The 57499-nt window shown below is 39.1% G+C and overlaps 1 protein-coding gene across 2 annotated transcripts; it reads right to left on the minus strand.

Moving 5' to 3' along the window:
- Positions 1–18965: 18965 nt before the first annotated feature.
- On the minus strand, positions 18966–44203 carry LOC109914517. 2 transcript variants are annotated; one of them, XM_048605478.1, is made up of 2 exons: positions 43909–44203; positions 18966–26066 (listed from the first exon to the last, which is right to left on the minus strand). In XM_048605478.1, the coding sequence occupies exon 2, from the start codon at positions 25784–25786 to the stop codon at positions 20315–20317; it is 5472 nt and encodes a 1823-aa protein (XP_048461435.1). In that variant the 5' UTR covers positions 25787–26066; positions 43909–44203; the 3' UTR covers positions 18966–20314. The 2 variants fall into 2 exon arrangements, with proteins under 2 accessions (XP_048461435.1, XP_020369700.2); XM_020514111.2 differs by lacking the exon at positions 43909–44203 and adding an exon at positions 30847–30919.
- Positions 44204–57499: the final 13296 nt, after the last annotated feature.

Below are 57499 nucleotides of genomic sequence, written 5' to 3' on the forward strand. Positions count from 1 at the left end.
CCTTTGCTTACTACAAGCTGTCTGTACCACTCGTAAATCAAGCTTTTCACTGTGTTTCGGTACACATGATAATAAATAAATCAATCAACTAATCAAAGACCTACCTGCTCCAGAGGTGTGTAATAACATCTCTGAGCAGGTTGATTAGAACAATCTACACAGCAATATCCCAGCATTAAAAAAAAATCACTTTACTAAACATGTTGGACAAGGATTAACCTGTGCATCAAGAAGGTCAGAACAAACGAGGACCATCAGGATTTATTCTTACCACACTAGATTGGAATAAATCTATCAGGGTAGTCAGTGGCATTGTGATGATGTCACAAGATTAATAATCCACAAACCTAAGTTATTGCCAAGGGGACAAAAGTTCAAATCCCAACACAGCAGCTGGTGGTATTTAAATTTAATGAATGAAATCTGGAATTAAAACCTATGACAGAAATTTACAAAGAGGGAAGTGGCTGCTGGCTTCAGCCTTCCATATTATTGAGGTGAGCAAAAAGGCGATGCTGTTGCCAGCTACACTCTCTCACAGGTTCCCCACTGCTGAAAACACCATCACCCTCACCCTCACCCGCATGTAACATCTAGCCCTTAATCTTAGCAATGGTGACTATGAGGTTATCATTAATTGGTTTAAAATATCATCTGATTCACTCCCGTCCTTTAGAGAAAGAAATTTGCCATCCTTATCAAGTCTGACCTACATTTGCTCCAGATGTAAAGAAATGTTGCTGACTCTTAATTCTTCTCTGAAATAGTATAACAAGCTACTTAATTCAAAGGGCATTAAGGTTGGGCAATAAATGCTGGCCTTCCCAGGAACATCGACATCACATGTTGGAATAAAATAGAAGCTGGAGTGGAACTTTTAACCCTTTGATCTTGGTCCAACATTCAACAAGATCATGGCTGTCCTTCTACCTCAACTCTACTCCTCTGTGTTATCTCCATTCTCTGAATTTCCTCAATTCTTGAAAGCCTATCAGATCTGTTTTTAATTGTTATGATTGGAACCATGGCCAGCTGGATCTCCTTGACTACAAAATTCTTGATTGGGTTGCTAACCTGGCCCAATCAGGGAGCCCTGGCTGACAGACATAAACAGGAGATTCAGAAGGGCTCCTCAGTCGATGGACTGGCTTTGAGCTGGCTGGTCAAGCCCATGTACAGTGCACATGCAAATACAGGGTGATTTGGTGATGGGATATTGGTCTCTGTGCCACTATTTCACTAACATACTCAATAAGAAGAGCAGTCATAGCTCTCTGGTGTGGGCAATTCCTCAGCTTGATTAATGTTACAAGATATCTATCTCTTGTGTGAATTGATTTCTGCCTCAGTCAGATGCAAGACAGTCACTCATCTACCTTTTACATGATGTGTGAGTGCTTTCTTTTCACTTTTAGCTTGCTCTATCAATTCCTGAAAACTTTTGAAAAGTTCAGTTTCAGTTAAGGATGCTAAGTTAGTTTGGAAAGTACAACAAATACATCTGTTACTGGAGGCTGGGAAGTGTCAGGAGAAGGCTGCAGGATGGATCATGAAAGAGGAAAAAATCGTCAAGAGAAAATTTCATTAGAGCCCCCCGCCCCCAAGAATATACATTTACAAATAAATAATATATGAATAAATGTCGTTTACTGATCCAGATGAGGTAAGAATACGGGAAAAGTAAGTGTCCAAATGCAACATGAAATATAGAAAGAAACGAAACAAGAATGAACTAGATAGCAAAAATACACATAAAACAAGATGAAGGCAGAGGTATGATGCAAAATTGTTCAACTCAATGTTGAAGGCTACAGCATGTTGAGCTGAAAGCTGAAGTGCTGCTCACTGTAGCAGACCAAAGACAGAAATATCAAAGTGGAAAATTGAAATGACTAGTAACAGGAGCTACAAGGCCATAGTTGCATAATAGATGGAGATGTTCTGTAATGTAATGATCTAGCCTGCATTTGGATGCCCCAATGCACAGAAAACCATATTGTGAGCAGTAAGTACAATATGCTAAGGAGTTTAAGCTAAACAGTCAGGTACAGGGTTCATAGATAGTCTAAAAGAAAGGATGAGGCTACTGTGCAGTGTAGCAATATTACTAACAACACCACATTTGTGACAAGAAGGCATAGAGCATACAACCATATAAATGTACGACAAATAAGGTCAAAGTAGAACTCAACGAGTTAAAGAAGACAGTGTAAAAAGCACTTGAAACTCATAGCATTTGTGATAAGATGAAGGATTGATAATGCAAATGAAAATAAATGTACGCAATATGATCACCATTCAGAGATGTAATTGTAAGGTGACCAAGGCTAGATCTGACTATTCAAAGGTTTTAATATTTCAAAGGATAGGAAGAAAGGAATGGAGGTCAAGTATGCTGTGCTAGTAAAAGATGAGATCAGTACATTAATGATAAATGATCTTGATCAGAAGATCAAAATGTACAATCCGTTTAGGTGAGATAAAAAATAATCAAATGAAGAAACCCACTGATGGTATACTATATACACCACCCAACAGTTGCTACATTGTAGGTTGCCTAACCATAGTTACATGGTTGGACATTGCATACATCAAGACATAATGGAGACTTGTAAGAAAAGCACTGCAACAATCATTGGCATTTTTAATCTTTGTATGCATTGGATGAATCGAATTAGGGAAGTGTCAGGAAGATGGCTTCATAGTGTGCAACTAAATTATTTCTTAGAACAATGTTTTATGAAATCAACAATGGAGCTTTCAGACACAGTAATGTGCAATGGAAAAGGATGCTGTAGGCAAGAATGATCACAGTAAAAATTCACATTCAGTTTGAGGATAAAAAGTGTAGGTGTGAAACAAGTGACTTAAAGAAAAACATTGACAAGGATCTGAAGGCAGAGATTGTTAAGACAAACTGGAAAAGTAGCTGAAAAAGTAAAACAATAAATAAGCAGTGGCAGAAATTTAAGGAGATATTTCAGAACTATCAACATATAATTCATTGAGATGGAAAGACAATGTGAGAAGGATGTACCATCAGTCATTAATGAGGAAGTTAAATTGGTATTAAATTAAAGGTAAAGGCATACAATACTACAAAGATTGATGGACATATAGACTGGAAAATTTTAGAAACCAACAAGGGACTAAAAAGAAATAGGGAAATGAAGAATATGAGAGAGAACTAGCAAGAATTATAAAAGTGGGGAGTCAAGGTCTCAACACGTGTATATGAAGGAAGAGAGTGACTAAGTGTTGAACCAGTGCTCCTAAATTATTTTTCAACGTGAACTAATTTTAAGACTTTGGAATTTAAGTGATCACATACACCAGAAAAAAACAAAGCAACAATAAAGCAGTATAGTAACATTTGGCATTAAATTTGTAAAATTTGTTTATTATAAATCAAGATATAATATATCATATAAACATGAAATATGGATCTGGTTTTTGAAGAATTTTGTAAAAATATTATTGTATATACTTAAGTAGGTTGGAGCTAAGATCTTCCTATTCCCTGGTGACAGAAAACATAATGAAACCACTTAAAACTCGATTCCCAGACACACACTACCTCTCCTATCATCGTGTATACAGTAATCAGCACCTTTTTGTGCACACAGTAATCGGTTTCTCTCCTTCTCAACACAGTTATCAGCTCCTATGCTCTCTACCTTCCCCTACACATGTGCTATAATGAGCCCCTCTCTTCCCCAGTCAAAAATTCCTCTTCTAATATCATCACCAGCCCACCAACACCTCATCATCACAGAATTGCCAACCTGGAGTACTTGACCTAGAGTCAGAAGAATAAAAGCAAAAGCGTGTATTAATTGTGAAATGTATTTTAATACATCCCATTGTAGGATAGTCCAGTATGCAATTTATTCACACAATAATGTACTTTTAATCTCAGTTCTTATCCTCAATATTTCTCTTTAAACTCAACTTTATTCTTTGTTTCTGACAAATGGAGTCATCGAATTAGGTTGGCTAACTCATACAATTGATCGCAACTTAAATTGAAATTAATGATCAATGAATCACCTCATGTTTATCAATGCAACTCCCCTCATTATGCTGGCCTTTGTTTACTGATTGCATGTGACTTACCAATAAAATTTAAGCTTCACAAGTTGTAAAGAAAAGGTAAGTTGAATATCATAATTACAATTGTTAAGGCAATTCAGTATATCCTTCCTGTATTGGAATTATATTAGATCTAATTACTCTAATCCAATTGTCCAAAACCTCCACATCTCCACCCCTCCAACCCCAACCTATTCTTTTCACATTCCTTTCAACATTTGAAGTGATCAACTAAATTCTGCTAAACCTTGTTACAATATAAAATGCATTACCGAAAGAAGCTAATCAGGCTTTTCTATACAAAAAAGAAGAAAAGTAAAATTTGAAACTGCCACTTACTTTCCCAGGTTAACCGCACATCCTCCCAGTTTTTTTCCACACTTAGTCGCTGCACGTTTGCCCACTTCTGCTTGCACCAATTGAGAAATAAATTTTAGGAAATATCACCATTGTCCCGGTGGACCATAAGACTACTGTCTCAGTAGATAAAGAGATGACTGGTGATGAGTTTAACTACAACAAAAAGTCCAAAGTTTACTCAGCACTCTCTGATTAAATGGTGCTTTGGACTCCATCAAGCAGTCAGTAGTTCCAAGGCTAATCACCTCTCCACAATCACCATTGCAATAATGGAGAGGAAGGAGTCACTGACCATAAAGCTACATTTGTGTTCACATAAGGGCGTGGAATGCCCTGCCTGCAAAAGTAGTGGACTCGCCAACTTTAAGGGCATTTAAATGGTCATTGGATAAACATATGGATGATAATGGAATAGTTTAGGTTAGATGGGCTTCAGATTGGTTTCACAGGTCGGCGCAACATCGAGGGCCGAAGGGCCTCTACTGCGCTGTAATGTTCTATGTTCTATGTTCTATGAGGAATAGTGGGCAATAGTTGGAGAACCTGTATCATGAAGGAATGGCTCATGGTCAATGTGTAAAGTATGCCTTTAAGAGGAATGCTCATGATATCATCACTGTATTGTATCATGGCATGTGACCTGAGAATATAAAGTTCTCATATTCCATCTTACATTAGGTCACTTGAATATCCTCTGGTGTAACATGTAGCTGAAATTAGCTCTCACACTTAGGTGCCTAACGACTGTAGAGTTAATGTAATGAATATCTGTTGAGTTTTTCAGTGTCACAATATCCACTCCTAGTTTCCTAAGTTACCAGAGATAATATAAAAGCATTGGAAATCTGAGAAAAAACATGCAGTTGGAGGCAAACTCAAAACAGGGTAACAACAATAATCATCTATAGAAGATTCCACTATTAAGGTTGCAGGTAGTTCATTTAAAGGTCATTAAAGACCACTCAGACACAGCTTTGGACAACAGTAAATTCAGACAAAGGAAGGGTTTCTCAGTGTTAGGCAGCATCAGTTTATGTGAGTAATGACAACTGTACAGCTAAGTAAACAGGGTATTAACCGCCAAGGAAACTGAGCTCATTTCCTTTTGATTAGAATGTAAGTTATTTCGATATCAAAGAAATTTCTAAGATTGCCTTAATTAATAAAAAATAAAAGGCTGAAGTACCTTAAATGGAACAGATGGCTCGTATAATGCAATATAGAAAGCTGGAAGGCTAGAATGCTCAGCGTCTGATAATTGATACACTAGTAACAGTTTTGCAAAGTTTTCGTTCTTAAGGAATGAGCAGTTTTAATTTGCATTGACAAAGTCAGGGACACGCAACAAAGTGTTACTGTGGACTTTTTTTAAGGCAGAATCATGGATAACACAAACCTCATGATGAAATGGTCATCCAGTAACACCTTTAGTAAATTACAAACGCTCAAACAATGTGTGCAGTTCTACTTTACAGATCAGGCAATGATGCTAAGAAAAAAAATCATGCTTAACATTTTCAAGGAGGGACTTCCCAGACCTAGCACTACCTGTTATTCTATGATTAGAAAGGTTCAAAAAAGATCTGCAAGTTTTGTCAAATAACAAGGTTAAGAAATAAGCTCAGGATTAACAGACATCCAAATCATGTTACACCGTAATAAGAGTCTGTTGGCCAGCTGATTGGAAGAAGCCACAAAAAGGACATGAGCATGACTTTTCCAAAGAGAGGCTCATTGACTTAATCATTATGTTTCACCTGCTAAATTCTTTTAAAATGATCTTTTTGTGCAATTAAAAGTGCCGTACCATTAATGCATAACTTGAGGATAGGTTCAAGAATGAAGTCTAAGCAGCACGACAACAACGATTACATGCTCGAGGTGCAGTCAATATATTGCTACGTTTGGCAAAGTGCACCAAACAAACAAAATCTGTAACAGATGCAGATTGTTGCATCTCTTCAAAGCCTACCAGATTTTCTAGACATCTGTAGACCCCAAGAGACTTTGGAAGCAGATTTTCCTGCATATACATATCCAAAGGCCAAGCTAGACTCTAAAACAAAATACAAGTGACCAACAAAATAACATACCATCACAATGCTTGAGGTGGTAAGTGAAGTGGTAAGTAGGTGCACAAACTCAAATACAATGACATTCAGAATCAGTCAAGTGAAAGGCAATTTCAGAAGATTGTCAGACTTTACATTTTGTTCACTGCATGCACTATGTCAATGGTATTTTTATGAAAACAGATTATAACTCCAAATTACTGACAGATATATTCAAACATAAGTACAACATTTTCTTTATAAAGAAAAACAAATACTAAAGATGGCATGGAATGTAAATTCAGTGACTGTCTGAAATCCTTCTGTGAATCACACTGAGTCCCAAAAAGAAATATGGAATGTCACACTGGAGGAGCATCAAAGGAATTTCAGAAAGAAACACATCAAAGGGAGAGATGTCATTCAAAAAACTGAGCAGTGATCTCCTATGGCTTGTATCCTGGATTGTCAACATGATGAGTTGAAAGAAAGACAGTTCTGAGTGAAACTACAAGAAAGGTGCTTAAACATCAAGTTCAACCCTGGTCTCTGTGCTAGTCAGCTGGAATGCTTGCTTGGAGTTCAAGACTTTCACTTTACTGCACTTCCTATGCAGTAAATAGAAACAAAGTATTTCTCTGTCTCCAATTGCTGAAAACAAGCTGTTAGCAAAGCCACTGTTGAAGGAAACTAGAAAACCTCCTGCCAGCTAACCACAAAATCAAGAATCTCCAAACAAACAATCAACTACCAAACCAGCTAAAAAGTTGGAATATTTCACAAACTATTTGTTACAGCAAAAGCTAAGATTGAATTTTATGTTTTTTTGTAACTTTTACTTTTTAAATTTACCTCTCATTTCTAATTTATGAGAAAGTATGTCATGCGTTATTATCCTTTATAATCACCCTTTTCATAACTCAAGAAAGCATGGTTAAACCCAGGACAGATACAATTTTTGAAGTGAACGCATAGCAACTCATAACTCGAAATCTCGCTCAAAATCCTGTCATCTGTGCAAGCCAGAGCAGAGCACGATACTATAAGATAATAAGAAATAAGAACAGGAGTAGGACATTCATTTTCTTGATGCTTGGTACTCTGCTTGGTGTTTAACCACCTTTCTTGTAGATTCCTGGAAGGGTAAAAACAACCATGCTTTTCAGCCTTTCTTTCAACTCATCCTGTCAACAATCTAGGATACAAACCATGAGAGATCACAGTTCAGTTTTTTGTATGGCATCTCTCCCTTTGACTCTTTTCTGTCTGAAGTTGTTTTGACACTCTTCAGGTACAACATTTCACAATTCCTCTTGGGATTCTGTAATCCACACAAGGATTTCAGACAGTCATTGAATTTATATTCTCTGCTCTCTTTAGACTAGTATATACTTTCTTCTTTTAAAAAGCATATGCTGTGCTTACATTTGAATATATCTGCCTGTAATTTGGGGCTACAATCTGTTTCCATGAGAATACCATTGACATGGTGCGTGGAGCTAACAAGACAGAAAGCCTGACAATCCTCTGAAATTGCCTTTCACTTGACTGATTCTGAATGTCATTGTGTTTAAGTTTGTGCATCTACTTATCACTTCCCGTTGCTGCAAGCGTTGTGGTGCTATTTCATTCTCTTGGTCACTTGTACTTTGTTTTAGGGTCGAGCTTGACTTTTGGGCAAGTATATGCAGGAAAATGGCCGATCCAACATTCCTCATGTCCACCTTCCCACCCTTTCCCTGTAATCCTTGATTTCCCTACTGAGGAAGAATAAATTGATCTCAACCTTAAATAGTCACAAGCCATTGGCTCTGATATTCATTCTTCTCACACCTTTTGGCAAGAAATTTGCCATTGAAACAGATCACAAGGTATTAGAAATGATATGCATAAACTGATATGTGAATCAGAGGGCAGATGAGAGTCATCACAGTGGAATTATGGGACGCATTGCCACAGTCATCATGACTTCAACAGGTCAGAGAGAGTCAATACAGTGTGGAGCTGGAGGAACACAGCAGGTCAGGTGGCATAGAGGAACAGGAAAGTTGACATTTCGGGTTTACATCCGACATCAGGTCTTGATGAAGGGTGTTAACCCAAAACGTCAACTTTCCTGCTTCTCTGATGCTGCCTGACCTGCTGTGTTCCTCCAGCTCCATACTGTATTGACTCTGAATCAAACATCTGTGTTCTTGCTATCTCCCAGCAGGTCAGACAGAACCTGGTATCAAGGTGTGGTTAAACCCAATACACTACATGGGTGTTTGCCACTCTCCCTCCTCCTCTAACCAAAAAAAAAGACTCTGTGATATGGAAGACTGGCAAGGTAAAGGTATACAAGGGAGTAGGCATTAAGAGAGTAGGCCAGTGTTAGAGTGGAAGTGCTGGGGCCTTTGCTCGAGAGGTTTCGGCATGAGGAGACTGAGCAGGGGTACAGGTAAGAGCACGTAAGGGCTCTTTAACTCTACTTTCTTTCTGTCTAGACTGAAGGCAGTAGGGATGGCAGTTAAGGCAGTGGCATGCTCTTCTTGCAGGAAGTGGGAGATCAGGGAGACTTCCAGTGTCCCTAGTGGCTACACCTGTGAGAAGTGCACCCAGCTGCAGCTCCTGATATACTGAGTTAGGGAACTGGAGATGGAGATGGAGCTGGAGCTGGATGCACTCAGGATCATCCAGGGTGCAGAGAACATCATTGATAAGAGCTATAGTGAAGTGGTCACTCCTAAGATGCAGGCTGCAGGTAGCTGGGTGACCACTAGAAGAGGTAAGGTGGGTGGGGGGAAGGCAGATAGTGCAGAGTTCCCCTCTGACCATTCTCCTCAATAACAAATATACCACTTTGGATACTGTTGGGCGGATAGCCTTTCAGGGGCACTGTGACCGGCTCTGAGGTTCAGAGGGAAAGGGTGCAGTCAGACAGAGCAATACTGATAGGAGACTCAATTATGAGGAGGACAGACAGGAGATTCTGTGGCCGCAGAAGAGACACTAGGATGGTGTGTTGTTTCCCAGGTGCCAGGGTCAAGGATGTCTCTCAGCGGTTGCAGAACATCCTGAAGGGGAAGCGTGAACAGCCACAGATCATTGTGCACATTGGTACAAATGACATAGGTAGACAAAGGGATGGGGTCCTGCAAAATGAGTATAGGGAGTTAGGTAAGAAGTTAAAAAGCAGGACATCAAGGGTAGTGATTTCCAGATTACTCCCAGTGCCCCATGCCAGTGAGGATAGAAATAGAAAGATAGGCCAGATGAATGTGTGGCTGAGGAGCTGGTGTAAGGGGCAGAGTTTTCAGTTCTTGGATCATTAGGTCTCTGTACAAGGTGACCTGTACAAGAGGGATAGGTTGCACTTGAACTGGAGGGGGTCCAATATCTTTGCAGGGAGATTTGCTAGTGTTACCTGTGAGGGTTTAAACTAATTTGTCAGGGGGTATGGGACTCTGACTAAGAGAGGGGCCATCGAGAAGTCAGGGGAAAACGCATTGCCATCAAGAGCGAGTTTACTATTTGGTACAGCCAGGGGCACAATAAAGGAAGAGTAAAGACTTCTGGTTTAAAGTGCATTTATTTCAACGCATGAGGCCTGACTGGTAAGGCAGATGAACTCAGAGCATGGATTGGCTCTGGGGACTGGGATATTACAGCCATATCAAAAACATGGCTGAGACAAGGGCTGGATTGGCAGATTAATGTTCCAGGATACAGAAGCTACAGGCGTGAAGCTACAGCTACAGAAGTACAAGTAAGCGAGGAAGGGGAATTGCCCTTTTGATAAGGGGGGCATAACAACTGTGCTTTGAGAGGATATTCTGAAGGGGTCATCAAATGAGGCCATATGGTTAGAACTTAGAAACAAGAAGGGGGTGGTCACTCTGTTGGGACTGTATTATAAACCCCCAAATAGTCAGTGGGTACTAGAGGCACTGATGTGCAGAGAGATTGCAGATACCCATAGGAATAACAGAGTAGCATTGGTTGGAGATTTTAAGTTCCTCTGTATTGACTGGGCCACTCAGAGTATAAAAGGTCTGGACAGGGTGGAACTTGTCAAATGTGTCCAAGGAAGTTTCCTAAATCAATGTGTAGAGGGCCCTACTTGGGAGGGTGCAACACTGGACCTACTCTTAGGAAACGAGGTCAGGCAAGTGACTAAAGTGTCAGTTGGAGAGTACTTTGGGCCCAGTGACCATAACTCTCTTAGTTTTAAAATAGTTATGGAAAAAGATAGGACAGGTTCACAGGTTAAGGTGCTAAACCAGAGCAGGGCTAATTTGGGGCCATTAGGCAGGATCTAGCAGAAGTCGATTGGGTGAGTCTGTTTGAAGGAAAAGGAACAATAGGCAAATGTTTAAGTGTGATATCAAGAGTCCAGGAATTGTATGTCCCCTGTTAGGGTGAAGGGAAAAGCTGGTGGGTTTAGGGATCCCTGGCTGACGAAGGATATTGAGGCTTTGGTCAGGAAAAAGAAGAAGGCATACATTGGGTTTAAGCTATCAGGTTCAAGTGAATCCTTAGATGACTATAAGGGAAATCAGAAGAGCAAGAAGAGGGTATGAGATGGACCTGGCGGATAAAGTTAAAGATAATCCCAAGAGGTTCTATAGCTGTATTAAGAATAAGATGGCAGCAAGGGAGAGAATAGGTCCCCTTAAAAATAAGCAATGGCTGTCTGTGTGTGGAGCGGCAGGAGATGGGGTAGATTTTTAATGAATATTTCTCCTCAGTGTTTACTGAGGAGAGAATCATGGATGCTAAGGAAATAAGGGAAATAAGTGGGGATGTTTTGGACTGCATACACATTACTAGAGAGGAAGTGTTTGCAGCCTTTAAGTGTATTAAGGTGGATAAATCCCCTGAGCCTGATCAAGTCCATCCTCGGATGTTGTCGGAAGCTAGGGAAGAAATTGCAGTGGGCCTTGCAGAGATTTTTGCTTCATCTTTAGCCATTGGTGAAGTTCCGGAAGACTGGAGGGTGTCTAATGTTGTTCCATTGTTTAAGAAAGGAGCAAAGACAAGCCAGGGAACAACAGGCCAGTGAGCCTGACATCACTGTTAGGCAAGTTATTGGACAGGATACTGAGGGACAGGATCAACCAACATTTGGATAGTCAAGGTCTGACTAGGGATAGCCACATGGATTTGTGCATGGGAAGTCATGTCTGACAAATCTTTCCAAGTTTTTTGAAGAGGTAACCAAGAGGATAGATGAGGGTAGGGCAGTGGATGTTGTCTATATGGACTTTAGTAAGGCCTTGACAACATTCTGCATGGCAGGCTAGTCATGAAGGTTAGGTCACATGGGATCTAGGGAAAGCTAGCTAATTGGATTCAAAATTAGCTCGGTGGTAGGAAACAGAGGGTGATGGTTGAAGGTTGTTTCTCAGACTGGAGGCCCGTGACTAGTGGTGTACCACAGGGGTCGGTGCTGGGACCCTTGTTATTTACATAAATGACCTGGATATGAATGTATAAGGCATGATTAGTAAGTTTGTGGATGATACAAATTAGGAGGTATCATTGATAGTAGGAAATAATCAAAAATTATAGAGGGATCTTGATCAGATGGGGAGGTGGACTGAGGATTGGCAAATGCAATTCAATACAGATAACTGTGAGGTGTTGCACTTTAGAAAGTCAAACCAAAGTAGGACTTATACAGCAAATGGTAAGATCCTGAGGAGTGTTGTGGAACAGAGAGACCTAGGAGTACAAGTACATAGTTCATTGAAAATGGCATCACAGGTAGGCAGGGTGGTGAAGAAGGCACTTAGCATGCTGGCGTTCATCGGTCGAGGCATTGAGTATAGAAGTTGGAATGTTATGTTACAGTTGTGTAAGTCGTTGGTGAGCCCTCGCTTGGAGTATTGTGTATAGTTTTGGTCATCCTGTTAAAGGAAAGACATAGTTAAACTGGAAAGTGTGCGAAGAAGATTTACAATGATGTTGCCAGGACAAATAGCCCTGAGTTATAGGGAGAGATGGGCCAGGATAGGACTTTATTCCTTGGAATGTAGGAGAATGAGGGGTGACCTTATTGAGGTGTATAAAATCATGAAGGGCATAGACAGGATGAATACATAAAGTCTTTTTCCCAGGAATGGGGAATTGAAAACTCAAGATCATAGGTGTAATGTGAGCGGGCATAGATTTAAGAAGGACCTGAGGGGCAACTTCTTCACGCAGAGAGTGGTGCGTATATGGAATGGGCTGCCAGAGAAAGTTATTGAGGCAGGTACAATAGCAACATTTAAAAAAACATTTGGATAGGTACAAGGAAGGGAAGGGTTTAGAGGGATATGGACCAAATGTGGGCAATTGGAACTAGCTGAGTGGGCATCATGGTCAGCATGGACCAGTTTGGGCCAAAGGGCCTGTTTCCATGCTGTATTACTCTATGACTCTATAACTGCTAATGAGTGCAGTCCCAGGCGAAGAGTTTCTACTTGGTAGGAGCAAGAATATGACTATGAAGTGAGATATCAGCCAGGTACCAGTGCGGTTACAGGAGATTACATAACCCACATAAGGACCAAGATGTACCTCCTAATCTACCTAAGGACCAAAATGTACCTCCTAATCTACATGTTGACGTTCGAGACTGCAAAATTGAAGATGTGTATACTTTGGCCAAAACCAATGTGAACAGTTGCAATGGCACCACATTCACAATCAGTTCTTAAACCACCGATGGTCAGTAGCAGTGTTTGTGCCATCAACAAGATTAACTGCAAAAATTTAACAAAGCTCCTTAGACAGAACCAGTGAAAATCATGACCACTAAGGTCTAAAAGGACAAGGGCAGCAGATACATGGGAACACCATCACCTGCAAGTTCTCCTCCAAGCTACTCACCAACCTGACTTGGAAAAATGTTGCCTTTCTTTCAATGTCATTGAATCAAAAGCTAGGAAGTCCTTCCCAAATGACATTGTGGATCTAACTTTAGTAAATAGATTTATGCTGTTCATAATGCAGATCACCACCAGCTTTTCAAGGGCAACTACAGATGTGCAATAAATCCCTGTCAGCACCACCCATGTTCTAATTTTTTTTAAAAATCAACAACTGTAGTAGACAAGCAACTATAGACTTGCAAAAGATCACTGTGCAGGGATGATCACTCCGTATTAAAGAATTACCATTTTTATTTATTCATGGGATATGGACATTGCTATTTGAGCCAGCATTTATTTAGTTCCTTGCTAATTGCCCTTTATGTGGTGATGAGCCACCTTCCTGAACCACTGCAATCCATCATGGGAACGTACACACAAAGTGCCATTATGAAACAATTTCCTCTGGTGATCACCAGGTAAAGTGACCATGTGACCACCACTGGTCACCTATAGTGCCAAAGTAGGACTGCAGGGCATTTTGTAATGTGCATCCGATCACTCTGATCACTCTTCTCTTTCTCACTCACAGGTCAAAGACAAGGAAAGACAGCTGAACAGACCAGGGAATAGCTGAGCACCTCTGAAGATTCACCATTCTTTCTTCCCAACACCCTCCATCAATGCAGATCTTTTTAATTCATTCATAGGAAGTGGATGTCAATGACCAGGCCAGCATTTATTGCCCATTTCTAATTGATCTGGAGAAGGTGGTGGTGGGCTGACCTTTTGAATGAATTATGTCTTGTTTTTGGGAGGGCTTTGGTACACAGACACCCATACACCACAGTGCTATTAGGGAGGGACTTCCAGGATTTTGACTTAGCAACAGAGAAGAAATGGCAATTTGATTTCAGGTTAAGATACTTGGAATGAATCTTGCATGTGGTGGTGTTACTATTTCCTTGTCCTTCTAGCTGGTAAAGGTCACAGGTTTGGAGGATCCTGTCAGAGAATCCTTGGTGTATTACTGCATTGGATCATATAGGTGGTACACACTGCTGCCACTGTGCTTTGGTAGTGAAGGGGTGAACATGGAAGTTGATGGCTGGTGCATGGAGTATCAAGAGGGTTTCTTTATCATGGATGGTATGAAACATCTTAAGTGTCATAAGAACTGTGCTCATCCAGGTATGCATCATCTGAGGAGATTAATTCATTTTGGCTATACAAAGATAAACTTGATATATCATAACAAGTCACTTTCAAAAGCAAACAAGTACTATGTCCATGTTACACCACAGACACATTGGATTCAATGCACAAGTCCAGGACATAAGTCTGTGTAGTGGCAAGGGATGAATCAGATTACTCAATGACTTATGAGCATACCAAATGTATTAACCCCAGTACTAAAAGGAACCTCAACATCAACATGACGTTTCATCTACTCTTTGGTCAAAAGTGGCAACAGGCTTATTCACGATACATGGTGAAGATATCTTTGTCATGGATTACTTCCCTAAATTTTTCCATTCTTCAATAACTTAGCAAGATGAAGAACATGATTATTGCTGATACAATGAGTTCTACTTTCAGTTTCAAAATCCACAAATTGGACTGCTCGGTAAACCCATTGTTTCTGCCTAATCCTGCCACACAGAACTCAGCCATTCCTACCTCAAGTCAATTTTTTCTCTCCTTCTCCAGTCCCTTCCCACTTGGCATCCGCAATTCCTCTGCCACTTGACGTCAGTTTCAGAATTTCCAGTTCATGGGCTCCAGTCACTTCCTCTTTACCATGAAAGTGCAATCCCTTTACACATCTATCCCCCATCAGGATGGTCTCAAGGCTGTCCACTGGAAAAAAGACCAGAATGATCGCATCCTCCACCAGCCTCCTCTGCCTGCCTGAGCTCATCCTTACCATGAACAACTTCTCCTTTAACTTCCCTCACTTTCTTCAGGTCAACATTGTGGCTATGGGTACCCGCATGGGCCCCAATTATGCCTGTCTCTTTGTGACATATGTGGAACATCCCTTGTTCCAGTCCTGCTCCGGTATGTTAGTAATTTCACTGGTGCTGTTTCCCTCTTTATCTGGAATTGAAAAAGTTTACCAATTTTACTTTCAATTTCCACCCCGCCCTCACGTTCATTTGTTCCACCTCTGACTCCTCCGTACCGTTCCTCAACATTCCTGTTTCCAGTTCTGGGATGGGCTGGCCACCAATATCCACTAACACGCCACTTACTCGCACAGTGACATTGACCATACATCCTCTTACCCTGTTTCCTGTAAAGACTCTAATCCATTCTCCCAGTTCCTCCGTCTCCATCACAACTATTCCGATGATGCCAGCTTTAACAAGGGGGCTTCTGAAATGTCTACATTCTTCCTCAACTGAGGATTCCCCACCTCTGTCGTTGACAGGGCCTTCAGCAGTGTCCGATCTATCTCCCATACTTCAGCCCTCACCTCTTCTCTTCCCTCCCACAATAGCAGACAGGTGCCCCAGTCCTCACTTACCATACCACCAAATATCCACATCCAAAGGATTATTAGCTGCCATTTCTGCCACCTCCAGTAGGATGCCACCACCAGACACATATTCCCTTTCCTTCTCTTATCAGACTTCTGCAGGAACCAATCCGTCCAGGGCACCCTGGTCCGTCCCTCCCCCAGTCCCAACACGTCCCAACGTCCCTATGGCACCTTCCCATGCAATCACAGAAAGTGTAACTCCTGCCCAATTACTTGCTCCCTCCTCACTACCCCAGTCTGAAGACACACCTTCCAGGTGAGACAGCGATTTACCTGCACATCACTCAATCTATACTCAGTGTGGTCACCTCTACACTGGGGAGGCAAAAGGCAGAATGGGCAATTGCTTTGCAGAACACCTACATTCTGTCTGCAAAAATGACTCTAAGCCTCCAGCTATCTGCTACTTCAACACATTATTGTGTTCCCTGGCCAAGCTCCAGCAAAGCTCAGTGCAAGCTAGAAGACAGCATCTCATTTTCCTTTTGGGGGCCTTGCAGCCTTCAGCACTCAATATCGAATTCAATAATTTCAGGGTCTGAACACCTTCTCCTATGTCCTTACCATAACCCTCACACACCAGGCCTTGTCATCACATCCCACAAACGATCCATTGTCAGCCACTAATGGTCCCCATTAACAGCTACTGATTCTCTGAGCTAACCTTTACACATTCCTTTGTTGGTCCAATTATTTTTCTGTCTCTCTAGGTTCCATCTCCATCTATTGGACATAAAATAGGAATTGCCACATCAGATAAAACACCCTGTTGCAGGCAATTCACAACAGGAATAAGCTGGTATATTAATACAAGGAATCAATGAAATAGTAGAAATTTCCTGCAAATATTCTGTATCTGTCTTTATAGTGGAAGACACAAAAGCATCCCAAGAATGGTAGAAAATTGAGAGAGAAAATTGATTTTTGAACTTTTAAACAATCATGATTGCTACACAAAAGATATTTGGAAAACTAATGGAACTAAATACTGACATATTCCCTGTACTGAGGTCCGCATGCTAGCATCTTAAAAAGGGGTTGTAAAGCTAATGGAGGCATTTGTTGCAATCTTGCAAAGTTCTTTAGATTTTGGAAAGCTCCGGTTGATTAGAAAACCAAAAACATTATTTATTCTGTTCAAGAAAAGTGAGAGAAATAAAATGGTAACTTTAGACCAATTAGACTAACATCTATCCCAGGAAGAGTAGTGGAATTAAGTTGCTGTTTCAGACCACGAGGAATAGGAACAGGAGTGAGCCAGTTGACTCCTTGAGATTGTTCTGCCATTCAATAGGATGACGGCGGAACCGACACTCCTCACATCCACTTTCCTGCATTTTCCTCATGTTTCTTGATTCCCCTACCACTCAATAATCTATGTATCTCAGCCTTAAATATAGACAAGAACTCTGCACTTACATCTCTCCCTGTGGCAAAGAATTCCAAAGACAGGATATCAACATTAAAGGAATGAGGAACTTCATTCTACTACATATTAAAGTATTACCCATTTCAACATCAATATAAAATTAGGAACTATGTTGATATCTGGAAATGTCAATTTAGTGTTCATACTAAATTACCATAAAATTACAATTTGGAAAATTTATGACTTCTTCACCAAACATTGTCTGTAAACTACTTAGCCAATTTCTTTTAAATTGATTAATTCAAATAAATGATGATTAAAAAAACATTTTACAGACTCTCAATACAGGACCTAACGACCCAGATAGATCATTCAAGAGTTTACTTACAATACTGAGAATACTGTGTATCTTTTAAAAAGAATTGCAGAATTTAAAGAGCATTTCACAACAAATTCAAAGTACCTAATGATAATTTTTAAAAATAACAATGAAAAGATTATACCTTTTAATGTGCTCATATTGTCTGTTAAACCTATCATGATTTTTCTCCATGCATTCTCAGCCAATGACTGCTTAAAGTTGTGTTATAAGGCAGAATTTAATGCTCCTTGCTGGCCAAACATTGGCCAATGCCTAAAGTTGTGGCTACACTTCTGAAAATTGTTATTTTTAAGCAAAATTATAACCAGTTACAGAGGAGCTGTTGTTAGGTCCTGCAGGGTCTTTTGCTCAAGAGAAACATTTAGGTGTTACACCTACGTGTTGAAACACTTCAAACAACTTGTAAAATACAAAATTCAAAACCTTAAAGATACCATCCATTAACTCTGTCCACTTAACTGCTTGCCATCACTCCAATAGGCTGACTCATTTTCTCTCTCTCAGTGGTTTGGCGAGCAAGGCCAAATGTAGGCATTGGTAGGCATTGGGGCCATGCACATGGATGACCAGCCAGACAAGCCCTTTATGCCTGCGCCTTGGTGGTGGTATCAGCATCTGACAGTTGTGAATTTTCAATTGACCAGCAGCACTCTGAGGTGAGAAATGACCCTAAAGATGTTGAGTCCTTTGTTATCAACTTGAGTATCCAACACATATTACAGTCGGGTCGAGGGGTGGGCCAATGGAGCTGCCAGGTTTGTCACTGCCTGTCTGGTCAATGTGTCCACTGCCATAATCATTAAAATCCATTCCTAGTACATCCACTTGAACAGCGTTCATGTATTACTGACTACACCTGGGTCTACAGTCCATCAGTTATTGGACTATGGTTCAACAGATATGAAACAGCAAATTGCAACAAGAAAATACAAAAACTAGAGGAGTAAATGATTTAAAATTCTCAGTGAAGTAGTTATCAATATGTTTTACTTGCTTCATAACTTTATCAAAAAACTGATATACAAAAATTAAATATCTAAATTAGACTGATTTCATGTCAATAGCAAAACAATAACTATGCCAGCCACGATTACAATGGCAATAAAACAATTCAAGAAAAAAACTAAGATTTCTTTCAGGATTTACGCATTGATACAAAACTATTTCACTGATAGTAGCCCAGCCATTTTTAAAACTGTACTGATCAAATTTCTTACAGCTCCTTAATTTGTATATACAAGGAGAAAACTTTGAACTACCCTCAAAGTCATGTATTATTGCCTTGTGAATTGTATGCACCCAAAGACAATGCTACAAACTAGTTGTGAAAATTTTACATTTTTATTACAAATAATAAAGAAAATGCAAAATGTATCAATTTTCTAGTAAAATTCACGAGAGTGTTTAAACTACTGGTACACAAGTAATACTGTACACCATCTATCATTATAAGTTGCATGGATTGATTAAAAACATGTAAATGAGTTAATCAAATTATATTGTGCAATTTTAATAAGTAAATTAACACAATGCTGTTAACTTTATTCATGTCTACATAATGTAAAAGTATTAAACAACAACAAAGTTTACAAGGAAGTTACCAGAGTGAAAATTGAATAAAATCTGTAAATTCTGCCACCTTATTTCTCTCTAAATCCTGACACAAAGTTGTGGCTGCACTTCTGAAAATTGTTATTTTTATGCAAAATTATAACCAGTTACAGAGAAGTTGTTAGGTCCTGTAGGATCTTTTGTTCAGGAGAAACATTAAAGTATTACACCTATGTGTTGAAACACTTCAAACAACTTGTAAAATACAAAATTTAAAACTTTAAAGATACTATACATTAACTCTGTCCACTTAACTGCTTGCCATCACTCCAGTAGGCTGACTCATTTTCTCTCTCTCAGTGGTTTCCTTCCCCAGCCACACATTCCAGCTCACCACTTTCCAACCTAAACACTTCTACTTGCTCATTCCTTTTCTCAATGCTAACTGAATAGTAGTGGTGAAAAGGAAGAAGCAAGCAAGGAAGCTGTGAGATAGGGTCTTGGAGTGAAACAGAGCGGGAGAACTCGAGTGGGGAAGCAATGAGATGACCAGGCAGTAAAACGGAAAGTACTTCAGGGAGTGAAGAGGCTCCCCAAAATAATCACGTCACAGGATTCACCAACAGGTCACCATCAAGAGAATACATCCGACGAGGATGCCAACAGTGATGGAGAACAACAACGTAAAAGCAGAAATTGTAACCTGAATCAGAAGAGCAGATCCGAGAAAGAAACAACTTTAAAATTAAACCACATTAATCAGGGTGACCTAGTGTAGAATGACTGTATCTTACTTTACAATTGGTATAATCACATGTACCAGAACATTCAGATGGCCCTAGAAAATATACATCTTTAATAACAATTAATAATACTTCCTTCTTGACAGATCTTTGTTTCTTACTTTACCTAAGGAACAGCACTTTGTCGTCAACCTATTGCTAAATCAAAAGGTTAATATGATTTTACACCATTTTTGCAATAAGAACAGTTAAAACCAAAGATAAAACAAGAATGAACAAGTCACATATAATAAATAATACTTGTTCATTTTGATCTTGTGTACCAGTTTATATTCCAAAATCAACTGAATCATGAAGCACAACAAATTCAACTAATCTGGTATTATACATCTGATTTCTTTTGCCCTCTCAATGCTTCTGTAATTTCTTGAAGAGCGGCAACATCATTCCAGTCCCGTGTGGCTTCCATCAAGTGGCGTTGTCCATGAGCAATCCATTCTTCTTGATCACAAAACATCCGTCCACAAAACCAACAGTGAAACTTAAACTGCAAATGCTCATCCTGAGCATTTTGAACTACCTGATAATTATTTTTATGGATCTTCTTTAATTTTATTTTCAACATATGTCTTTCCTTCACTGGACTGACTGTTTTGCAGTTATGCCATTTGTCAAGTAAAATACCTCTGTTTTCAAATTCCTGTCTTTGCCTATCCTTTAAATTGAGAGAAATAACGGTTCTTTCAGATAAAACTACCTTGAGTACATTTCCCCTATACTTGCCTATTGTTTGCATTACGTTAGCTACCTCTTGAACATCTACATCTGGATGATTTAATACAACTACAGGCTGATTGCGACGGGGGCATTTTACCAACTGACTTTTATGAAATGGTTTCAGCCTTAATTTGCGGGCAGTCTTTAATATCTCACACTGATTGGTGGTAACAGGAACAAAGTTGTATGGTCTTTTTATCTTTTTTAAGAGGATTTCATCCTGATTATGATCAGGTATTTTTTTTCTGGTATTCCTGCGCTTCAAAGGTAATCGTTCATCTGAACTGGTCTTTAAGGACCGAGAATTCTGGCGAGTAGCTGTCTTAACAGATATAGTATTAAATATGTTTGGTCTACTAACTGAAACACGAGATTGTTCACAGTTACTGTTATCCTGCCATTTTATCTTAGAAGAGCAATTATTTACTGAATCAAGTTCAGCATAAACTGGGGACTTCTTTGTCAGTGCTGATGCTTGCAGTTCTGATTTTTCTGTTGTGCTACATGAAACAGTTGTGGGACACAATACTCCAAGGTTTTGTGATGGGTTGACAGAATGATAACTTATTGTAGAAGCTTTCTGTTTGAAATTATCAGCAGCATTCAGTACTCTAAGCACAATGTCACTTGAAACAATCTTGTAAGTTGTTTCATGTTTATAATAGTCAGGGTCTTTTACTATGGTTTGAGAAGGTGGTGTGTTTTCAAGACTAACTTGGCTCATTGAGGAATTGAGCAAAACTGCAGAAAGATGGGATGAAACCATTTCTGATTTGGATTGCAGCTCTGGAAAAAGAGCATTTTGCACACCTTGTCCCAAACTATCACTTTCAGAATTGTTTGCACAAGAAGAGTTTGGTACAACTTTCACAATTTCAGCAGCATTTTGAAGATGAACCAAACTTATAGCCTGTTCAGTTTGGCTAGATACATCTTCTATTACTTTATGACAGCATGTACTTTGTTGGCTACAAGGAGGTAAAACAGAATGAGTTTTGTTAGGAGGTTTTAATTGAACTTTGGAATGATTGCTTTGGTTGTCTAAAACAAAGGTTGACAGTGAAATACTCCGTAGTTTTGCTGCAGATGGAAGTACTACCTTTTCTGGGAGCACCATAGTTTTACCAACTTTGGAAGGTATTTGTTTTAGTTTCTCATCAGCATCAGTACAGTTAACATCCTTAGGATCTGTACCTGGAATACAGCTTAAAGGAAACAAAGAGGTTTTGCTTTGCAAATTATACTGGTGGCAAACTTTCAAAGAGGATGCACTAGTTGTAGGCATGTCTTCTTGTACTTTTGCAAAAGAATGAGAAACATTTCGATTAAAGGAAGATCCCTTTGAACTGACGTTTGGTTTGCAAATCTCTGCAAGTGCCACTGGTGATTGATTAACAGTTGAAACTTGTTTACAAGTATTTGATGTTATTCCAATGGAAGCAGATATCGTGTCACTGAAGTTATGAGAAATTGAAGGCTCATCAACTCCATCTATAGTTGAGCATAAAGCATTTTCAAATAACTTACTTTGAAGGGATATATCTTTCAAGGATAAATTTGGAAAATGATTATGTTTTGGGAATGAAAAGGGTTTGGTTTGGCAGCGTTGTGTTGAACCAGTTAATGCATTTCCCATAGTACTAGGCACATCCCTTGAATTTCTCTGTACAAAACTATCCACTTGTGCGCTATACTCCACTGCTGTACTAGTGCTTGTGGAAGACAGGCTAGGTTGATTTAAATAAAATTCACTAGAATATAGGTTATGTGAATTCTGGAAAGCATGGACATCATCAATAAACTGTTCAAACTGATTTGCAGAAGAACAATCCATATTCTCAACAGGTGACAGTGGTGGTAGAGAAGGAGTCAATGGCGGTAATAAAGAAAGATGCTCAGCCATGTTAACACAACTGGATAATTGAAATGGATTTCCATTTATCACTGCTGATGGACTTGATACTGTACAGAGGTTTCTGTCATTAGATGCTTGCAGAAACACTGAATTCCTGTGGCCTAAGGGTTCACTTATACGTCCTTTTTCAAATTGGAGAGTGAGGCTTTTACTATTTGCTTGAATCTGAGGACATGGGTTAGTTTTCAGAATCTCTTGTGCAGAAGTGAATGAAGTAGAATTGCTGTACTGATCATTATCCCATCGAATACTGTCTGGAACATCATTCGAACCACAACTAAGAGAAAACACTGAAGAAATTACAGGCCACTGTCCATCAACAGAAGGATCATCAGCAGACCCAGCAGTATCTAGATCATGCCAGTTATTCAAATCATTGAAGTCTGAATTAATTGCAATGCCTTGTAATGTATCCTCCTTAGTTGATTCACTCTTATCATGCAATGGTGATCGCATTTCACTTACAAATGTCACACTGTTCATAGTCACATTGTTAAGTGAATTAGTAGTAGCTCCTGCTGCACTTAAGTCAATACACGTTTCTTGTAAAATCTGATCATTTACGTTTGGATGCAAAATTGCACTCTCACATACTGGCATAATTTTATTATCATTTGTATTTATTTTTCTAGACTTCAATGCGTTTGATTGAAGAGGCAAGTCTGGGTTTGTTCTACTATGTTCATACTTTTCCAACATACAATATGAACTGTTACCACAATGTACTTCATTGCGATCTCGACCAGATGAAGTTCTTTGGCTCTGTATCACAGTACAGCACACACAATGATTTTCAAAAGTACTTTTACAAGCTTCAGGATTACTGAGGTTCTTAGCAACAGTATCAGTACACTGACACTTCAAACAGTCTGCGTGAAACATACTTTCAGGTACAATTTTGTTTGATTTTACAGATGAAGAACATTTAGGTGTAATCAAATGATCAATGGATTTGGAAGCTACTGTTGTGTGATTGCTGGACGAGGTGGGGAGTAGTTGACATGGTAAAATCTTACTAATGTCAAGTGACTTGCAGCTCTCCATCACATTGTGCTCTGTGTTGGCTTTAGTACCATCATTTGGCAAAGATTCAATTATTTTAATAGCAGTTTTGCAACTGGAATCTCTCAAAACTTGAGAATCACACAAATGTATACCTTTTTTAGCCAACACTGGCACAGCCACAGGCAGCTGCAAAAATGATGTCTCAAAATTTGGTTCAGCACAGATAACATCTTCAATGTTATGCATATTTTCATTCTTGGATCGCGGAACATAAAAATGATCTTGTGAAACACATTCCTGCTCGTTACTGGCAGCAATCTTACAAGGTGAAAAAGAATTTGTACTCTTTTGCATTTCCTTAGATTCAGGAAACATTAACAACTTCTTATCAATTTGATTCAGCAACTCTTGCGTATCTGCATTAAGACTTTTCGAAGTGGTTTTGTGATTTAAAGCCTCTTGCCGAAGATAATGCATCATTTCATCTAAAACATCTGTGGTTGCAAGAGGATCTTGTTGAAAACTATAGGTCAAGTCAGCTTCTATTGGTTCACTGCCTTGTAATTGTTCTACAGCTACATCCTTACCCTGGTTTGGACTATCTTTGCTTTTAATCTGCAATATGGAAGAAGTACTAGTAGTTGGCTTTACACCAAATGAAGATTGAGGATTTGAAAAGAGCAGTTTAGTATTTATTTCAATATTGTCATCGGCTTCAACTTCATCAAAAGAATCTACAAAGGGTAACTCATTGTGATCCACAATTTCTGTCAGTAGTGTTGTAGAATTATTTGACACGCTGTTCTTTTGTGGCTGTGCCATTTCTGAATTCACATGTTGTATTTCTTGTACTGGAAGTGTAGACATTCCTGCTGCACCAGCTACTGAAACTTGTGGTATTAGTTTGAATACTAACTGTTGTTTCCCATTAACAGTTTTTATTTCTATTAGTTGAGCCAAGCAATTAGAGGGAATAACCATCTGTGCTGGAGCAATCAGTGTTAATGGTGTACCGGGCTGAAGAGCATGCTTAGACGGAGCAAGTACCTGTAGCTGATTCTTTCTCGCATCAGTGGGAGGACAATTCAAGTGTTTAATATTTTGTACAAAGAATTTATCCACACTTTTATTTTCATTAGCACCATTTATATTTGGATATTGGTGTTCTTCCACTGACTCACTTTGCATTTGATAAGAAGTGCTACAAGGATTAGAAATTAAAGCTACTGAATTTACCATCTTATCGTGTGTTCTAACATTAGTAGAATTCTCATTTTGTGCAGGTATTGTTGGTTTCACTTTGGATATGTTCTTAGCTTTGGAGGAAGTCTTTTTCTTACAGCCTTTCCTCATTGGGAGAACCAATGCAGTCCCACCATTTTTTATGATGTCCCTGTGTACTCCCTTTGTGTGTTTCACAACATAATCCTTTCGGACTGCACCGTAATCACAATACCTACATTTAAAGGGAAATGTTCCAGTGTGTTGCACAGAGTGGCGCTGGAATTCTCCCCTGGTGTAACAGACACGATCACAACGTCCACATTTATATTGAATTTCTTCATGTCTCAGAATATGTTTCTGAAAGAGAAGTGGATCTTTTGTTGAAAATCTGCACTTATTACAATACAAGGTATCTGGCTTTAAATGCCTGGTTTTATGCAGTTCCATTTCTCTAATCAAGGCAAGACCTTCTTTGTTGGTACCAAGTTCGGTGTTTAATGCTTTGTCCATTGTGTGTGAAAATGCATGCACATTCATTTGTTCCACATCATCCACAGTGAAACCACATCTGCTACAGACAAATATAGGTTTGTCTTCTGGATGATTTTGCTGGCAGTGTTCCTGAAGTTCTGTAAAGCCAAACTGCTGGATATCTTTACATTTAACACAAACTACCAACATTTCATTTATCTCTTTTCCACATTCTCCTATATGATCACAGATTTCTATTCTCTCTTTATTTGTTCTCAAATTTTCTTTTGATTGCTGTTTCTTAGAGCTCAAGTAACTCTTGATAGCCATGGTCTTCCTTGCAGTCTGTTTTCTTCCAATACCACATTTTACTGAAACGTCTGTGGTACGGTAAACAAAACTCTTCTTTCCGATAAGGTTTTCTAGTTTTGGCAACAGCACTCGTAACCATTTAAGCTGCATTTTTAAATTTCAGCATCATGCATTAGTTCTTCATTGCTTCTTATTCTTTTACAATGTGCAGAAAACTGATCTACAGCAACCAACTGGAAGTTGCTCCAGTAAAGAAAAAGGTTGTTTTATAAGAAGCTACACCATCTCCAATTTTTAGAAAAGTCAACTGCTGTGACTCAGAGAAGGGTCTTCAGAGAATAAGTTGTATTTGATCAACTTCTTTGTACCAAGTCCCAAATTTCAACACAGCAAAGGCAGTCAGTCTTAGACAGAAACAGGACTCTTCCATCTAGAACAAAAAAAAATTTAGTGCATGATAAAATATCATACAATAAAAATAGCTGTCACACCAGAATCTCAATACATAAAAAATAAATAAGTGAAATTGACATTTACCACAAAATAACAATGATTTACAAGTTAAAAAGCTGTTCAGGAAAATACAACACTTGAAAATACCAATAAGTGATGCCACTAGAACACCAATCTTTTTTATTTTAAATCCATCTTTGAGTCCAAATGCTGACATTGAAATTTGAAGTTGGTTTCTCACGTCTCTCAATTCTCGTACAAATCAGTAATATAATTCAGGTAATGTGATTCTTAAATTCAAACAGGAATTTCCACATTGTCCTTTCTTTGAACAAAAAAAATTAAACTTCAATACATGAACATGGAAAGGTTGACTTTGATATGCAAAAAGACTGAAAACATTTCAATTCATTCAGGAGAATTGGGTATCACTTATTGGGTATCACTTGTTGGCCAGCATTTACTGTCTGTCCCTAGTTGCCCTTGGGAAGGTGGCAGAGAGCTACTTTTTTGCACTGCTGAAGTCCATACCTCAAGAGAGAGAATGCCAAGATTTTGACCCAGGAACAATGAAGGAACAGTGATATATTTCCAAGTCAGATGGTGAGTGGCTTGGAGGGGAACTTGAAGGTGTTGGTGTTCCCATATATCTGCTGCCCTTGTCCTTCTAGATGGAAGTGGTTTTAGGTTTGGAAGGTGCTGTCTGAGGATCTTTGGTGAATTTCTGCAGGGAATTTTGTAGATTGTACACACTGCTGCTACAGTGTGTTGGTGGTGGAGGGAGTGGATGCTTGCGGATGTAGTGCCAATCAAGCGGGCTGCTTTGTCCTGGATGGTGTCAAGCTTCTTGAGTGTTGTTGGGGCAGCTGTCACCCAGGCAAGTGAGGAGTATTCCATCACATTCCTGACTTGTGCCTTTTGGATGCTGGACAGGATTTGAAGATTCAAGAGGTGAGTTACTTGCCACAGAATTCCTAGCTTCTGGTCTGCTCCTGTACCCACTGTGTTTATGTGGCTTTAAGGAGACAGGATGTGAATTCCTCAACTGCCATGTTCTCAGCTTCTGACCTGATCCTGTAGCCACTGCATTTATGTGGAAAGTCCAGTCGACTTTCTAGTGTATGGTAACCACCACCACCCCCACCCCTCCCCCAAAGGATATTGATAGTGGTGGATTCAGTGATGGTTACACCACTGAATGTCAAGGGGCGATGGTTAGATTGTAACTTATTGGAGATGGTAGTTGCCTGGCATTTGTATGGCACAAATGTTACATGCCATTTGTAAGCCCAAGTCTGGATATTGCTCAGACCTTGTTGTATTTCAATATGGTCTGGTTCAGTATCAGGAGTCACAAATGGTGCTGTATACTGTGCAATCATTGGGGAACATCCGCATTTCTGACCTTATGTTGGAGGAAACGTTATTGATGAAGCGGCTTAAGACAATTGGACTTAGGACACTACCTTGAGGAACTCGTGCAGTGACGCTCTGGGGCTGTGATGGTCAACTCCAATAACCACAACCATCTTGCCAGGTAAGACTAATACTGGTGGAGCATTTGCCCTTGATACCCATTGATTTCAGTATTGCAAAGGTTTCTTGATGCCATAATTGGTCAACTGCAGACTTGCTATCAAGGGCAATCACTCTCAGCTCACCACATGTATTCAGCACTTTTTCCACATTTGAATTAAAGCTGTTTTGAAATCAGGGGCTGACAGGCACTAGCAGAAGCCAAACTGGGTGTCATTGAGCATGTTATTGCTGAGCAGGTGCTGCCTGGATGGCACAATTACATCTTCTATCACTTGTCTAATGATCCAGAGTTGACCGTCAGGCCAGTAGGTGACTGGGGCGGATTCGTCCTGCCTCTGGTGTACAGGATATACCTCGGCAATTTTCCACATTGTCAGTTGATGCCAGTGTTATAACTGTACTGGAATAGCTTGGCTCTGTGTGTGGCAAGTCTGAAGCACCTTCAGCACCGTACCCAGAATGATGTCACGGCCTATAGCCTTTGAGGTATCCAGTGCCTCTAACCCTTTCTTGATACAACGTGGAGTGAATCGAATTGGATGAAGACTGCTATATGTGATGCTGGAGACCACTGGCGGAGGCCAAAACAAATCATCCACTTTGCACTCCTGACTGGAGATTGCTGCAAATGCAGCAGCCTTATCTGTTGCACTGATGTGTTGGGATCCTTAAGAATAGGGATATTTGTGGCGCCTCTTCCTCTATTGAGTTGTTTAATTATCCACTACCATTCACAACAGGATATGGCAGTTAGATCTCATCCGTTGGTTGTGGGATCACTTAGCTCTGTCTATCACTTGCTGCTTATGCTGTTTGGCATGTAAATAGTCCTACATGGTAGCTTCACCAAAATGACACCTCAATTTTAGGTATGCTAGGTGCTGCTCCTGGCATACCCCTCTGCATTTTCCACTGAACTAGAGTTGATCCCCTGGCTTGATGGGAATGGTTGAGTGAGAGATATGCCAGGCCATGACACTGCAGATAATGCTAGTATAATTCAGATGCTGTTGATGGCCCACAGCGCCTCATGGATGCCTAGCCTTGAGTTGCTAGATCTGTTAGAAATCTGTCCCATTTAGTACTTTCCCTTTCAGGTGAAAGTACCACACAATGCAATGAAGGGTATTCTTATTGTGAAGGCAGGGCTTCATCTCTACAAGGTTATGTACAGTGGTCACTCTTACCAGTACTGTCATGGACAGATAAATCTGCAGCATTTTTTGTTCTTGTTGGTTACCTTACCACCTGGCACAGACCCAGTTTAGCAGCTACATCCTTTAGGACCCAACCAGTTCAATAAGTTATGCTGCTGTTGAGCCACTCCTCATGGTGGACATCGAAGTCCCCCACCCAGAGTACACTTTGCACCCTGCACCCACAGTGCTTCCTCCAAGTGTTATTCAACATGGAGAAATTGATGCCCAATCGATACAACTGAGTGGATTGCTAAGCTATTTCAGATGGCAGTTCAGAGTCAATCACACCACTGTGAACAAACCGGGTGAAGATGGCAGATTTCCGCCCCCTCCCACCAAAGGATACTCATGAGCCAGATGGGTTTTTCCTACGATCAACAATGGTTTCATGGTATTCAGTGGATTCTTCATTCCAATTTTTTTTTTAAAACTGAACTCAAATTCCACCATCTGCCATGGCAGGATCCAAACCCAGTCCTAAGAATATTGGCTGAGTTTCTAGATTAATTGTCTAGTGATACCACTCTCGGAGTGGTATAATTGAACGCAAAACTAACAGTTGGTGAGAATTGTCAGAAATGACAAGGACATGGATACCCTGCAATAACAAATAGAACTGTTTTTCATATTTGTGAATTAATTTCATTACTTTGAGAATGGGCATGTGATTGCAAATTTCTGTTCTTGTCATTAGCATTTGGTCAATGGTCCTCCCATTGAATGCAGAGAATGTGCCAAAGACATTGTTAGAAGAATTTCTTGTGCTCATGTGTCACTGACACACAATCCAGGTATTACTGCGATACAGGACTGTGGTGAAAACTACTGTTCTGTACACTTCTGTCACAGTTAAACTGGTGCAGCTGATGATCCACTATGGACCCCTTTGGCAAAAGCAGCCCTTTGAGAAAGATGGACAACTAGCTATGCTAAGTGCTCAACACATTTCACGCTCTCCCCTTCAACATGTGCGGGAGGTAGTATGTTTGTTTGATCAGGTTGGGGGGGGATAGACGCATCTTGCTTTGTCAATATTCAAAGAGAGGTTGAGTCTCTTGTATGCAGAATTGAAGAAATCAAGAGTGGCTTGCAAATCTAGTGCAGTGATATCTATCTGATCTACATAGCCTGTCCAGCCAACTGGGTCAACCAGTTGCCAAAGGATCTTAGTTGCTGTAGCTGGGACTATGCCCACTGATGGTTACAAGCTAACCAAGATCCTTCCAGCTCTTACCCCATGGCACTGTAGTTTTTGGAAGGATATACAAGTTACACTTAACCTGTTTGGTTATCAGATGATCACCTTACTTGACCTTCAAGTCCACTCAGTGGGACTTTACTGATTAGGGGGCAGGCAAATGAGGAGTGGGTTGTGGAAGGAGAGAAAGGGTAGGGATGTGGAGAGGGATGTGAATCCATTGTGGGGGAGAGGATTTTGAAGGTGTGACAGCAGTCGAGGGGAAGAGGGGTATGTAGTTGTGTGAGGGCAAAGGATTATGGGGGTGAGAGGGCAGTTGGGAGGGAAGAGGGGTATGGGGGCATGGGAGGGGTATGGGACTATGAGAGGGCAGTTGGGGGGAGTGGGGTATGGGGGTGAGGGCAGTTGGGGGTGTGAGGGCGGTAGTGGGGGAGAGGAGTACGGGGGTGTGAAGGCAGTTGGGGACGGTAGGGCGGTTAGAGGGAGAGGGGTACGGGGACGTGAGGGCGATTGGGGGCGGGGAAGAAGCTGACCCCGTGACCCGTGACCCCTCCCGGCACCAACCGTCCACTCTCGCGCCAACAGCCGTTTCGAAGAAGGAACCGACAGCGGCGCGGGCTCGGAGCTCAGGGGGGAAAAAATCGCGCATTCGTCATTTTCCTGAAATATAATATCAGGGCGGCATCACCGACAACAACAGCGGCCGATGGGCCCGTATGTCTTTTTAAAAAAAACAGAGACACTCCTTTAAATATAACGAGTCCTGGATCCTCGGATCCAAAACCAGCAATGGCCTGAAAGAGAAGAGAAAAGAAACTTACAACAGGCTCAAGACCGAGGAAAAGGGAAACTCCCTTCCTTCCATTGTCAAATTCCCTCAATGATGACTGCAAGCGAAGAGTACCCACCCCCCACATCCCACTGTACTATTTAGCCGCAGCACCAACTGAACCGACGGCGGCTCACTGGCAACTATGTCTTGTATCCCGCTGCCGGCCGCAGCGATTGGCTACGCGTCCGAGTATAGAAATCTACTGTGAGCGGCGGCGCGCTGAGTGTAGCAAGTGTGTCGTGTTCATGTGGAAGCATAACAGCCAAGAGAAAAAGGCTAGTGCTTGCAGCTTTGCAATTTTTCATGTGTTTAGACCTCTTTACAAAGCAATGTTAATCGATTTTAAAACAAACTGCTCACAAATCTATTCTGAATACCCCCCCTCCAAATCATCAAGCTCTGGTTTGAGTCCCATTAGAAAAGTTAACGTTTGCCTCTTCGTTTTCGACAATCCCAATTCCAAAAATGTGCAATCGCTGAAGTCTTTCCTTTCGCCAAATGCACCGAAACCACCTAAAAGACGCAATCTGCTGCTTCATCCCCGTGCGCGTCATTTTAAACTAAGAGAATGCGAAACGCCGCGGTGAGCGAGTTTTGCTCTTTCCGCACGATCCGTTTCGAGCTACCAGTGTTTTCACTAGAAAAGTTTTTGCGTTTTTAAAAGAAAACTCAAATCGCAAAAAACGACATCGCCTTTTTATGCTGATAGTTGAGTAACTTGAAATGTTTTGCAATTAAAAGGAATAAGTGCAATCTATCTTCGCATATGGTTAAATGTCTTCACTATTCTCAGATTCGACTTCTTCAAATCATACTCCAAGCAGATGAGAGCTGGACGTGAATAAATTGGTTGCTGAGTCGCCGAAGAAAACGTTCATTTGGGATTTCCACAGACTTCTTGAAGTAATATCGAATGGACTGAAAACCTCGTCCTTAGATACACAGGGAAAAGCAGACCTTCAGTAACTGGCAAAATGGGTTATTATTGATTATTCTGATCAGTTTAATACATCCGAGAGCTATATATATATATTTTTTTAAAAAAGACCGACAACCCTGAATTAATAATAGGTATCGAAAGGTTGTGTGTTCCAATTCAAAGATGATCCTAATGTAAAAGACCTTGAGTTTTGTTTTCAAGACTTGAACCTAAATACGAGCCTGGCAATGTTGAGAAAACAAGTAACACAGTGTCAAGGTAGGGTTTTACAATTTTTCCGATGATTGTTTAGTCAATGGATTGTTTTCATTTATGAAACCTCATTGAAATCCGTTATGTTGAGTATCATGATCAGAGTCAGTTCATGAAGAGTCTAATGACGTAATTAGTCATTTTCTTGTTCATCCCTCACTTCAGTCTTCCATCATAACTGAGGAAGGGTCACTGGACCCGAAACGTTAACTCTGCTTTCTCTCCGCATGTTGTTAGACCTGCTGAGTTTTTCCAGCAATTTACGTTTTGTTTCCGATTTCCAACATCTGCCGTTTTTGTGTGTTTTTTTTTCTCCAGTTAGATAACAAGCTGAATATATTCAAAGTTACCAGAGGCTGACTTCTTTTTTCCGTCCTAAGCTCTATTTCTTTGGATTAACTAGAATGTTGCAACATTGCTTAACGTGTGGGTGCTATCTGAGGTGAAATCAAAAGTATTTCCATTTACGATTTATTTAACATGAATAAAATTAATGAATTTTAAATAGCTATGGTGGGCGGGACTCTTTTTAAGACGTTTGTGAAATGCACCCTTTGCCGCAGTAATCGCGTCAACATTTCAATTTAAAGGATGAATGCATATGGTCAGGATTACTGTTCAGAGGATAAACAGCCATATTGATTATTTAACCCAAACAGCTTAATTCCATAGTATAATTCTGATAATTTAAAACTAAAAGCATCTGATTTACATTTTGCAAACTCAAGATAGTTTGAATTAATTAAAACTTTTCTTTGAAAGATACAATAGTGTTCTCAAGCCAACAATCTTCAGCTGCTTCTGGTGTTGGCTGATAATAGCAGAATATTCAGCACTATTCATTATTTCTCCGATACTGAAGCAGTGTGTGTCCATACTCAACAAGATATGGACAACCTCCAGAGTTGTGCTAGTAAGTGGCAAATAATATTCATTTAACATCAGTGCCAGGAAATTCCTCTTTCCATCAAGACAGAATCTAACCAACTCCCTTTGACATTCAATGACAGCACCACTACTGAATCCCTCACTTTCAATATCCTGAACATTACAATTAACCAGGAACTGAACTGGACCAGCTTTATACTGTGGCCACAAGTGAATCCTGGTGACTAGGAATACAATGATGCGTAACACCACCTGTCTCAATCATCCACAGGCACAAGTCAAGAGTGTCATAGAGTATTCACCACTTGCCTGGATGGGTGCAGCTCCTAACAACACTTGATGAGTTTGACATCATCCATTACAAAGTCTTGTTTGGCACCAGCTCCAACATTTCAGCAATCACTTCCTCCTCCACCACGAGTGCACAATGGCAGTAGAATGTACCATCTACAAGACACATTGCAGAAATGCACCAAGTATCTTTGGACAGCAACTTCCAAACTCTTGACAACTACCAACAGTGAAGACACAGGCAGTCCAAAGCATGGGAAAACCACTAACTGTAAGTTCCTCTCAAAGTCAGACACCATCATGACTTGGAACTATTCTGCTGTTCCTTCACTGTTGCTGGGTCAGAATTCTGGAACTCTTTCCCAACAGCACTGTTGGTGTCCTTATCCCACAAGAACTGCAGCTGTTTAAGAAGACAGCTTACCATTACCTGTTTTTGGGTAACTAGAAATGGATAATAAATGCTGCCTAGTCAGCAATGCCCACGACCCATAAACCAATTAGAAAAACAAGTTTTGCAAATTGTATCATATTAGAAAGCAAATTCAAAGATTAAATCAAGGAAATATTTAAAATTTAATATTATAACATTTAATTGGTTTTTGCTGTATTTATATTATTATTTTGATTATTGTGAAGTGGATTTCCTTGAACTCAAAATAATATTGACCTCTTTAGCAATTACAATGCAAAAATAATCTGTAAACTTTGAGGATGATAGTGTAAAGCTTTGGAAGAACATTGAAAGGCAGTGGAATGGCCTGACAGAGTGTATATTAAAGATGACAGGATAGGTTAAGGGATCAGTTAATAAGCATTCAATCTCCTAGAATTTATTAATAGGAATACAGAGACAAGAAAACGGAGATTGAACTTCTATAAAATACTAGTTCAACCTCAAATTGGATGATAATCTGTCTTGCACTAACAAGTGACAAGTAATATTCACACCATACAAGTGCCACCCAATTATCTCCAACAAGAGAAAATGTAATCATTGCCCCTTGACATTCAATGACCTTACCTGCACTGAATCCCCCATTATCAATATCCTGAGAAAAATCTGTTCCAACTGGTGAGAAAAGTCAAGAAAGAGAAGGCACAGAACGGAAATTGAGCTTCTGGAAAATGAGGTTGGAGAAGTAATAATGAGGAACCGAGATATGGCACAGGAACTGAATTCGTACTTTGCATCAGCCCTCACAGTGGAAGACTTCTGCAGCATACCAGAATGTCAAGAGAGTCAGGGCAGAAATTAGTGTACTGGCCATCACTGAGGAGAAAGTGCTGGGGAAGCTGAGAATTCTGGAGGTGGATAAATCACCCGGACCAGATGGACTGCACACCAGATTATGAAGGAGAAAGCTGAGGAGTTTGTGGAGGCATTGCTGGTGATCTTTCAGGAATCATTGTAATCAGGGATGGTCTCAGAGGACTGGAAAATGGCTCATCCTGTTTAAGAAGAGAGGGAGGTAAAAGACAGGAAACTATAGGCTATTTCGCCTGACATCGATCAGTGGTAAGATTTTAGAGCCCATAATTCAGGATGAGATTATGGAGCACTTGGAACTGTATGGCAAAATAAGACTGATTCAGTATGGCTTTGTCAAGGGGAAGTCATGTCTGACAAATCTGATGGAATTCTTTGAGAAGGTAATGAGCAAATTAGACAAAGGAGAACTAGTGGACATGATCAGTTTGGATTTCCAAAAGCTGTTTGACAAGGAGCCACACAGGAGGCTGCCAAATAAAATAAGAGCCCATGGTGTTAGAGGCAAGGTACTGGCATTGATAGAGAATTGGCTGACTGGCAAAAGCAGAGAGTAAGGATATAGGGATCTTTTTCAGGATGGCAGCTGGTGACTGGTGGAAATCCACAGGAGTCAGTGTTGGGACCTCAAGTGTTCATGATATACATTAATGATTTGAATGAAGGAACTGAGGGCATTGTTGCTAACTTTGCAGATGACACAAAGATAGCTGGAACAACAGGTAGTGTTGGGGAAGCAGGGAGGCTGCAGAAGGAATTGGACAGGCTAGTAGACTGGACAAAGAAATGGCAGAGGGAATATAATGTGGGAAAGTGTGAGGTCATGCACATTGGTAAGAAGAAGAGGCATAGACTATTTTTCTAAACAGGAAAATGCTTCAGAAATATGAAGCACAAAGGGACTTGGAAGTGCTAGTTCAGGATTCCCTTAAGGTTAACATGCAGGGTCAGCAGGCAGTTGGGAAGGCAAATACAATGTTAGTGTTCATTTCAAAAGGGCTGAATAGAATAGCAGAGATATACAGCTAAAGATATATAAGGCTCTGATTAAATTGTATTTGGAATATTGTGGTAGTTTTGGACCCTGTAACTAAGGAAGGATGTGTTGGTATTGAAGCAAGTCCAGATGAGGTTTCCAGGAATGATCCTGGGAATGAAGCGGTTGAGGACTCTGGGTCTGTACTTGACGGAGTTTAGAAGGGTGAGGAGGGAATCTCATTGAAATTTACAGAATACTGAGAGGCCTGGATAGAGTGAACCTGGGGAAAACGTTTCCACTAGTAGGACAGATTAGACCCAAGGACACAGCTTCAGAGTGAATGGACAATCCTTTGGAACTGATACTATCACAACTTTTTTCAGCCAGACGTTGCTCAATCTTTGGAAACCATTGCCACAGAAGACTGTGGAGGCCAAGTCATTGAATGTATTTAAGACAGAGACAGGTTCTTGATTAGTATGGGAATCAAGGGTTACAGGGAGAAGGCAGGAGAACGAGAACATATCAGCTATGATCAAATGGTAGAGCGACTCGATGGGCTGAATGGCCTAATTTAGTTTCTATATCTTATGGTCTAAAGAAGGCAATGGAGACAGCAGGAGAAACGTTTTCATGCAGCAAGTTGTTTCAATTCGGAAAGCACATCTTAAAAGGTAGTGGAGGCAGACTTATTTGAGGCATTTGAGACGGAATTGGATGATTATTTGAAAAATGAGAATGTGCAGTGTTACAGGGAGACGATGGGGAAACAACTCTGCATTGACCATTCAGAGATCCAGCGTAGATAAAATGTAACAAATGGCAGTGTAACACTTCTGTGATTCATTTACTTGGTAAAGCATTGCTTTATCAGGCCTCGTTATGATACTATGGTAAAAGTGTAATTCAAATTGTAAGTGAACTGTATTCACTTACTATTCACATTCAAAGGTCAACAAAATTGATCTACCCACATTGTTATGCAATACGTTCAAAACCATTATATTTAAACATATTGGGCATATCAGTATATGGAAACAAAACTGAATAAACATACACAAAATACTTTCAATTGCTCCCAAACTTGATTCTTCAACCTTTCTCTTTGAAGAATTTAGTGCAAAAAAGATTCTCAGGCTACGGTATTGCAAGGATGATGTCAACAAGCATACTGTAAAAGTGGTTGCTGTGAGAGACACGTTTTTAAGCACATAATCAGGGAACATTAGGGTGTCTTAAGCTGCAGATTATTAGAGGATCATTCATTAAAAATGTTGGTAAAATTATTCAAAAAATACTTGGAAAACAGATAAAGTAAAATTTAAATGATTTCTTTACATACATAATTGTTGTTTTACAGTTGTCTCTCTGCTGTTGCTTGTGGAAAATAATTGAAAGCTTTTATTCATTTTTGCATACCTGTTCCTGAATCATCATTTAACAAGGTGGTACTTTACAGTTTGCACTTTGTCTCCCTAAGACTGATCTGTTTCAAGTGAGTCTTTCTTGCTAAAAATGTTCATATCCTGTAAATCTGTTTTAGTTTTGAATCTTCTGCATGTACTCACCACTAGCTCTCTTTCTGGAAATCTGTAACTGTCAGACACTTTTTGGTTTCTTAAAACAAAACTTCAGAATTCACTTCCACTTTTATGGAAAGTGATAGTTTCATTTACTACTTGTTAATTGTCAACTTTTTTGCTGGGGGCGTGAGTTCATTTAACTTTGTTCTTTAAATTCATTCAATAAATTTAAATTTCCCATTGTAGCTCCACAGCAATGCCTGGGCTAAGCAGAGAGAGAAGGAAGATGTGATTTTATCAAACAAGCTGTACATTCTGGTCACTGGACCCGAAATGTTAACTCTGATTTTTTTCGTCAGATGCTGCCTGACCAACTGAGCTTTTCCAGCTTTCTGTTTTTCAAGCTATACATCAAGGTCAGGCAACTTGATTTCTGGCATTCTTTCATGCATACCAAAATATTTTGGTAAGGAAATAGCTTGATTCAATGCAAATTAGATACTGAAGCATTATTTGTTTCATCGATCACAAGACATAGGAGCAAAACTAAGACATTCAGCCCATTGAGTCTTCTCTGCCATTCAGTGAGATCATGACTGAATTGATATCCTTCAAATTCTTTTGTCAACAACCCTTGAGTTCCTTACTGATTAAAAATTGATCTGTTATGGCCTTGAGTATACTGGACAGCCATCCATGGTAAAGAATACCACAGATTCACTGAGAGAAGAAATTCCTCCTTATCTCTGTCTTAAATTCTGAAATTATGCCCTCGAGTCTTCGATTCTAAGACAAGGGGAAATAAGCTTTCTCACACCTACCTGGTTGAGTATTTTAAGAATCTTGTAGATTTAAATAAGATCACCTCTCATTCTTCTAAGTTCCAATGAGTACAGATCCAATCTACTCAACCTCTCTTCATTAGACAGTCTCTCCATACATGTTATGAGCCTGGTGAACCTCCTCTGGACTGTCTCCAAACCCATTATATCTTCCTTAAATAAGGAACCCAAAACTGATCACAGTATTGTAGCTGTGGTCTGACTAGGGCCTTGTATAATTTTAGCAGAACCTCCCTAATTTATATTCTATTCCTTTTGAAATGAAGGTAAACATTCCATGTGCCTTCCCTATTACCTGCCGAACTTGGATGCTAGCTTTTTTTATTTTATGGATGGAGTTTCCTAAACCTCTCTATTCTGAAGCTTTCTGCAGAATTTCTCCATTACTTCTATAACATCTTTTCAGTATATTCCGATTACTCAGTGTGCCATTAATGAGATTTTATCAAATTCATATATTTTAATGGAATACATTTAAAATAAATAGTGTGGGAAAGGCTGGGTTTACAGCAACCAATAACTGAGGAAATTTCATCTTTCATCTCAACATTCTAACACACATGAGCAAAAAAGCAAAAGTTATCATTCTTTACGCAATTGGAAGAAGGCAGGACAGGCACTAAATTGATTCTTCTAGAAATTACTGAGGACTGAAGTTTTGTTTTAGGTGTTAACTAAATTATGCATAGTCAACATACTAGTGACCGTGAAAAACCTGAATGAGATATGAACGTTCACTCATCTGCATTTATGCTGTATCTCTGGTATTGTGTTGTTCATCAAGGATTAATGTTTTTGAACGGGTTTCTGGATTAAATCAGTGTAATGCTCCTTTCAGCTTTAGTTCTGATTACAGATGTTAAATCTGGAATGAAATTGATGTTGTTGGTAGAATAAATTGGACATGTCATGAAAATTTGCCAGAGATTATTTTATATTAAGGTTCTAATTTTTATAAAGCTATATAAGAAATGAGTTCTAAAGATGTGGATTTTTTTTTAAGCATTGACTACCTATCATGTGGAAATAGATATTTGAAAGACTTATACTGGAAAGGAGTTGAGAAAATAATAGTGTAGTCTGGAATGATTTCCTGATCTTTTTAAATTCATTAAAGTGTAACAATTTCCAGTTAAAATAATAAGTTTAGACCTTCCTTTAATCAGTTGTTCCGACAAAAGGCATACCATCTTTTCAGGGTATATGTGATAAACATGTATCATCCATGAGCATTAAGTCAGCTACAAGGCCTAAACAGACCTCAAAGCCTGAGTTAACCCAAGTATGTATAAAATGTTATTTTAGATAGTAGCATAATGTAGCTCCTTTGCTCGAAAAAGAAACGTTCTGATATGAAATAAGTTACTCTTCTCTATATTGTAAAGCTATAATTTATGGTGGAAAAAAGATGTCTAAATTAAATATAAAATGTTAATAAATTTGGAGAAATAGATATTCCCAAACAAAATAAAGAATAAAATCTCATTGTGTCTTTTGTCTCTGCAGTAACCACAGAAGGGCACAAATGTAAACTTTGCTGGTAGTACCCACATCAAAAATTAAGTTTTGAAATGGAGGAAAATATTTATCAGTCATAGAAGATTGAAAATAATTTGGTAGTCTTGATTGGGCATTGATTTATCAATAAAAATATCATGCCATAAAAGAATAACTAAGCTATATTTGTTTTTGGTTACTGACCAAGTATGTGTTGCAATTCACACTAAAGTAGCATTTTACAATAATTCGTAGTCCTTTTTGTAGCACAGAAACGTTCTATACGGCTGCTGAAAGTTTATGGTTTACTCATTATCTGCTGCACCCTCCTCATGGCAAAATTAAATCAGCAGCAGGCAGCTATTTGCAAGCCTCTGCCTGTTACTAATTCAATAGCAATTCAAATAATTATCTTTTGAATAGGATGATTGCTGCCTGCTGATATCAACCTTAATTTTCCTATGTATTCTATCAAGTATAGCGAGCAGTCCAAGTGTCTTCATTGGTTGCTCTGCTTACCATGGGGCCAGACAAAATTTAAATCCACTAAAATGCATGTCTCAAGTTGCTTCAACTAACAGATCACAGGGTGCTGATTTAGGATTTATCATACAATGCAATAAAAACACAACTGCAGTCCTTTTCAAATCATCAAAGCACAGATAGGACATAATGAATTTGAAAGTCAGATTTATATAATTGGTCATACCTCTCTGACCCAAATCATGGAAAAATGTAAAATCTAAACTCTCATTGAGTTGGCAACAGTATGGCTGCATACCTATGTCAGAATTCTTCTGTATAATAGTGAAATTGCATTTATAGTTATCTGGACAGATGCAAGAGCAGTTTGGGTTTAAACTAGCTCCTGTTGCTAAATGCTATAGCAGATTCTTATTTGGCCAGGTTATCTTCAACTTAGCATAGCAAATCAGGTCAGATTATTTGCTAATTTTGAAATGTAAAGTGATGATAATTATATTAACATTTGGAGGGATCCCCAATGGAATTATATTGAGGGAGTTATAGCACTGCTGGATGAGTGTCGGTGAGTGTCAAACTTTGATGTTCCCATTGCTTAATCAGTAGTGGTACATTGAAAAAAGTTCACCTTTCATTAAAGAAGCAATTAAAAATTGCTGTAGAAGTAGTAAAAGACATCATTGTGCTTGATAATGTCATATGTAGAGACAAACTTGCAGATAAACATAACTTACATATTTTCAAAGTATTTGTAAAATATTCATTATGCTTTTACACCCTTTATATTATATTTCTAAAAATGTTTTGGCCATAATGTTTGTTTCAATGGAGATAAAATAATATTTCAGATTGTTAGCACTGGAATTCAATTACTGTTTCTTTTACAGCAGATGACCGGTCCGTTTCAATTGTAGTCTCTGGCTCACACTGAAAATTAGAATTTAAATCAAGAAATTTGAGAGTTATGTTTTTCTGAATCATATTTTAGACGATACTTTTTTTTCTTGGAGGGAATAGAAAAATAGTAAAATAGACTTTTCTCTTGTCCTGGGGAGTTAGCAGGGAAACAGTTTTCTAACTTTACATAAGTTATAGTGAGCGTTTCTCTCTAGAACAACATAGCTAAAATTTTGACGATCAATTTAAATGGTTAGGCTTATATTGCATAGTAATTTCTAATATGCACATCCAGCAGACAAAGCTCAACTTAATCATCAAAAATGTTATACAAGCATGCTGAATCCTAGACCAATAATATGACAGATGCAAAGTGAGAATCAAAACAACAAACAAGAGATTACATTTGAACTCTCTACAAAAATCTAGACTGTTTAAGGTTACATGTTATATAGCCACCTTTTTTTCCTCAAAAAGCCTAATTTTCTTCCCCAATCATAATTTTAAACAATTTTTTTGCATAAATTATGTTCTTTTTGATACCTGTAAACGCAAGATGGATAATAACCTGGTATAATGCAGGACCTGGCATTCTGTTTGCTGAATTTCTTCCAACGATTTCATCCATTACCAAAACTGAATTCTATCATCCATGAAACCCTCCTTGTTTTCTTCCAATTCTCCCAACTCTACCAAGACCCTAGTCCAAGCACTTACCAAAGTGAGGCCCTAGTTCTCCAAGAATGTAACCATCTATGCCACTGCCAACTTCTTCATCGACATATTTTCATGTCTATTTTTCACATGTTCCACTGACTTTTCCATATACCAATAGATTATTTTAAGGCCATTGACTTGCTTTCCAAATAATGATTTTTTTCTATGCTAGCAAAACAACATCTGCTTCTTTTTTACTCTTCCTGCCAATTTGGACAATTTCAAATTTTCCCACATTATATTTCGTCTGCCACATCTTTGCGCACTCATTTAAACTATCTACACCTTGTAGCCTCCTTATGTCCTTTTCACAACTTATTTTCCTAACTATTTGTGTATTATCAGCAAATTTGACAGCCACATCTTCTGTCCCTTCATCCAAATCATTTATATAAATTGTAAACAGTTGAGTTCCCAATACCAATACTTGTAGCATATCCCTTGTTACATCTTACCAAGCTAAAAAGATGCATTTCTGCATACTCTCTATTTCTTGTTAGCCAGCTAATTTTCTATCTATGCCATTAAGCAATCCCCTACAACATGAGCTTTAACTTTCTTCAAGAACCTATGATGTGACACACAATCAAATGCATTCTGGAAATCTAAGCACAGTTCTCCTTTATCCACAGTTGATGTAGCTAAAAGATCTCAAAGACCTCCAGCCCTTCATGGTGAAACATGACTTATCTTTCACAAACTTATGTTGATTCTTTCCTTGATTACCTTGAACTAATGTAAGTGACCTGCTGTAATTTAATTAATAACAACTTTTAATATTTTCCTATGACAGGTGTTAAACTAAGTGGCCTGTAGTTTCCTACTTTCTATCTCTCTCCTTTTGAATAAAGGACTTACACCATTCTCTTTTAATGGTCAGTCTAATGGAACCATCCCTGCATCAAATGATTTTTGGAGAAGTGAAACCAATGCATCAACTATCTCAGGAGCTATTTCTTTTAAGACTCTAGAATGAGGTCCATCAGGACCCATATACTTGACAATTTACTCAGTACTACCTCTCTGGTGATTGTGATTTTCTTGAGATCCTCCTTCCCTTCGATTTTCTAATTTATTACTGCTTCTTTAACTGTCTATAGTGAAGGCCATAGTAATACTTAGTGATGTTTCATGTTTAATTTTTGCTCTTTTACTAGATAGAAAGTGTCTCTCTATATCCCTTGTGGAACATCCAAGATAAATTAGTATACGGCAAATAATGAGCATATAACACATAATAAAAACCAATTTATACTGTTCTTCACAGAAAAAGTGCATACTTATTGAATTTGCATTACTGATTTTTAAAGGGCCTTCATAGTGGTGTTTAGTGAAAATTACTTTTAACATGATAATAAGTTGTCCATTGTGGCTAATTGCACTATGCCATTTAATATTAATGAGAAGAATTCCTTTGTCCAAGTTTTCCTGTAATTTGCTATATAAATGACACTGATAAACATCAAGTTCCTGTCATATTTCAATCAAAATAAAACTAATTCCTCAATGTGTAGTGGTGATATGGAGCTCCAGAGTTGTAAATGTTATTCATTTCAGTAGTATCAAAGTTGTTCTAAAATAGAATAAAAGTAACCCTAATCCAATATATAGACATGTATATATCGAATAGATTCAACTTTTATCTTAGTATTAGGATAACACTGAAGAGCTTGATAATATTATTGTCGTCGAATCTTCAGGGTTCGATGTTAACAGACATTTCAATCTGTGTCCTGAAATCATCTTTATTCTCAAATCTATGTATATCTCTTCCAAAAACCTCACACGCGTTCGAACTGCAATCCCATGTCCTTCCGTTCCAAGCATTTAATTCTCAAGGTTTCCGAATTGTTCAAATCTAAATCTAGAATGAAATAACTTATTTTTCTCAGAATAGCAACGTGAAAAAGTTATGACATTTAGTGTTTGACTAAGATTGAAATGCCACCTAGTTGCAGAACTACCACTACTTTATGTCCTAGATCATTGACCCTGAAGCGATATAGGAGAGTATTTGTGTTGGCGCGGGACCTGGAATTTTCCTGTAGCAGATTCACGCTTTATTTCATATCACCCATTCGACGTGCTAATGAATATAAGTTATTGCTCACTGTTTGGGTAGTCGGCAACGAAAGACCATCAATGAACTCCAAACAGGAGATTCCAGTAGCTGCTCACTACAGAATGCCCTCAACTTTGCGCTGGAGCCTGAGGATCCGATTGGTTGGCACACGACTGTCTGGAAAAACAAGTAGATTTCTACTGCTGAGGCTTAGTGTCTGTGTGTGTGTGTGTGAGTGAGAGAGAGAGAGAAGGCGCCAACACAACTTCAGGCAGAAATCAACAACCCTTCACCAAACGCTAGCTTTGTTGTTGTTATTTGAATGAAACAAGCCGAAGTGTCCGGGCTGCACGTACAAAGCGGCTACTCTCAGGCCAAGCAGGCTGGCCAGACCCACGCAAACTACTCACTCCGTTCAGCAGACAGGCAGCAAAACACATCGCCTCACTCTTCTTCAGTTCATTTAGGAGCCAGACCAGTCCACCTCTCGCGCCATTTTAACTCCCGTCTGCCCTGGATCAGCAGCGAGAAGGGCTGATTCTGTCTCCTGTCTGGTGGCGGCGTCATATACAGCTGACAGCGGGTCATCAGTTCACCCCCTATCAGCAAAGAGGGTGTCTACAACGCGACAGAATCAACTGTAATCTGGGAACACGGAGATGCAGCAATGCAAAAGATACACGTTCACTGGAATTCATCCCTGTAAGGAATGTAACAACTAGTTGCACTATTTGATTGGCGCAAGGATACCATACTGCATATTTTGCGTGACACAAGAGTTGTCATGTTCGAGTGGGAAGATATGTCCGTAGTAATCGTCACATATATAAGTATAAGCACGCAGCGCAGCTATGTCAATAATTAACATGTACAAAATGCATTTGTGTGTGTACTATAGAAGTCAACTCCATGTTCCAGTCGAATGGAACTCATTCGTCTAGTTCAGATACCCGCTGCCAGGAGCAGAGTTTCTGGATTAAGTCTGTTACTTTGATATGAGCTGATTACTGAGTATTTTATTTTCCTATACATGTTGTCATATTTAAGATTATGAAATCAATAGGAATTTAGTAAATTTCCGTTTCAGTAAAGTATTAGAAAGCAACTTTTTAATATTAGCAACGTATCTTGACGTTATATTGAATAATAGCTTGTTCTCAATGGACTGTCTAATATCAACAAGTATCTACTTCTAATCGTATTTTATTATACATTCCCTCTTTTTTGTACTTTTACGCCAAAGGAGAAATAAAGTTTCTGTGTTCCATGTTAAATAGATTTCAGATTGGCAACCCATTATTCCACTAGATGCAGAATTTGAAATTTAGAAAAGCAGAACCCAGGCAAAATAATAGACATCATCGCTTTGAGGTTTAATTTTCTATATTGTGCCTTAACTTCCATGATTTCAGACAAATTAATTAATGCAAGATACACCACTTCCATCAGTCATTGTTAAGGTGTGTTCTGAAGCACAACCATCTTCAGCTACTTCACCAATGACTTTCTCTCCATTATATGGTCAAATGTTCACTAGTGGCTTCACGGTGTTCAGTATCACTGGTAACTCCTCAGATAATGAAACAGTACATGTCCATATGCAGCAAGACTTGGGCAACATTCGGGTTTGGATAGATACATGGCAAAAACATTAGCACTTCATAACTGACAGGCAATGACCATCACTGATAAGAGAAAATCTAACCATCTGCATTGATACTCAATGGTGTTAGGACCAGTAAATCCCATCCCCAAGCCATCACAATACTCGGGGTCACCATTGACCAAAAGCTTAAATGGACCATCCACAGATCTTATCAATGCTCTATACAAACGCAGCAAGACTTCCAGGATTTATATAGTCTATATTGAAGGATAACATCCTATTTGCCTTCCTAATTACTCGCAATACCTGCATATTGACTTCTTGTGATTCATGTGCATGGACACCTAGATTCTTTACCACAGCATTCCGCACTCTCCATTTAAATAATATTCTGCTTTTCTGTTCTTTCTGCCAAAGTGGACAATTTCACATTTTCCCCACCCCATCTGCATTTGCCACACTTTGTTCACTCACTTCATCTTCATTTCTCTGCAGACCATTTATTTCTTCCTCAAAACTTGATTTCCTACCTACCTATATATCATTTTTGATCCTTAGAACTCATTGCGGTCATACGAATTAAAGTCTTTGTTACATAGGGTTTTTGTTACACAGGAATTATAACTCAACCTGTTAGACTCAACCAGTAACTGCATCCTCCTAATATTATTAGCCATAATGCCTTTGCCATATATGGTTAACCCTGTTTTCAACATGAACTATCCAACCAATTCCTTAACATTAATATGGTATCTGCTATTCACAAATAATTGCCAGTAGTGTATATGGAATCAAATAAATTGATGTTTAACAGTGCGCACAGAATCATAGAACATATTGACACAAGAACCAGGAGCAAGAGTAGGCAATTCAACCGCCTACTCCACCATTTAATACAATCATTCCTGATGGCATCGCAGCCTCAACTCCACTTTCCTTCCCACTTCCTGTTACACTTTCACCCACTACTAATTAAAAGTTATCTCCTCCTTAAATGTATTCAGTTCTCCTCGCATTCACCACACTCTGGGGCAATGAATTCCATATATTCATGACCCTTTGAAAGAGATAATTCCTCCATATCTCTGTTTTATATCTGCAACCTCTTAGCCTACAACCATCATCTCTCATTCTAGCTTGCCCTAGAAGGGGATACATCCACTCCAAATCTTCTTTGTCAATCCCTTTTAGCATTTTATATACCTCAATTCGATCACCTCGTATTATTCTAAACTCTCGCAAGTACAAAGGCCTAAACTGTACAACCTCTCTTCATAAAACATGCTTTTCATCTCTGGAATTAATCTAGTGCATTTTCTCAGAACTGCTTCCAATGCCATCACATCCTTCCTCAAGTAAGGGAACCAAAACAGTAGGGACCAGATGCAGTCTCACCAATACTTTCAGTAGTTGACTACACCAAAATCTTGACTTCAGATATGATGTTAAATACTATACGTAAGGTTATTATGTCCCTAAAATATTTAAACCCTGAATTTGATTTTTTTTTAAAATACTTACAAGAAAATAATAATGATTTATCAGGCGCAGTGAGAATGTCGCTAGTTATCTTCAACAAATTAACCCCAAAATACAGTTAAAGTTACACAAATATTAATGAGGGGTGGATATCCTTTCATTTCAGTGTAACTGTTTGAATATACAGGGAAAACTGGATTGACTGATTTATGTATGATGCTACGGAAATTAACTTTTCAGGGTCTAATTCAAATTCGGTCTTTTCCCCAGCCCTTTTATTATACGACGTAAAGATTTTTTTTCGAATTTCCTACATATAGAAGATCAATTGCGGAAAAATAAAAACAAAAATAATGATTATAAAGGGAGCAATTGTCGCTGTCGCAGAAAACAAAACATCAGTAGGTTTTTGAATTGGTGTAAACAGGAGTGTTTTCGGATGTCCCAGCAGAGTTTGCGCCCGCATGCGAATTGTGAAACCCTCCGCAGGTACAATAACGGTTGCAAATTTCGGAAGATTTCAAAAATAGTCATTTTTCATTCATCAATACAAATGGTTAACTTGGGAATGGGGATCCGAATCTGTACAGTCAGATAGATGTGTGTTCAAGGATTAAGGTAAGCAACGGGACCATCAAGAGTTATGCGGATAATCTATGATTTTTACGGTAAATGAACTTTGGAATCAGTTGGTTTTTTTGCTTTTTCTGCATTAAAGCCTGAACTTCGTGGTTTGAAAAGGAATTAAAGCTACCAAAGAGCCATGCCCATTTCAATGGCAGGTCCCTAAATCCGAAGCGTAATTAACCGAATGATGTCTGTAAGAAGAACAGATTTATATCATTTTTTCAGTGTCCAACGGACCCTTTATTACATGTTTCCCAAAAGCAACTGTTTCATGGATTGCAGCTAGAAAGCAACTCTATTCCGAGGTTTATTTCTATGAGAATTGACTCCAGTAACACGCCTGTTGTCTTATTCATTGCATCCTTATTGATTGTGCAAGTTTTGTAGAATTCACCGAAACATTTCAAATATCAATCTAACTAATTAAACAGTATCTGAAGCTTATTAAAATGCAGATTTCTTCCATGTGAGGACTAATCCTTAATTGAAAGCTGTTACTGTGAAACCTATTCCCCGACATAACATCGTAAAACACTGACCAGACTGCTCTATTTTCATCCATTTAAATTAAAATTCTTAAATTTCGGGATTAATGAAGGTTATTATCGTCATTTTGTTCTTTGAAAATAGGAAATGCAAAATTCAGTTTTAATTTTTCAGTCATACTAAACAGTTTATATCTGTCTAATTCCGCAACTATGTTCATTGATTTGGAAGTTTTATGACAGTGGAATTTATTATTGTAATAAATTCATATCAAATGGATAAATTGATAGACGGCCTTAAATTATCAAGTTTCTGAACCACTACACAAAAAAACTCATTTGTTCACCAAAATCTTCGCATAAAACCAGTCACGGAAGTATACTGGCGTCAAAAAGAAGCAAGTTGATTTCGCGTTCTTTTACTTTTTCTGCCATTAAATGCTGAATCAAGATGAGTTAAGCTTTATTAAAGTATTTTCAAGCAGTGACAGAGGTCTTTAAGAATTTACACATCATTTCCCGGCTATATATTATTTATGCAGCTTTGAATGATTTCAAATGATCGAAATGAAGGAAAAGTGCATGCGGGACATTTTACTGGGGCGGCAGGAAAAAGCATCCACAAATATCCAAGACTAAAGGTCGTGGACCAGATCGTTAACTCTGTTTCTCTCTTCAATAATGCTGCCTGATCTTTTGAGTGTGTCATTTTGTGGTATAAATCTATAAAGAGTATGCTAGAAGTTAAAGATTTCAGGCATTTTGAGTAAAAAGTGCAATCATGCAACTCCTGGACGTTGCCGAACAGTTTTTTTTTGCTCTGCTTTACTACTTAGTGAGAACTTTTGATGCATGAAACATTATGTGAGCGCTATTCGGCTTTCTAGACATTGCAGTCTCATGTGCACGATGATTCGAATGTAATATTAAACATGGATGCTTTTCATAGGAGTCTAAATGTAATTTCAAAATGCAGCTCCTATATACCTAAAAATTCTTCGTCAATTTTATTGCAAAACTATTGATTTATGATATATCTCCTTCAATTGGTAAATTGCAAATGTATCTTATTATTGTAGAAAGGTGTGAGACCATGAATTATGAACTTGTTAGTTTAACATTCATTGTAGAGATGTTGACATATTTAATTGAGCAAAGTGTTTGAACATTGAGAGAAATTTGAATTGAATTAGAATGAGTCAGAATGGTTTAAGGTTCTTGCAAAGGTTTGTGGCTCCGGTGGTGGGTGAGGTTGTTGGCTTGCTCGCCGAGCTGGCTGGCTATGGTACAGACATTTCATCACCGTACTAGGTAACATCATCCGTGCAGCCTCCGATAAAACAATGTTGTGCTAGTCCGCTTGGAATTTATATGTATGGGCCTGTTAAGTTGGTTTGTGTCATTTCCAGTTCTGTTCTACATGGTTTTGTATATGGGGTCTAATTCCACATGTTTGTTAATTGCATTATGGTTGAAAACCAGGCCTGTAGGAATTCTGGAGTGTATGTGTGGTCGGCTTGAGCTAGGATGGTCACGTTGTCCCAGTTAAATAGATGGCCTTCATTGTCCTAGTGCACTGAGATGAGGGAAGTTCATTGTGTCGTTTTGCTGCTAGCTGGTGTTTGTGTATCCTGATGGCTAGTTTCCTTCTGGTCTGGCCGATGTAATGTTTGTTGCAGTCATTCGTAAACTACATTGGTCCTGCATGTCATGGGTACCCAATATTAAGAACATATCAGAACTGACAACGAGACTCCTACAACCACTAGGAATCATGGAAGCACACAAATCGACAGCCACACTACAACAAACACTCACAAGGACCAAAGATCCCATACCCATGACATGCAGGACCAGCGTAGTTTACAGAATAGCTTGCAATGACTTATCTCAATACACTCAGAGAATGAAGGCCATCAATTTAACTGGGACAACGTGACCATCCTAGCTCAAGCCAACCACAGACATGCACCGGAATTCCTACAGGCCTGGTTTTCAACCCGTAATGCAATCAACAAACATGTGGAATTACACCCCATATACAAACCCATGCAGAACAGAACCAGAAATGACACAACCGAACTTAACAGACCGGATCATATAAATAACAAGCGGAGTAGAACAACATCACTTCATGGAGGCCGCACTGAAGATGTTACCTAGCGTGATGATGAAACATCTGTACGATAACCAGTCATCTCAGCAAGCAAGTCAATAACCTGAGTCAGAATGGATTTGTAATGGGAATGTCATATATCCTGAACCAAAATGTTTTTGCTTTGCTAGTCACTGAAATAATGGATAGAGATACCGCAAGAATGTAGTTATACTGACTTCCAGAATATTTTAATGAAGGTCCAAGCTAAAATAAAATTGTATGGAACTGAAGGCAAATTATTGATCTGGTTAGGAGATTGGTTAAGTTGCAAAACAAACATGAAAACTAAGGGTAATTGGTATCCATTCATATTGGATAGGAGTAACATGTGCAATCCTGCAACGATGTGTGCTGGGGTCTTGGCCATTCATTGTTTTGACTAATAGCTTAGATAACACAATAGAGCCATAGATCCAAGTTTGCCATTGACATAGAGTCATTGAAATGTACAGCACGGAAACAGGCACTTCAGTCCAACCGTCCATGCCGACCAGATATGCTAAATTGATCTACTCCCATTTGAAAGCATTTGGCCCATATTCCTCTAAACCTTTCCTATGCATATACCTATCCAGATGCCATTTTAAATGTTGTAATTGTATCAGCGTCCACCACTACCTCTGGCAGTTCATTCCATACATGCACCACCCTCTGCATGAAAAAGCTGCCTTTTAGGTCCCTTTTAAATCTTTCCCCTCTTACCATAAATCTATGCCCTCCAGGTTTGGACTCCCCTACCCTGCGGAAAAGACCTTGACTGTTCATCCTATCCATGCCCCTTATGATTTTATACACCTCTATAATGTCATTCCCCAGCCTCTGATGCACCAGGGAGAATAGCCCCAGCCTATTCAGCCTCTCCCTATAGCTCAAACTTTCCAACCCTGGCAACATCCTTGTAAATCCTTTCTGACCCTTTTCAAGTTTAACAATATCCTTCTTTTGGCAGGGAGACTAGAACTGAACACAGTATTACTAAAGTGGCCTAACTAATGTTACATACAGCCACAACATGACCTCCACTTTCAAGGAACTGAAGGTCATCAACAGCATATGTCCCATATTTCCTTATTTACTTTTATTGTCATGCTTATTCTTAATCTGAGCTAAAGTTTGTACTCTGCAGCTGGGATTTTACTGGTACTAGAAGGCCTCTGTCATGTGACTGGACCTACAAGATTTCCTGCATGGACTGATGGTGGGCATGGGGTGCCCTCTTTGATTTCCCCACCCACTGTATGATTTCTACCTAAGATTCCTCTCCCCAACCTCATGGCCTGTCAAACTCTGGACTTCCACTCCCTTGGTAAGCAACCCCGCCCCTGCCAACTCAGACGCTTCTCAATTTGTGATCAAATGCTCCTCTTCTCCTCATCATCTTGATTGTATTGAAGAGGTGCCAGCATTTGGTTGATTGGCAGCTCCCTGAAACAGGATTTCCTGTTCCTGAGGGGTAAACTGCCCTTTTACAGTCTTTTGATAGTCATAACTGTACACAGGACTCCAGGTGTGATTTCACCAAGATTCCTTTACAATTGCTATGTAAGTACATTACCCTATACTACAACAGCTTGTGTAATAAAGGCTAATAAAAAGTTTGCTTTTATAATTAGATTCTGCATCCACATATTAAGTTTATGCAACTTGTGTAAAAGTACACCGGGTGTCACTGAGTTCCAACATTTCTCTTAATGCACCATTTAAAAAATATTCTACTTTTCAATTTAGCCTACCAAAGTTGAGAATTTCACATTTCTTTACATTATGGGCAAAATCGTAAAATAACAGACCTGCATGTTGCACAGAGGCAGGTAGCAATTCAGAGATCTGTCATTGAAGCGTGCTTTGCTTGACTTTTTAACACAGTTATGGCAAAGCCTTCTCCCAGGCTTCCCAACCAGTCAGAGATGATGTCCATATTGACTTGAGCACCAGTAAACACATGATGTCTAGTTAATTAGACCCTGACAGGAGTCAGGATGCTTGAATTGTACATTGATGACTGAGGTTCTAGCAAACACAGAATTGAAAAGAAAACCTGGGAAAGCTGCCATCTGCACCATTGACTGTTACCTGAAGATTGTACTAAAGATTCTGAGTCATAGAGACATAGAATTGTACAGCATGGAAACAGGCCCTTTGGTTCAACTTGTCCATGCCGACAAGATATCCCAAAGTAATTTAGTCCCATTTGCCAGCGTTTGGTCCATATCCCTCTAAACCTTTCCTATTCATATACCCATCCAGATGCCTTTTAAATGTTGCTATTGTACCAACCCCCACCACTTCTTCTGGCAGCTCATTCCATATACGCACCATCCTCTGTGTGAAAATGTTGCCCCTTACGTCCCTTTTAAATCTTTCCCCTCTCACCTTAAACCTATGCCCTGTAGTTTTTGACTCTCCCACCCCGGCTATTCACCCTATCCATGCCCCTCATGATTTAATAAACCTCTAAAAGGTCACCCCTCAGCCTCTGACACTCCAGGGAAAATAGTCCCAGCTTATTCAACCTCTCCCTATAGCGCAAAACCTCCAACCCTGGCAACATCCTTGTAAATCTTTTCTGTACCCTTTAAAGTTTCATAACATCCTTCCTATAGCAGGGAGATTAGAATTGAATGCAGTATTCCAAAAGTGGCCTAACCAATGTCCTGTACCGCCGCAACATGACCTCCCAACCCCTCTACTCAATGCACTGACCGATAAAAGCAAGCATACTAAACAGCTTCTTCATTATGCTATCTACCTGGGACACAACCGTCAAGAAACTATGTGCTGCACTCCAAGGTCTCTTTGTTCAGCAACACTCTTTAGGACATTACTATTAAGTGTATGAGTCCTGCCCTGATTTATCTTTCCAAATTGCAGCACCTTACATTTATCTGAATTAAACTCCATCTGCCAACTCCTCAGCCCAAAGGAGAGAAAAAGGTGATGTTTCCAAAGAAATGAATGAAGAGGCAAATTTCTCAAATTAAGCAGACAATGGATGTACTGAGGAAATGATGAGCAGGTATGTGTTCCCTTGAACTTGAGTAAGTCCCTTCATCTGAGTGAATGATATGATCTTTAAATAGCTGAAGCACAAGTACTATCATTTGACACCCAACTCATAAATTAGAAATTAGATTATGAGAAGAAGCTAGCTAGGAATGTAAAAATGGATAGCAAGAGTTTCTACAGGTATTCAAAAAGGAAAAGAGTAGGCAAAATGAGTGTTGGACCACTAAAATATTATGATACAAAATGGAGAGTTAAGAGTAGATGATAAGGAAATGGCAGTTGAAATAAGCAAGTATTTTGTTTCTGTCTTCACTTTAGAGAATACCCAAAAATCTTGAATTAGCGCTAAAGCAGGAATCATAGAATCCCTACGATGTGGAAAGAGGCCATTTGGCACATCAAGTCTATAACAACCGACCGAAGAGCATCCCACCCAGACCCAGCCCCCTACCCTATCCCTATAGGAGGTGGATGAGAAAAAGGAACTTTCAAAAATTAAGATCATGAGGCAAGTGGTTGTAAGCAACCTAATGGAGCTGTGGGCTGATAAGTCTCCAGATGAACCTCATCTGATAGTCTTAAAATAGGTTGCTAGTTAGGCAGTAAATGCTTGGTGTTGGTTTTCCGAAATTCCCCAGATTCATTTGGAATTTAGCAAATATAACTCCTCTATTTAAAAAGAAAGAGAAGCAGAAAACAGGAAATAGGCTATTTAGCTTGACGTCTGTCATGAAGAGGTTATTGGAAGTGATCATGAAAGAGATTATAGAAGATATCAATGTTATGGGGAAGAATCAGCATCACATGTCAATGGAAAATTGTATAAATATAAAAACATAGAAAGTAGAAGCAGGAATAGGCCATTCAGTCATTTCAGCCCACTTCACCATTCAATATGATAACAGCAGATCATCCAACTCTGTTCATATGTTCTCCCCATACCCTATGATCCCTTTAGCCCTAAGATTTAATTCCCTTCTACAAATAATAAAAAGTGTACATTCAACAGTATTGGAAAATTATGCACAAATATATTCACAATAAATCATTTGAATTTGGTGTCTGTGTATTGCTATATTTGATCCTGAAACTACCACACCTCAGAATGATATCTCTGTTTACAGGATGACATGAAACTGATGAGATTAGAATCAAATAGAACCAGAAATTGCAGTTATTTTAATCACATCAGCTTCAGCCAAATGATGTAAAACTCAACTTTCTACACTTTGCACAAATTGTAAACGTTTTAGATTCTCAATGAGTAATTTTTCTGAAATCCTACAAATGATCTCGCCCACTATTTCTCCATCCATCACTTTTCATCCACTAAGTACAAAGTCAGTCATCTCACACTTGCTGTAATGTCCATCTCAAACTCAAGTTCAATACCAATCTACAGAGAGAGAAATATGGTTAGCATTTTGAGTCCAATCTGAATTTTCTTATGTTGTGTGAGGAAGGGGAGGGGTGTAGCAAAATGGAGATAAGAGTTCATAATCTGACTTTGATTAATTCAATGCAGAGATAGCACATATCAAGAAGGCTAAAAGGATGCTATCCTTCATTACTTGAGGAATTGAAAATAAAGGATGTTATGTTTCATTATACAGGGCATTGGTGAGACCATATCTCAAATACTGTGTACAGTTTTGATGTCTATATTTAATAAAATATATAAAAGCATTGGAAGGAGTTCAGAAGATGTTAATAGATTCATATCTGGAACAAGCAGATTGTCTTATTGAAAACAGGTTGGACAGCCTGTGTTTGATTCCACTGGAGATTAGTAGAATGAGTGTTGTAAGTACAAACCAATGTTTAGAGCTTAAATTTACTGAAGGTCAAATGGTAAGGTATTTCATCTCATATGAAAAGGTAGATAGGAAGATTCATTTGCCAAAGTGTTTTGACAGGTAGAGCTATAAATGTATGTGCCAGCTTGTCAGAAGAACAAATTGCAGATTAGGAAACTGTTAAGAGATATTAACGGAAGGATGGTCAGGAGAAAAGTGTATTTATAAACTGAAAGAAATAGTGGGTGATTTTTTTTTTAAAAATTGGAATGACTTGAGAATGAATCAGATATTGGACTTTCAAAATAATCAGATTAGAAAATATGGTAGTGCTAAAATGTTGGATACATTATTATGCTACTTTTTAGAAAACCAGTGAAGTGACTTACAAAAGCTATTATAGACTCATAAATTGATTTGTTAAATGGGCCAGGAGAAATATCTTTGGCAATACATGATGTTAACATAAATGATGAATTCCTGTTAAAACACCATCCTTACATGCTCAGCTCAATGAAGTTAACTCATGTGAAGGAAGAGATCAAGTTCATGATGGCCCATGACCATTTTTGAATGGAGTCATATTCACCATCAAGAATATCAGCAACCCTGACCAGCTGTCCTTTTGGTGTTTACCAATTTTATGCATTTCCTGTGTTTGTAAATCTCTCTAGGGTAGACGTGGATGTCAAGTTGACATCTTGTCTTTGCAACAGCAGTACAGAACATTGTTTTTTGTTGCAGGCAGCACTGCGGTAAGTTATAGCTCTACTGACATGTCAAACAAATAATTTCAACAGATCATCTTCACAACGAGGATATCCTCAATCATTTTTGTAACTTATCACTGTGCTAAAGAGTTTACTGATTTTAAACAGATCGAGCTACTCAAGACTGGGCACCTATTCGATGATGTGGACCATCAGCAGCAGCAAAATTGTTTTCAACCACAGTATGAAACCTCATGTTTCACATATCCCAAACTCTATCATTATCATGGAATTGGGGGAATCAACTCTGATTCAATGAAAACAGTATAGGGCAGCATGCCAGAAGTAGCATCAGGCAAATCTACAAATGATGTGACAACATGGTGAAGTATAGGGCTGTTTGCATGTCAGACAGCAGAAGAAGTATGCGATGGTCAGAGTCCACAATCGTCAGATCAAATCTAAGCTCTGCAGTCTTGCTTCATCTAGTCTTGAATGGTAATGGACAATCAAACAACAAACAGAAGACGACTCCACAAATATCCTCATTCTCAATAATGGGGGATCCAGTACATCAGTGCAAAAACTAGGATTGAAGTATTACAACAATCTTCAGCCAGATCTATAAAGTAGATGATCCATCTCATTTTCCTGTTGAGTCCTAGTGTCACAGATGTTGGTTTTCAGAAAATTCAGTTCATTCCATTAAGATTAAGAAGTCATTGTGTACTGCAAAGGCTTCGGGTCCTGACAGTATACTGGCAATAATACTGAAGACATATGCTCCAGAATTAGATACACTCCCAGCCAAGCTGTTCTAGTAGAACTATAACACTACCATTTATCCGACAAAGTGGAAAATTGCTCAGGTATGTCCTATACACAAAATCATGGCAAATCAAACCTAGCCCATTAGTCTATACTCAATCATCAGCAAAGAACATAGGAAGTAAGAGGCCCCTTGAGCTTGTTCTGCTATTTGATATGGTCATGGCTAGTCTCATCTCAGCCTCAACTCCATTTTATGGCCCACTCTCCATAACCCTTCAACCCATTACTAATTAAAAATCTGTCTATCCCTTCCTTTCATTTACTCAATGACCAGTACACATCACACTCTGTAGCAGTGAAATCCACAGATTCACAACCTTTTGAGAGAAGTAATTTCTCCTCAACTCTGTTTTAAATCTGCTACCCCTTCTCCTAAAACTATCACCTCTCATTCTAGATTGTCCCAAGTGAGGATACATTCTTATATATCTACCTTGTCAGTCACTTTCACATCTTATATACTTCTATTAGATCTTCTCTGATTCTTCCAAATGCCAGAGAATATAGGCTTAATTGGCTCAATCTGCCTTCACAAGGCAAACCCCTCATCTCTGTAATCAATCGTGTGAAGCTCCTCTGAACTGCTCCAATACAACTATATCCCTTCTCAAGTAAGGGGACCAAACTTGGACCCAGTACTCCAGGAGCACTAATGCCTTGTCCGATTGCAGGAGCAATTCCCTACTTTTATACCATATTCCTTTAGCAATAAATGCCAAAATTCCATTTGCCTTCATTATTCCTTGCTGTACCTGCATACTAATTTTCTGTGATTCATGTGTGAGGACACCCAGATTCTTCTGCACTGAAGCAGTCTGAAGTTTCTCTCCATTCAGAAAAGGATCTCAAGAGTTGTAACATTGCCATCAAATTGCTCATGTCCAGTAATAACCTGCTCACTGGTGCTCAGTTTCAGTTTCATCAGAGCAACTCAACTCCTGACTTAATTACAAATTTGTTTCAAACATGAACAAAAAGCTAAATCCCAGAAGTGAGGTGAGTGTGGCTGCTGTTGACATCAAGGCAATACTTGACCAAGTATGGCATCAAAGAGCCTTAGCAAAACTGGAGTCAATGGAAATCAGAGGTAAAGCTCTCCAGTGGTTTGAGTAATATCTAGCACAAAGTAAGATGGTATCGTGGATAGTAGGAACTGCAGATGCTGGAGAATCCGAGACAACAAGGTGTAGAGCTGGATGAACACAGCAGGCCAAGCAGCATCATAGGAGCAGAGAGGCTGACGTTTCGGGCCTAGACCCTTCATCAGAAAAGGGGGAGGGGAAGGGGGTTTTGAAATAAATAG

The sequence above is a fragment of the Rhincodon typus genome, chromosome 1 (assembly GCF_021869965.1).
Source record: "Rhincodon typus isolate 14 chromosome 1, sRhiTyp1.1, whole genome shotgun sequence".
Taxonomy (NCBI): domain Eukaryota; kingdom Metazoa; phylum Chordata; class Chondrichthyes; order Orectolobiformes; family Rhincodontidae; genus Rhincodon; species Rhincodon typus.

Coding starts and splice junctions, on each gene's coding strand:
- LOC109914517 (XM_048605478.1), bottom strand. CDS start 25,786: ATGCAGCTTAAATGGTTACGAGTGCTGTTGCCAAAACTAGAAAACCTT.